The sequence below is a fragment of the Malaclemys terrapin genome, chromosome 7 (assembly GCF_027887155.1).
Source record: "Malaclemys terrapin pileata isolate rMalTer1 chromosome 7, rMalTer1.hap1, whole genome shotgun sequence".
Classification (NCBI taxonomy): domain Eukaryota; kingdom Metazoa; phylum Chordata; order Testudines; family Emydidae; genus Malaclemys; species Malaclemys terrapin.
Genome location: NC_071511.1, coordinates 37,391,311 through 37,455,750, shown reverse-complemented (window position 1 = coordinate 37,455,750; position 64,440 = coordinate 37,391,311). Strand labels below are relative to the sequence as shown.

Sequence of the window (64,440 nt, the reverse complement as noted above, 5' to 3'; positions counted from 1 at the left end):
AAAGTGACACACGGTCTCTGGAAAATGAAAAACAATCATTCATAAAGGTGCTCTATTTAAACGAGACTTTAGTCTCATAATGTAAATCCAAATCTTGTTCCAAAAAGACTAGCTGTACAGATGAGTTATTTAAAAAAAGGAACCAAGGACTGTAGTGTACCAACTCCAGTAGTAGTATGTTTATATTCAATGACTTCACAGACCAAACTTGTAGTAGCTAGCTTCTCTCTTGTGCATGAGTTTTTATTTCTGTTGCATGTGCAAATGATGTTTAAATTATAGTAATTAGACAGTAAATGAGGCACACACTTGTGGACAGAGTTCTGGCTCATGTGTAAGCTTGACCCTCCATTCACCCTGTTACTGGAAAGGGTTAATTAAGTTAGTGTTGACTCTCTGCTGTGGCTGGCTCCTTAACCCACCTGGCTTAAAGGAAGTGGAAGGCTTTGGGCAGACGGAGCTGGACTATGTGAGGAATCAGAGCTGGGGTTAATATAGAACTGTTTGGTCTGGAGGGCCCCAGAGCAGGACTAGCCTGGGGGAGGCCTGTCTGAAGTGTTTCCTGTGGAGATGTGTGCTGAGAGTAGCCAAGCACCCTGAGGGGGTGTGACTTTGTTTGTGGGAAGTCACTTGGTGATCAGATCAGAACTGGTGGAGGGAGGGGTTGGCTGTGTTTGAGACTCTGGTATTTTGTGTGAATAAACAGACACCAGCCGGAGTGACTTTGGTTAAGACATGAAGAACCTGAAGGTGGGCTTGGAGTGAGTGGGTATATGATGGGGTGTCTACCCCACACAGGCAGAGCAGATTAAAACAGGCCAATTAACCTGATAGGCTGCATCTGGGGGACAGCCAAGGACTGAAAGGCTAGTGGATGATGAAACCCAGCTGTGTAGGAGCAGGTTGAGCTTGTATAAAGCCAGCAAGCTGAGAACAGGAGAGGGCCACAGGGGAAGTAGTCTGCAGTTTCCCCCTATGAGAAAGGCCTTTGGGCTGGTAAACCCGGGGCAGAGCAGAAGATAGAACAGAGAAGTAGGAAGGAGTCCAGAGAAATAACAACAGGGTCTGGACGCATGCAGACCATAGTTGCTAGACATAGGGCGCCTGGACTGGAACCCAGAGTAGTGAGTAGGCCTGGGTTCCCCTACCATCCATTGGGAAAGTGGCATAGGACCTGGCCTTGGATTAGAAGACTTGTCCGGAGCAGTATGAGGACAACTCATCCAGTGGGACTTTGATGTCCTCAAGGAGGAGGATTACATAGTGACCTGGATGGAGGGCTGAGTCACGAAGAGGGAGAACTGTAAGTCCTGGAGAGTGAGAGGGGGCGTGATGTGAGCAACGGGTAGAAGGCAGGCATCAGACTTGAGTGGAGCTAATCCCCAGACATGGCCACAAGGAGGCACCCCAGTGGTGAGTGAACCCTGTGACAGTGGGAAATGGGGCCTTAGTTACCCCATGTACCAATGTCTTGTACCTGCAGTATTTAATTAAAAATACAATAGAACCCCATTTATCCTGTCTAATTGGGACCAGGGCCAGATCGGAGTTTTGATTATCTGGATAAACCGGAGAATGGGGAAATGAGATGCTGCAGCACTATCTAGTGACCACAAGAGGGATCACCCACTTCAGGCTCTGGAGTCCTGATTGTTCGGTAAATGTGGAGAACTGATTAAGTGAGGGTTGGAAAAACTGGGTTCTACTGTACAATGAACAGCATGAATATAGCCTCCTAGTGTTATTGGTCTTTACCTGATTCTTTAGTGAAATGGCTGAGGCTTACAATAGAGGGTTACACTTTCCATTTCATGTTCCTCAATGTAGAGCTCAAAAGAGAGGGCAGAAGAAAAACTAGGCTGGCTGAATTACAGGAAACATTAGGAAACTGGAAAAGTGATCTCCCCAGGGAAGTAGGGGAAGCCTAAGTGCTTGAGGAATTTTGAACTTTAGGTGAAATCTAGACAGTATCTGGAGTATGGTGGGGGGAGTGGAGTGAGAATGGGCAAGAAAATCTGCCAGACTCTCTCATTTCTATGTGGGGGGAAGCAAAGGAAGGCCATAAAGTTCTCTAAAGCCAATGATTCATCTATAAAAGGAGCTTTTTGGCTCATGTTCATGAAAGCCTCCTGTGGAAACAGCTACCATTGCTCATCGTCAGAGAGAGAACTGATTGGGGGACAAAGCTCAGGGTGGCTGAATTCCCCAAAGTTACAAGAACACAAACTTTCATAGTTAGGTTCTGCTCTGGGGCTGCTGGTTGATAGAGCACAGGACATGTGAAATCTGATATTTTGCTTGCTAAATAAATGATCCAAGACAACATTACGGTCAGAGCTAAAGAAAATGAAACACTGAGACAGCTTTAGAGGTTTCAGCTCTGGCACTTACCAACCACAAAAGCTGTTTAGTGCAGTTGTGTTCTCTGGCGCCACCCTTACCCATAAAACAAGGGGTCTGCCACCATTGAGACTTTCCAGAAAGGCTGAGATGGATGAACAGTGATTTGGAGCTTTGAGAAGAGAGAACTGATCAAGAGCCGGTCTCTAACATGAATAACAAAAAGGAGGGATTTAGGAGCCAGGGTGTCTGTGCCAGAACTACTTATGTAGGCAGTGTTGGTGTGGATAACTTAATTAAAATATGTAATAAATGGCATGTTTCACTAATGTTTTTAGATGCTTTACTGATAGGCACTACAGATGAAATACTTTTACAGTGAAGGCGATGTGGCAAGACTCTACTGTTGATTGTTGGTGGTATGGTTAGGCAAACTATTGAGGGATATAATTGAGATACTGTATCAGTTTAGACTCCAGCCTATCAATGTACCTGAGGGGGAGGTCAGATCTGTGCACATTTCTCATGAATGGTATGGTACTGCACCCCCCACCCCCAGTGCCTGATCTTTTGCCTTTGCATCATCATCTTCTTCTGTAAGCAATTTTGGAAATTCTAAACTTGTTAGTGTCTTGGGAAAACCTACATGCCATGTGGTTGCTGCAGGAGAGGTGTAAGTCTTTTATTGCTTGCAATGTTGTTATAAACAACATGCATTTGAAGAGTTCTTTCTTTTTAATCCTAAATTACACTTGTACAATTTCAATAGGTCGCCTTATTCAAGTTACAGTCTCATGCAATGTGGACGCAATGGATAAACACTGTATGTGTGTGTGTGTGTGTATGTATATATAGAGCAGGGGTCGGCAACCTATGGCACATGTGCCAAAGATGGCATGCGAGCCCATTTTTAATGGCACGCTGCTGCCTGCCAGGGTCCCGCTCAGCCCGCTGCCGAACCCCGGTGTTTTACCCTTTATGGCCTCATATTACAGCTGTGGACTTCACAAGTTGTTGTTGATCATATATATACACTCTGATATTTATTTTGATTCTCTTAGACATTTGCAGATACTATCTTGTAGGCTTGTAATCACAATATCTTAAAACTTGATCAAATCTCTCGAAGGTTTGAAACACTTCACTGCTGTGTGCCATGGTTATGTTACAGTTGTGTGTGGTACCAAAGAATTCTCCAGGGCATCATGCACACTAATGGCAAAGTATAAATAATTGCATCCAAAACACTATGTTTAAAAAAAAAAGGGTATGGTTGCCAAGTCAAGATGTCAATTATAAGGAAGGAAGTCTGTTAAAGAAGCATTTGAAAGTGGGAGTTTGGCATCCATATTAAGGGTGGAAAACTAGAATGTGTTCAGACTTGGTTTCCTATCCCTAGGGGAAGTTCCGATGGTCTCCTTATAGTGCCCAGAAGGGGAGTGTTGACATTGTAACTGTGGTCTTGATCCTGAGAGATGCTCAGCACCATGCTGAAAAAAGAAAATTATGAGTGTATTTTACAATAGTCTCCAATCCTGCAGCAGTAGCACTAGAGCAGAGACATTTTACTGTTGGATAATTGCCGTGCTCTCTTAAAAGGGCATGTGCTACTCCCACTGAAGTGATAGTGAAGTGATTGTGCTAGATACCTCCCAATATTAGCCTCCTAGTTTGAAAAGGTGGTATCAGTTGTTAAAACTGCTTTAGCTTTCTCCTAGTGCCAGTTGTGCTAAAATGTGCATCTGAGTCAGAGTGGGGGAAGGGACTTGCTTCAATTAATTTAATTAGCGGACTGAGCTGAGATCAGATTCTGTGTGGTGTCTGCCCCCTCCCCCTCCCGAAAGTCCCCTTCTGGAGAAAGTAAACTCCCAACTATGAACTTCAAAGTTCCAGCTAGCTAGGAGTATCCGTGCATTAACTGTAAACTTCAGAGAGGCACTCTACAAAGTACAAACTTCCAGTATGTAAGTGTCCACCTATAGTTTCTCATCTTGAGCCTCCAGGGATAATGATGATCAGTAGGAACCCTCCATCTTCACTTGAATTCAGACAGAAGCACAAAAGAGTGTAGGGATGCAGTTAATACTTTCATGTGAAGTGTATGCAAATTCCATTCCTGCACAAATGGAAGACCATACACAGCGTCAGCAAACAAGTGAAGGATAGTGTACATATTTTCTTAAATTACTGGATTTAAGCTTCCAACAATTGTTAAATTCGTGGTGGGGTGTGTATTAAATGACAACAAAAATACTAATTCCCAAATGCATATTTTAATGAAATTTGTTTAACAATACACAGTACCATGTATCCACCATAGGAATTTACCAAAAAAAGCAGGTTTCATATTTTTAAAAATAAACTTATTTTTATTATAAATTCATAAATAGATGAATGTAAAATATTAAAAATCACTATCGTATGCAAGCTTGCTCCCTTGTCTCCACATTCCAAACAATCCGGTCAATATCATAAGAAAGTTTAAATGCAAAATGGATACCAGTGATCGAAACGTGAGGCTTGCATCTCTTCATGGAAACATGGACAATTAGCAAGCGATCTGTCGTAATAAATGAAGACTACTTTGTAACACTGGAGTTCTCCAAACCTTTCAGTAATTTTGGAATGCAGTGAGTGAATTCAATATGAATTAGAGCTTTTTGCCCCCAACCAAATGTGTAAGCCAGACTCTCTTGAATGCTGTGGATCCCTGGGCTACTGGATTTTCTAACCATCAGTCATCAAGTGAGGCACTATTACAAAAGAGGGAAAAAGCACTGAGCACAATTAGGATCTCAAAAGTCTCAGCATTTATCAGTGTAGCTTTACAAAATAACAAGTTTCCTCTTCTTCAAATATTACAAATAAGAAATCCATCTTTTCTTCATTATAGGCTGAATTCCCAACTTTGCTCCACCTCACCCATAAAATATGACAAGCGGGCCAGAGTCTGATCTCAATTGCTGGAGTTATACTTGGGATTTACGTTGGTGTAATCACGATCCATACAGGGCTTTGAATTGGCACATTTGTCATTCAAAATGGGATTTTCACTCTATTTCTCTGATAATTTAATGAGCAGTTATGATGTTCAATCCTCTAGGAAGGGGGTCTTAAACAACTGATGTTGTTTTATCAGCATTATTCTCCTCCATGTATCAGTCCTTGCTGTTAAAGCAACAAATATTATTTTATCAAGTATGAATGGCCTCCCATATTTAAAATATCTTTCTCATTTTTTAAAATATGCATTTACTTAGTAAAAAATGCTTATTTATACACAAGGGGTTGAAATAAATATGGGCTGGAAATGACTAATACAAAATACCAGATACCCTTGTCTTCTGAGCTCCGCTTTTCATCTTAAGATGCGCAGTGTCTTTTAATAGAATCACGTTCTGTTAGTGCAAAACCTTTCCTAACAAATCATTTTGTACTGTACTCTTAGGTCCAGACTTTTAAATGTAGATAGACACCTAGTGGAATTTTCAAAAGTGCATAACAGTCTGAGTCCCATTGAAAATTCCACTACACTCTTACTTCATTTTTAGGCATCAACACACCTTAAAAAGAAAACTGGCCTTTATAGCCTTATCTTTAAAAAAAAAAAAAAAAATTGGCTTCAAATTGCAAATACAAGTTTGCATGCCCATGTTTTTAATGCACAATTTTTCACATCCATATTCTTACAACTTTGGATGCCCCAAATCGCACCCACTATGTCCTCAGATGAATGCATATCACCTAAGAACATCAAGTGTATCTGAGAATCAAAGGGCAGAATTTCCTATTGAAAGCAAGAAAAGAAGCAACGTCTCATGGCCTCTTGTTCTATTGCAGAAAAATGACACTGACTTTCACCTACTCAGGAGCATACTGAAATTGCTGCTGTCTGATAATTTACTGTAAGGAGATTAGCTTTTGGGGGGGGGTAATTATTAATTATGGAATTGATTCTTGTCTCAGTTTTTTTGCATAAATACGTCTTTGGGTGCACCAAACTGATGTAACTAAGGGGAGAAATACAAACATTTCCAACCTTAACTCTCATACCTAGTTTTTCTCTGGAGACTTAGGTTTTTTAAAACAGAAAGGGGAGGTGTTATTTTGTATCATCAATTGTCAGAGCTGGCATTATATATGTATACACTTTTACAATTTTGGGTGTGGTTGGGATCTTCAGGGGCCATGGTCATTAAAGCAATAATTCGCCAGGTAAAAGGGGATGGATGGGTCTCTTCCCACAATACCCCAACACTTGTTTGTGGTGAGAGCTGTAGGATTTTGTCCTTTGATAGCTGAATATGTGTAGTCTAATGTTGGAAATAACTTGACTGAGCTGCAATGCTTGAAAGGTGACTTGCAAAGGCTTTTTTAAATAAAATGGCTTGCACCCTTTGTTCCCTATAATATATAAAGGAAGCCTCAAAGGCTGCCTTAAAATATTTTAATTGTTGATATCCGGAATATCAAGTCTGATCTCCCCTGGTTTTGCAGGAGCTTGTTTGGGGGAAGGGGCCTGTGGATATTAGGTTCTCTCACCTGAAGGGGCTAGGGATGTTAAATATTTAACACTATATTTGGAGTTAGAGATGTCAAAAAATGCCAAACTTCAAAACAGGCCCCTTCCCAATTATCATTTTATAAGCTCTTGTCATATCCTAATTCCACTAGTTCTCCAGCACTCCATGGAGTCCCAGGGTAGACAATGCCTGCATTTCTAATGTTTAAAAAAAAAAGCAAGCAGGAAAAAACAGTAACTGAATGGGTGAGGTGCTTAATCCTCAAGAAAAGAATTTTCCTCCAATTTTGTGTTTAAATCTGTTTAGGTGTAGTTATTTAACAGTCCACAGAAAAATCCCCTCACATCTGATTGCTGAACACTGTGATGTCATCCTGCTTGTTTGCGTTCCACTGGTCCACAAAATCTTAAAGGAAAAACAAGGCAGCAGTTTTGGGCAAGGACTCTGTGTGTACGTGTACATGTACATACACCACCTAGCATGAGGAGTGACAAATACAAATTATCTGAATTTCTAATGTACAAAACAGAAATGTGTCCCTCTTAAAAAACAAAACCAACTTTGAAGAGGGGACAAATCAATTTTTACCCTTTGCTAGTCCCCTTAAAAGAAATAATTTCCTACCCTGATCCTACCTCCCAAGCATGCACTGGTCATTCTCATTTTACCATAAAAGACAGTATTCATGTGGATATGAAGTTTCCTATCCATTTTTTTTGTGTAGTCAATATTTTTGAGTAAATTCAAAAGAAAACCCATTGATAAACAGAGGGATCCAGTTCCAGTAAGAAGTTAAGGATTGTCTATCCTAAAGCAGTGCTTAATTTGTGCCAGGGCTTGCCAGGGTTGGGTCCTGGCACCTCTAGGCTTGGCAGTTCATATCCCCAGCACCCCAGGGTTTGGTGTGTCAGGTATGAAAGTAAAAAAATTGCTTGAGTCCCGGCCCCTAATTACTTGAGCTCCGGCACCTCTTTCGTTACAAATTAAGTGCTGTCCTAAAATACATAATAGACCCTGCATCTGAATGCCTGAATCACTCTTTGCATCAAGACTTTCTACCATCTCAAAGGATTCCAAAACTTATTCCAGCTTTGGTGTAAGCAAGCAGGTGTAACTTTATTAGCCCAATAACAAATAAGAGCTAAGGTTGCCAATTTTGGTTGGACATATTCCTGTAGGTTTCATAACATGATGTTATCTTCAATTCAAGATTAATCTTTAATTCCTGGAGACTCCAGGACAATCCTGATAGTTCATCTGAAAGCTGTTTCTCAACAGGATGGTAAGCACTGAAATGAAACACTGCAAAATCTAAAATGAGCCAAGGTTTCCAAAGGCCTACAAATCACTTGAGTGCATGGGAAAGAATTATAAGGTCTGATTGGTCAATGACACCCTTCAAGCCACCTTTTTCCTTCCAATTATTACATGTAGTGCCTGAATGTTTTTCTCTCTCTATTTCTCATGAGTGTCTGTGCACAGACCTGTCAGCTTTCAACTTTACCTCTGACATTATTTCAGTTATACAAAAATCTCCCTCCAACATAAAGGAAAAGATGCTTATGTCAGGAAGGACACAATGGAAGTAGGTTCAGCTTCAAACATTATTCTCTCTGGACCATTTCACCTCTAGACTTGGTGCAAAATGACCTGACTATGCTGCCCTTCAGCGCATGCTGCAAAATCTCCCCCAGACCAATTTTTTGGTCACATTTGGTGGGGGTGGAATATACAGAGAACGAGGGAGTCCAGGATAAAATGGAGTATTTGTTTGCTCTTTGTCTGACTCTGGCTGGATTTTGTTAAGGGATAAGGACTGACTGGAGACTGTATCAGTTGTTTTTTATTGAAACTAAATTAAATAAAATGGAGCCAGAATTCAAAAGCTCAACGGCTTTACTCATAGACTCATAGACTCTAAGGTCAGAAGGGACCATTATGATCATCTGGTCTGACCCCCTGCATGATGCGGGCCACAAAAGCTGACCCACTCCATTTACATGGAGGCATCTGTAAGACTCAACTCCCAGTTATTTTGAGCAGATATTCAACCCCCCCAATGTCTAGTAACAGAAAAAAATTAGCTTTCAGCCTTCCTCCAGGGGCCTGATTCTCCACTGCCCTTGCATATGGTGTAGTCATTTACACCTGTGAAAAGTCAGTGTAGAATGCTACCTTTCTCTGACCTGGTAGGGTCTTGCATTCACTTTGCATTCGCGTAAATGGCTGCATAAGATTTAATTCTGCCAGGGAAGCTCTTCAAAGGCACAAAGAGGAGTTTGGGGCTTAACTGCTCTTTGTGATGTTGAAAATCTGCCCTTGAGTGTTTCAAAGCACATTACAAAGTAGTCAGTTAAATCCTGGTGATGCTGTGACTGTGCAGGCCAAGGGACTGCCCGTGCACTCTGAACTGAATACAGTACCACCAGGGGGAAATATTGGCCAGGGCAACACTTGTGCCAGTCCAGAAACACACACAGTGTCATGGGATAGCTAGTGTGCAGCCAGCAAACACAGGGATGGATCAAAGTGACCTATATGTAAAGTCTAATCTGAAGGATAGTATGCCAAGATACATTAGCTAGAATCTTCCAGTAGCTTCATATTGTTACCAATAAGTTTGTAAGGATTTCTAGGGGAAAGATGCATGACTGTAGCTACGGACTAAATATCTCCTTGCAACGGATAGCTATCAATTTAGTGTGCACAGTACAATTCTACTTCACGAGGTCCGTAGCACATGGACAGTAACATAAACAATGTAAAACTGGTGTTGGAAAAGAAGCTTTACTCCCCTCCCCCCACCAATCCATTTACAGACAACTGCTAATCAACTTCATAATGACTTTCAATGTGCAGTGGTGAAACAATAGCTAAACATCTCTTGCCTTTGTGACTCAGCCCTGGTCTACACTACAAACTTACGTCGGTATAACTGTTGCTCAGGAGCGTGGAAAATCTACTCATCTGAGTGATGCAGTTATACTGACCTAAACCCTGGTGTAGACAGCGCTCAGGGAGGTGGCACGTCTTCACTAAGCACTACACTACTGCCGCTGCAGTGCTGTAAGAGTAGACAAGCCCTCAGGCCCAGTAGAAGCAATGGCTTAGACCCAGGGCTATGGCTGAGGAGTACCCAGAGCCAACTCAGAAGGGGGCTGCAAAGGTGGCCTTTGTGCTCCCAAAGCTGAAACAGTTTTTTTTTTTTTTTCTTTCGAGGGACAACTAATGAAATAACAGGGACAGGAGTGCAGTCAAAGGGTCAAAAGAAGGGAGCCTGATGGGGACACCGAGCAGAGAACCCCTGACCACGCCCACTGCTCCTTGAAGGCTTCAAGGGAGCGAGTGGACGTCACCCAGAGGAACTCTGCCCAGATACGTGAACAGAGAGGATCGGACCGGTTGTATGCTGGTCAGTCCGCAGTGCATCTGAGCAGCCTAAAGACCCAATCTAAGGACTGGTCAGGTCTGGAATAACTTAGAGCCCTGGAGGATTGCCAAAGTGCAGTATCACTTTTGCTCTGCCCTCTTTCCCCACCTGTGGCTTCTACACCATGGCTATGAGGGGCAGGTGCTCCACCGTAGACTGCCTGTGTGACTTCGGGCAAGTCACTTAGGCCCTGTCTACACTACTACAATCTAAGTTACATGAATAACGTAAGTGGAGTTGATGTAGCGCAAGTCGACTTACTGCGCTGTGTCGACGGGAAATGCTCTCCCGTCGACTTACCTTACTCTTCTTGGTCCAGTGGAGTACTGGAGTTAACCGGAGAGCACTCTGCGGGCGATTTAGCGGGTCTTGTAGACCCACTGCATCGATCACAGCAGTATCGATCCCTGGTAAGTGTAGACATGGCCTTAGTCTCTCTGTGCCTGTGAATTGGGATAACACCACCTCCCTACCTCACCGGGGTATTGTGAGTATAAATCCATCAAAGATTGTGAGGCATTCAGATACTATGGTAATGGAAGCCATACAAGTACCTTAGATTTTCCATGAGAACTAAAAAAAAAATCATTTTAACTCTCTTTAGATTTGTCTACATCTGTTTTGTGTGTCTGTTTGTTTACCTCAGTCTTGAGCCTTGTTAATGTCCTGAATGATTCTACAGAGAACAGGACTAACCTCCCAATCTTGGAAGATATCAGGCGGTCATCCTTCCCTTTTATCTTCCAGCTTCTCAAAGAATGGGTTGTTCCCAATGAGTTTTCCTCCAGTGTACAAGCTGATCTGTTAATGTACACCTGAATGCTGGGAGGCACAGTGGTTGAAGCTAAATAATTTCAGCTACTCGGTAATTTATTAACCAATAAATGCTCTTTAAATTTTAGACTTATTATGCAAATTTGCTTGTGTGTATTACCTTAATTTACTTTAGACAAGCTTTCTTTGGGAGTGTGTGTGTGTGTGTGTGTATGTATGTGTGTGTGTGTGTATGTATATATATATATATATATATAGTTGAGAATACCACTAGAGTTACTGGGGATCAATACCAGATGGCAAGAGACAATCAAATGGCCAGTCAGATACTGTTTTGGACTATAACATTAAATAATGGAACAATACATGCTAGGGAGAATCAAGAAACTGCTTTTCAATATTGTTTAAGAATAGTGCTGCTTGAACAATTTGTCAGCACTACTCAACAATAAAACCTATTGTTTTAGTAAATCTGATCTTATGCAGTCTTGTTGATAGTGTGCCATTCATTATAGAACTCCAGAGGCAATGAAAAAACTGAAGTAAAGCCAAAGCTCTTGTGAAACTCCATGAAGTGGAGCGTCAGCTGGGTCAGATACCGTTTGAGGTTAACAAACGCTGCAGAATGTGACATGACCTTGAGTGTAGTAAAACTGATACCATAATTAGGGGATTTTTATCTCCAGTGTTCAGTATTTTAGTTCGTTTTACAAAACAAATTATTATCAGGGTTCTATGCTAATACACATTTATTTGAAAATGACATAATTATAAATATTTGCACAAATTCTGCCCATCAAAATGGACTGCATCAGCAACAGGAGATGAATTTAAAAGTTAGTTATATCCAAACCAAAACAGGGAAGAGCACCAGTCACACAAAGAGAACAAAGTTCTGTAAGAATTCTCATTTCAGTGTTTGCCATTGAATTTCAGGCTTGTAAGCTGTTTGGGGCAAGGATCAATGCCCCTTTTTTGAGACTCTACTGTACTTAGCATACTTTGGGCACTGCCAAATGCAAACGATAAATACTATAAAAGTAATGGTAAGCTAAGATGATCTGCCTAAAGCAATTTAATGCACTACCCAATAGTGTAATGGCTATATATTTTCTTCCTAATGTTCAACTGCCAGCAAAGAGGGCTCTTAGCAAATATTTTGGCCTTAAACTGTGGTCATATGCTACTGAGCCACTCATTTGATGTACATCGTTGCAGGTTCCTAACCTGAGATTTCCCAGAAATAGTTTTGTGCCTATAAATGTAGGGCCAAATCCTGCTCATCCTCCTCTAGCATGATTCTCCTTTTGGTGTCAATGGGATTACTGAAAATAAAGCAAGCAGGATTTGGCTCCTACTGCTTAGATTGCATAGCTATGGATATGACTTATGGCTCTACGGCTAGCTAAACAGTGACGTCTATAAAAGGGATTATTGAAAAAGATATAAATTCTGTTTTCATGGTTAAATATATTTCAGTACAAAGAACCATGCATCTAGTGAGGATTGTACCATTACTATCACACCCAGTGATGTGTGTGGTATATGCCGCTGGGATAGCTGAAACAGTGTATTATGAACCCAAACACTATACCGTTGACTGATACGTGGCAAACTGATTTGGATAAATGAGGTTCCTCTCTCCATTTCTTTATTCCCTGACATTTTGCTAGGTAGGACATGCAAACATGTATTATAGGGTGGTGGTGTTTTTTAAGTGAGAAGACATAGCTGCTCTAAAACTAAAGGACTATAGCTTTACAGGAAAATCCAAGAAGCTAAAGCATATCCTTCATTTGAAGGCCCAGCGAACAAACAACTGGTACTGCATTTTATAACAACTTCTGCCTGAAACAGACTAAGCTCTGCAGGGGGATTCTTAAACTTCAACGCTTCAGTTGAAACACTAGGTGACCCATGGCAAAGGATTAAGAAAAAATAAAGTGCTTGATTTATTTCTATTTGGTTGGTAAACATAGGTCAATATTAAAGAAACTCGCATGCTTTTATTTTTTAACATGTTGGGCTCAAATCTGCCTCCATTTATAGTGAGTGACAAAACTTTCAATGACTGCAATGGGAATAGGGTCCAGGTCCTTTCTGGCTCTTGATGAGATATATAGCTTATCTAGGCCTAGAATGCATTATCTAAGCTACAGAGGATCAGCTGTGATCTAAGTAGTTTCAATACTCTTGTTTTTACATGCACATGAATTTTTACCAGCATGGTTTTAAGTATGTAACTTTGCACCAGTCCTGCAAATAATGGGACTGTGGATTGATGTAAAGGTCCATGTGTGGGCACACCAAATTGTTGGATTTGGGCCTATAGATGTACACTAAAACATATGATGACAAAACGCAAGTATTCTCTGGTTTAAGACCTTGTCAGTTTTTCTACTGTGAGCACTTGCGAAAAGGACAGAATAACTCTACCCAGCCTATTCAGGCTGATCAACAAACAGAAGAGGATCTTAAATATATTTGCTATGGTACCTTTTCACTAGAAAAAAGATTTCAGGACTGAATTTTAGTTTTTAATCAGACCTCTTTTCTAGATTAAACTGACTTTTACCCCCTTTTTGGGGACAGAGTAGGGGGTTTGCTGTTTACTAACCAATACTAAGTTAATTGCCTGGAGTTTTGGAAAAACTCCATCTCCAGTGTTTAGTTTCTTCTGGGCACTTGGTGCCTCTTATCTTTGGATGTAGGAGACCCTGGAGTATCCTGGAAAACTGCCCTATTTAAAACCAAAAACCATGTTTGTGCCTCACTCTGCATTTCCATATAAAATAGAAATGTGAAAACTAAACTAACTAAATGTTTTAAGGCCCCTTTATTCTTACAACTATAAAATCTGAAGTCAAGTTTATCTTAAATTACAAGCAAACAGTCTACAAAACATACATAATTCTTTAGTCAACTACTTCAGTAGAAAATAGTTCAACATTTTCTGCAGGAAAATGATTTTTCTGATGAATCAACATTTAAAACAGGGTCCATGATATTAGCCCTTTCCTAGTTTCTTGGCTTTCATGCTATGTGTGGAATGGCCACAAACTGTATTCCTGGTAATAACAATAATCCAAATACACCCTATCCTTTTAGGTTAAGACTTTCAAAAATTATGACTGATTTTGGGTGCCTTCATTTTTTTTCTATAGGTGCAGCATCCTGAAACACCTTAAGGGGACCTGATTTTTGAGGGTGGGTAATCAGCACTTCTGAAAATCAGGATCTTTTAAAATATCTAGAGTCGGGCACCCAAAATCACCATTCTGAAAACCTTGGCTTTAAACTGTAGATTTAAAAAATCCAGCTTCTGTTCCTTTTGTAAATCCCTGTTTGTAAGGTGCTTGAGGGAGTAAATCCAGGGATAGTTGCTGGCGTCAGCACTTTCTAATGGCAGACACAACATAAGCTCCTAATAAAGAGCTACATCTTTAAGCCAACTACTTAGCTGGGTTATTAAATCAATTTAATTAATAATCCAGACTTTTGGTCAATAGTAAAAAGATTTTTCTTGCTGAAGATCTGCAAGAAATGAAAATCAACTGGCAACTTGTGATTGTGAGAGAGAGAATCCGAGAGATCTCAATATTGTCCTATAGCCAAGAAATCATGTTTCATACAGTCCTCAGCTAATTTGAAGTTCACTGTCCCATCAAATGCCCAGGCTGTAGTTAAAGAATGGGACAGTCACAGTCACTTGTGCAATGAAACCTCTGGCAACAAAAACTAATGCTAATCACATGTGATTGGAATTAATGTTCTATGTGACCAGTTAGGCATACTACAGCACTCCAGTCAGTCATGGCTAGCAAAGTCTGTTCAAGGCTTCTCCAGTTCTTATTTCCAGTGGTGCTGTTCTTGAGTTATTGAATGAAATGAATAAAGCTGAGGGTAAAAACTCCATGACACCAAGTTGGAAAAGGAACTATTCACTGTGCAAATAAGTAACAAAATAATCAAACCCCTCCTTCTCCAAGAGTGAATTTGAGTCAGTACATTTAATGTTTATCTTGGTAAACAAGCAGGCAACTGGTATTGCTCAGACTGATTTCACTATTTGAATGATGATTTTTTAAAAATCAGCATGACAGCCCACTTGGGCTTGTACCAACAATATTTAGCAGTCCATGTGCCACGTTTCTCTTTCAAGGAGAGAGCTTCCATGGTGGTCCAGTGTCTTGGACAGGTGACTGCTGCTTGGTCCCATGTTTAAAATATTCAAGCATTTTGATACTTGAAACACCTTTGCCACAGCCACTGTCTAAACTGTCTGGTGTATGTGGTCATTGGTGGAATGCTGAGAATTTAAAAAGACTCTATCAAGGTTGACTGACCTAAAAGCAAAAATAGTTACACCTCTGACAGCTATTCCATACTGAAGGGTTTAGAACTTCAGGTATGTGGTGGTTTCTTGTCTAGTTACCTTCCCCTGCCCTCCAACAAACAGATCCATGCTGCTTCACTCAGATTCATAACTTACTGAGAAGGTTGCAGCAAAGAAAATAATGGGGGCAAATACAGAGTAAATGTCAAGGAAGGTTGAACTTTTAGGTCTAAACCTCAACAAAGTCCCTTTTTTAAAAGTAAAAGACAAAGTCTTGATTGCATTGGTGTCTAATGTCTACAAAAATGCTGGTCTCTCAGGAGGAGGATACAGCTACTGTGCTACTCAGCTTTAGGGGGAGACATCCCTCTAAATTCCAGTAAAGTCAGGGATACTACCTAGCTTGTATCAGCAATTGCATGGCCCCCAGCCTTCTACTATGTCTTTGCTGTCAAGTTTGATGCTGTCTGTGTTTTTCTCATTGAACATGGGGCCTCCATGCCTTATCATGAGCTCCGTTGCCATCTTCACAAAAGCTTCCTCCACATTGCTGGAGTCTTTCGCAGATGTTTCTATGGCACAGATGATATCATAGTGTTCAGCCAGATTCTGAGCCTCTTCCAGCTGAACCTCTCGAAGGTCACTTAAGTCAGACTTGTTTCCTGGCAGAAGAAAGTGGAATTGTTTACAGATTAACTTTTTTATAATTACTGATGTCTGTGCAAATGTTCAGGAGGGGGCGTGAAGGAGAAAAGAGACAATAGCAGGAACCATGGGAGTGGGTCAGGAGTTCAGCAGCAAGAGCCTTTGGTGAGGCAGGGAAAATGGGCTGGAGGTCAAAGCCAAAACCGTTGCAGGGGCGGGGAATAGGGAACAGAAGGTAAAAGTGAGAGCGAGTGCAAGCTGTTGGTCAGCCTGCAGGAGCTGGATGCAGAACTCTGACCCATGCCATTATATAAAATTAAACTAACAATCACTCTTTGGACTCTTAAGACTACCATTTAGTCTTCTGGTGCTTGTATAGCAGGCATGATGACACAGTCGTTGCCCCTGAGAAATGAAATTACACACACGGACTGGCTTTTCAAAGATCAGGGGTGCAACTGTGTGCCTAACATTCAACTTGGACATACAATTGCGATAACTGACCGTACAAATCAAGTGCACAACGGTGCATGCATTTTCACCCTTGCCTGACTTTGAAATTCAGATCTACAAGAACGACACTGAACAATGAGTGAAGTTAGAGAACGCAAGCTCTAGCAGGGTTAATAAAAAGTGAAGAGCAACGAAAACCTCCTATCTAACATAACATGAACTCAATAAATTTTAAACTTCCAGGAACTGTCGTTTGGTGTGTCTGTACCTTGCCTAGCACAATGGGGTCCTGTCCATGACTAGGGATGCCAGATGGTATGTAATACAAGTAATAAATAATAACACAATGTGGTGTAAATGGTATATGCTGGACTGAAGCTATGACTGGTAATTGAATCAGTATTTCTATTTCTTCAATGTACTCACCAGAAAGTAAAGTATTTAAAGGACAGAATGGTAGGTTGGCAGTCTCAAAACTAGCTCCTTAGAAGTTGGGACTAAACATGTATGCTGAGGCAGTGATGTCTAATCAGGAGAGTGGAACCCAGAAACCTCTGCGTTAGAACCTTGTCTCTGACAGTGGCTCCCCATAAACAAATAATTTAACTTTATTACATCTGTTCTGACTTCTGTAAAAGGAGGATAAAACTCTTACCTGCCTCACAGAGGTGGTCTGAGTGGTTAGTGTTTGCACAGTGCTTTGATGCTGTATAGTTTTATTTGAGTTCCTCACTCATCCAGAAAGGGATTAATTTTCCAAACTCACCAATCAGTAACTGTACTATGTTGGAACCAGCATACTTTCTCACATCCTCAATCCAGCGAGGAATGGACTGGAAAGAGCTTCTCTTGCTGATGTCGTAGGCTAGGATTGCTCCATTGGCGCTTCGGTAGTAGCTCTGTGTGATGGTTCGGAATCTCTCCTGGCCTGCTGTGTCCCAGATCTGCAACTAAACAAAATAAAACATGCAGTGAGATACTGGCTATTCACACATAGGGAACTGGTCTTGCTTTTCAGGTTAAGTCCTTTCCTCCTGAATGAAATGTGGCAGGATCAGGATTTAAACACACACTGGGCTCTGCTGGTTAACAAGACAGGAGTTGGTTCAGTGACCTTATAGAAAATCTATGCACAAATGTAGTGCTTTTTAAAATTTCTCTTAAAAAAAAAAAATCCTGTGTTCCTCAGCTGAGATGAGAATTATGTACTCGGTAACATTTTCATACTTGGCTGCCTAAAGTTAGCACCAAAGCCATAATTAGGCACTTATGCAAAAGTGACTTCATTTTTAGGGGTGCTAGTATTTCCAACGCCCAGTGAAGTCATAAGGAGCTCAGACTGCTCGGTACTTTGAAAAATCAGGCTAATTTTGCTTGGATATTTAAATATTTTACCTAAAAATCTTCCTTCTACACAACTAGGAAGATAAAGAGTGTCACAGAACTGAATGTCTGTCAGCCATCCTCTTCATTTAGGAAGCTGAACAGACATTATGCACAGGTAGTAATAGGCCTGTCTAAACTGTAATGCTCTCACTTAAATCCAGTAACATAGGAACTGCCATCCTATATCAGATTGATGGTCCATCTAGACTAGTACAGTGTCTGAGTAGTCAGCATGGGGTGCGTCAGAAGAAAGTACAATAAAACTGATGGTGGACAGTATAGAATAACCTGCTCATGGAGAAAGTTTCTTCTTAAACCCTGTTACGTATTGGTTGTCTTGCCTCCTGAAGCATGAGAATTTATCCCATACAGTTTTTTAATTTAAAGTAACTGAATATTCTCATTCACTATATCAATTTCTAATCCTTTTTGAATGTTATCAAGCTCAATATATAGTAGCAATGACTTCCACAGTATTTTCTTTTCAGTTTTAAATCTTTTGCCTTTCAATTTCACTGAATGTTTGTTTCCTTTTCCTTGTATTCTGAGGGGGTAAATGGGAGTGTCTAGTTTACTTTCTTTGTACTATTCATTATATTATGTACCTCTATCATGACTTCTCTTTTTTTTTAAATCCCCTCTCTAAGGTAAACAGTCTCAGTCTTTTCAATCTCCCCAGGCATGAAAGTCTTTCAATTTCTGAGCCCTTCTATTTCTTTTAGATTCTTTTTGAGATGACATGACCAGAACGTAACACAGAAATCCTAGTCGGGATATACCCTGGATCAGTATTGTTTTCCATCCCATTTCTTATGCATCCTAACATTGTGGATGTATTTTTTTTTTTTTAAACCACTGCTGCATACCTGAGCAGAGGTTTTGTTTTTGCTGTCTAGGATGCCCTGGTCTTTTTCCTAAGTGGTAACAGTTTATTTAGAATCCAGTAATATGTATATTAGTTAAAATTAATCCTTCAAATTAACAGGTTATTAGAAATCTTGGTTAGAGAGCATTTTCAGATGAGTGGAGAAGGGCAGAAGGTATATTAGAACACATCCAGGATGGAGAAGAACTCCAGGCAATGGTTGTAAATGATCTGGAAATGATGGATGCTATGTATGTGAGGCAGTAACTGGAGAGTTGTAGGTTATGTAGGTAGTTTCTGACTTATTGAGTGTCCAGGGAGATTGAAGTGTTCTCCGACTGGTTTTTGAATGTTATAATTCTCGATGTCTGATTTATGTCCATTTATTCAAAATTGTAACATTCAAAAACCAGTCAGAGAACACTTCAATCTCTCTGGACACTCAATAACAGACTTTAAAGTGGCAATTCTTCAACAAAAAACCTTCAAAAACAGACTCCAATGAGAAACTGCAGAACTGGAATTAATTTGCAAACTGGACACCGTCAAATTAGGCCTGAATAAAGACTGGGAAACTAATTTCCCCCTACTGTTACTCACACCTTCTTGTCAACAGTTTGAAATGTGCCACCCTAATTACATTGCCCTCATTACCACTACAAAAGTGATTTTTCCTCCCTTGGTATTCTACTGTTGAGAATAGCCCACTTCCACTTTAATTCAATTGTCTCGTTAGCAATGACCCCCCACTTGGTAAGGCAACTCCCATCTTTTCATGTACTGTGTATATATACCTATCTACTGTATTTTCCACTCCATGCATCTGATGAAGTGGGTTTTAGCCCACGAAAGCTTATTCCCAAATAAATTTGTTAGTCTCTAAAGTGCCACAAGTACTCCTCGTTGTTTTTGCTGATACAGACTAACACAGCTACCACTCTGAAACCTCCCTAAATTAGGTTGTTTCCTTCTAGAACAAGGGTGGGCAAACTTTTTGGCCCAAGGGCCACATCTGGGTATGGAAATTGTATGGCCATGAATGCTCACGAAATTGGGGGTTGGGGTGCAAGAGGGCGTGAGGGCTCTGGCTGTGGGTGCGGGCTCTCAGATGGGCCTGGGGATGAGGAGTTGGGGACGCAGGAGGGTGCTCCAGGCTGGGACCGAGGGGTTCCGAGGGCGGGAGGGGGATCAGGGCTGGAGTACGGGGGTGGGGCACGGAAGGGGTCAGGCTCCGGGCGGCACTTACCTCAAGCAGCTCCCAGAAACAGTGGCATGTCTCTCCTCCAGCTCCTATGCGGAGGCACGGACAGGCGGCTCTGCACGCTGCCCTGTGCGCAGGTGCTGCCCCTGCAGCTCCCATTGTCTCTGGTTCCCGGCCAATGGGAGGGGCGGGGGCAGCGCTTGAGGTGGGGGCAGTGTGTTGTGTCCCGTGACTGCTCGTACACGTAGGAGCCGGAGGGGGGACATGCCGCTGCTTCTGGGAGCCGTGCGGAGTGGGGCAAGACCCCAGCCCCGCTCCCCGGCTGGAGCGCTGTAGCAGGGCAAGCCCCAGACCCTGCTTCCTGGTGGGAGCTCGAGGGTCGTATTAAAACATCTGGAGGGCCGGATGTGGCCCCGGGGCCGCAGTTTGCCCACCTCTGTTCTAGAACCTCTTGGTCTTACTTCCCTAAATCCCTCTACAGTCCTATACAAGGACTTAGATAGCCTCTTGCAGGACACTTACATTGCTAACTTTTTACCAATATTACAATGACTATAGGCTGTGCTGTGCATACGTGTGACTAATTTACCTTCCTTGGGATCTTGTATCTTGTCAGCTGTATGCTGAATGAGGAAGGCTATTATTTTGACCAGCACAACTCACCTCTTTTAATTTAGAAAAAAAAATAAATATTAAGGAAAAACTCACCTTGAAAATTCTAAAAATCAAACGACTTCATTTAAAAAAGTTAAGGTTGCTAAGTGGCAAGACTGTTTTGTTAAGACAGAATCACTAAAAAACCCAAGCACTTCAAATCAAGGAAATTAATCGTTGATCCAAACCAAATGCAATTATTTCCAATAGTCTCAAATACATACATGTCACAAAATCCTATTGAAAAAGAAACACGAATACTCGCTATATGTACACATTAGTCAGCCTCAAATGCAAGTCATATTTATAATTTTATGAGGAACTGACAGTTACACATTCTCCCATTAAATTACATATGCAACATTATTGGCAAGAAACAGCAATTACAATTTCTTTACCAAAAATTCTACTCTTAATAATGACTGTTTCTTATTAAAAGTATCCTTGAAATTTTTTTTTTAACACTAAAATCAAAATAAATACATAAAGGAACTGTACAATCCAGGGATCAGTGTTAAGGATGTGATAAAATATTTTTATATTTCATAACAATGTTGTGTTCACACAGGCAGTATAGGATATGAAGCTCTTAACTATTTCCTTTTAAAGTGCGTAGGTTTTGTAAATGATGTGATAAGAAAGTGCAATTGTCACTTAGCAACCTTAACTGTTGTTTAAACAATTTTTGTTTTTGTAATTACATTGGCAACAACTCACATTAAGACAGTGAAATAGAAAGGTTGGGGAATAAGGGTTCAATTCAACTGAATACATCGAGAAGTCCAAAACAGCTATATATTGAGAGACTGGCAGGACATTTTTAAGCAATTATCACCAGGAGCAAGTGGGTACAGGGTAAAGGAGGGAGGATAAATACTCACTGTTCTCAGGAAGTGTGACAGGATATTCTCATTGAACAAAGCAGAGGAGCTGCCCTTGTCACCAGTCTTGTGATAGTAATTTTGCTACTGAATGTCTATTTATTACATGAATTGGTTATTTTGGTCTGTTTTTTGCTTTGAGTTTTGTGGCCACCACAGGCTTTAGCATTGGCTGGCACTGGGCTACATTGTGCTAAACAGAGTGTACTACTTTGACACACAACCACCTACTTGTACAGGAGTTACTCCTATTGCACAAATAATGAGTATACTGCACACAAACAACAGAGGTTCCTCCGGTTCTTTATTGCTGCATAAAGTTTAATGGCTTGAATGCTGAATAACTAGCAGATAAACTGGGTAAAATGCACATCCAATGCTGTGTATGTACGTAGGTATGTTACTTTGAATATCCCACCGTGATGCTAAAGCAGCAGTGAAAGAGACACTTTTAAAGATCAGTGCAGAACCTTCCCCCCTCAAACACCTCTTTTTTTCCTTTCCTCCTTTAACATTTTGAGAGCAGATGGATCAAAATGTTACAAAGAATTTTGCCAGCTGCAATTACAAACCACACAATCCAAAAGATGGTGGCAGTGGCGTAGCCAGGTTCTAAGAGCAGGGGGAGCAAACATTAAAAAGGTGCCCCCCTTTGGCTCCTCCTCTGGCCACGTTCCCCCATGGCTCCTCCTCCAGCTGCTCTGCCCCCCCCATGGCTCCTCCAGCCATGCTGCAACTATGCTGCGCCTCCCCTTCAAGCCTGGGGTGCAGCAGCCCCCCCCCCAGTTCCAGCCCCATGTGTGTGCAGGGAACAGAGAGGATTACCGCCTAGATCGGGGTTATATGGCCTGGCTCTGCTCAGGGGTTCTGACCCCTCACGGCTGGCCGGGAACGCAGCTCCTGGCAGGTCTGGGCCCCTTGGGCAGTGGGGCAGTTTGGGGGAGACTCCGCGCTCCAGGCTGAGCGCCGGCCGCCCCGAACTCATCCCCTGCTTGCCTGGCTCAGGCCGGGAGGCAAAGAGCCAGAGGCTCCCGCCTAGGCTGACATTCTTGCAGCAGCCCCTTGCCCCTCGCACCCCCGTTTAGCCAAGCTCCTCTTCTCCACCCCCTCACCCAGCCCGTCCCTCGCTCTCCCCCCGCACAGGACGCTGAGCCGGGGCGGCGGCAGCGGCCACTACCGGCTAGGAGCTGCAGGTGATTCCCCATGTTGTTGGGCTCTCCGCCTACTTCCTCCACAGCCTTCGCTGTTTACCCGGACAGGAGTCTGGGAAGCCGCCGGGCGGGAGGAGGAGCCACCGGGGAATTGCTCTGACCTGCAGCCATGGTGAGCCGCGGCACAGCGACCCCTAGTGTCCAGTGGGACGAGAGCTACCGGGAGAGCCGCGGGCCGGGCTGGGCACCCCTCACCGTGTCACGTCCTGGGGCAGGACGTGAGGAACCTTCTTTGTGCTACCAGCAGCAGTGGGGTCTGGTGCAAGGCCGGCGCATGGATCCCGCTCAGAGCGCGGGGCCACCGGCGCCACTTCCCGACAGCCGGGGCGGGGGATGGGGAGGCTAATGGCGTCCCCCGGCCAGCGCAGCCCGGGACCAGTAGAGGCCGCCTATGGTGGTGAAGTGGCCTGCCCGGGCGCGCTTCAGGCAGCAGCTGATCGTTCCCCCCAGGCTGCGGGTTCCCTGTGACCCCTTCATCTCCCCGCACCAGCCTGGACTTGGGAAGAGAGATGGACGGAGGCAGCCTGCAGCGAGCACAACAAGCCATTACTAACTAAGGCACCGCTTTTAGAAAATGTGCTGCGGGGAAGCGGCTGCTTCCCCTGCACCCCACTAGCTACGCTACTGGATGGCGGCACATCAGGTATCCCTCAGGGATCGATGTATTATCACCACTTAATATTACACAAGAAAACAGAAGTGATTGTAAAGAAAGCCTGAGAATGGAAAAATACGAACAAATACATGCCATACCATCCACATATTTCAATTTGGATTTAGCAATTCCATACACATTACCAATATTTAATAGAATCCATCAATAGTCTCTTGTTCTCTACAGCAAACTCTCTTCTAAGTAGTTATAGCTAAAAATTCAGCAGTTTGTTGTTTTCAGCATAAATTCTTAGTTTTTTCAATACCCATGTACTCATCAAATCTAAAACTATTTTTATTTCTTACCAACACACACACTGAAAATTCCCCTGCTAATATTCACATGGAGTTTCCAGTTCCTACCAGTTTCCATCTCCCAGTATGGTGAACTATGTGCCTATTATAATGTAAAAAACATTCAGAAGGGCGTTTTTTTACTTTTTGTTGTTGCAATCTTGCAAAATAGTAAATTATTTATCCCAGGTGAGCTGGCAAGTTAGGAAGTTTTTCCTAATGTCCAACCTAAACCTCCTTTGCTGCAATTTAAGCCCATTGCTTCTTGTCCTATCCTCTGAGGTTAAGAAGAACAATTCTTCTCCCTCCTAACAATCTTTTATGTACTTGAAAACTGTTATCATGTCCCCTCTCAGTCTTCTCTTTTCTAGACTAAACAAACCCAATTTTTTCAATCTTCCCTCATAGCTCATGTTTTCCAGACCTTTAATCATTTTTGTTGCTCTTCTCTGGATATTCTCCAATTTGTCCACATCTTCCACCTAAAATGTGGTGCCCAAAACTGGACACAATACTCCAGTTGAGGCCTAATCAGCGCAAAGTATAGCAAAAGAATTACTTCTCATGTCCAGCTTACAACACTCCTGCTAATACGTCCCAGAATGATGTTCGCTTTTTTTGCAACAGTGTTACACTGTTGACTCATATTTAATTGTGGTCCACTATGACCCCCAGATCCCTTTCTGCAGTACTCCTTCCTAGGCAGTCATTTCCCATTTTGTATGTATGCAACTGATTGTTCCTTCCTAAGTGGAGTACTTTCCATTTGTCCTTATTGAATTTCATCCTAGTTACTTCAGACCATTTCTCCAGTTTGTCCAGATCATTTTGAATTTTAATCCTATCCTCCGAAGCATTTGCAACCCTTCCCAGCTTGATATAGTCTGCAAACTTTGTAAGTGTACTCTCTATGCCATTATCTAAATCACTGATGAAGATATTGAACAGAACTGGACCCAGAACTGATCCCTGCGGGACCTCACTCATTATGCCCTTCCAGCATGTCTGAGAACAACTGATAACTACTCTCTGGGAACGTTTTTTCAACCAGTTTTGCACCCACCTTATAGTAGCTCCATCTAGCTTGCATTTCCCTAGTTTGTTGTGTTGCTGTAGCAGTTTAAATGTAGACATAGCCTTACATCTGTTTGTCCTCTCCTCTTCTCCCCAGGGCTAGAAGTGTGTTCAGGGGAGTGTTCTGTTTTGGATTTTATATACATTACAAACACATTGCTATATCTTTGTTAGAAAAGGCAAGGTCAAAGAAATGTGCCTTGCACTTAGAGTGAAAGATGGTGAGGCTTCTAATGATCCTTTGTTCCTTTGGGACATAACTCCACACTCTTGAGCCAGTGTAACATTCCAGGGAGTAATCCAGACTAGTGAGGGGTTGTGTCACCACCTGCCCTGCAACTTTGGGTGCCTCACAATGCTTTGCTGCTTTAGCTCCCAACCTGAACCAGTCATAAACAGCCAAACAGATGCAGGCCACACGCTGAGTGTCTGTATACCTGCAGCCTGCCAGCAACACTCCAGTCACACTCTGGCTTCCACCAACGTTGGTTACCACTTGCAGGGTGACCCCAACACACTTCCAGTCCTGGATTTCCCCAAAAACGTGTGTTCTACTTTGTCCAGCTCTCTCCTGGACAGTTCAGATATTAGAAGTAAGGGGTCAATAAGCAACAGTTTGCTACTTTAACTGGAGTTACCCAAACAGTTCAGTTAAATCAAACCGAATTCAGTATTGTGTGTAAGAATAAAACAAATTTATTTAACTACAAATCCTTACCATATGTTCCCAGCAACAGGGCTGACCAAATTCTCAGGTCAGAACCCCTCCCCGAAGTCCAAAGCCTGGTTCTTTCATCATCTTGAGGCAGGGGGCAGAGCACAAATACCTAGAGTGTTTTCCCCCCACCCCCACTTTTATACTCCAGTCACCCTTTGAAAAGCATTTTCCTGGGGGTTACCTCTAGATAAAGTTCCTTCCCACTGTGAGGACAAAGATATGGAGTCTCGTGGTGAATGAGCTTCCATGTTGTTTGTTAAAATGCAGATCGATCTGTTCCTGCCCCCTTTCATTGCCAAGAAATGGTTACTTGACTGGTAATTGCCAGTCAAGGTTGAATCCACTTGGCTTGAGTCATTAGCTTGTCTTTTGTACTTGAGAAACAGGTTTAACCCCTCCCAAGACTTGTCTGGTAAATACATTTCAGTCATAATTTTATCTTATGTTCATAACTTTATATATAGTGTCACTGCACACATTTCACCATGATATTATTGACCAGTGAATTATTAGTTTTCAAATGATACCTCTCAAGGCATATTTTGTACGAAGATTATTACAATGTTGTATAGGGTATAATTACATGGTGCACCCGTGATTACTGGTCACAGATAGCCTCCAAGAAAGTTCTGATTCAACTAACCGAAAATGGACAAAGTTTACATAATCTTGTCATTGCAGAAAATGGTAAGTTTCTCATTGGCCATAACAATACAAGATTAGGTCAACATATGTCATGCAATGTACACTTAGAAGAGAATTTTATTTGTGAAATCAAATAGCAAACTAAGCAAAATGAATATTTTTCAAGTTGTCAAGGACAGATTTTTTAGCACCGAGAAATATGTTGCGTAGCAAAGGTTCATGTTGAACAAACACACACAAAAAACTTGAAAATAAAGTTGTCTTGCCTCCCCTGCTCCCTATATAATTTACTAAGCACTGGCTTCCTTTCCACTCTGTATTCCTGTGATATCCGCAAGGATTTTAAAAATTAATATTTGCCACTCCAGGCTTGTATTAAACTCCCAAGGTTACAGCTTTTCTCTGACCTTGGCTTGGTAAACGCTGCCACCACCCAAGTGCAAAACCCCCTTTGGAACCCAGGAAGACGCACTTGGGAATTCCTTCCTGTGTGGTACCCTCAAGCCCTTGCACTCCCCCTCCGGGGAAGAGCTGAGAAAGAAAACAAAGGAAATTAGCTGTTGCCACCAGCTAATTCAGGGATTCTCAAACTGGGGGTTGGGACCCCCTCAAGGGGTCACAAGGTTATTACAAGGGGGGTTGTGAGCTGTCAGCCTCCACCCCAAACCCTGCTTTGCCTCTAGTATTTATAATGGAGTTAAATATATAAAAAAGTGTTCTTAATTTATAAGGGGGGGGGGTCGCACTCAGAGGCTTGCTATGTAAAAGGGGTCACCAGTAAAAAAGTTTGAGAGCCACTGAGCTAATTAAACAACATGCACAAACCTCTTAGGAAACCAAAAATCCAATCCTGTGTTTTTTTTTTTTTTTTTTAAAAGAACTTAGGCTTTTGGTAGATTTTAAAAGAGCAATTCCAAAAATTAAGCTTAAAGGTTACAAGCAAACAAAAGCATGTGGGGTGAGCACAGAGGAGTCCATTAGCCATAAGAAATAACAGAAATAAACCTAATCGTGTCTTTCTAAACATTCCTGATCTACTTACACATTTGGGAGTTCCAAATAAGTAGTTCTAGGTATGATCTGATGATTTATCATCATACCTGGCTTAAAGCTTCTCATAGCATAACTGCTCCCTGTTCCCTTCTTTCCCGGAGGAAAAACAACAGAGCAAAGGGGAAGTTGTTTCCCATTTTAAAATGTTCTAGCCTTCCCATTAGCTCTTTTGGTCAGGTGCCCACTCCCTTTCCTTCACCTGGGGGACTTTTTAAAACCCTTTACAGGTAAAGCAAGCAGCCAACTGCCACCAAGAGGGACTTTATAGCTAACTTGCTTGCTGGGTGTCCATAAAAGGGAGCTACGCTCCCCCCCACTTTCATTTATCACAATTCCTAAAGAAGTTGGAGATAGTGGGGGTGCATGTTCACTTTGTTTGTGCAACAGCATCAGTGATATTTCATCTCTAGGAAGTATTTAATTGTTTAGCACTACAAACACAGCAGGGGAGTTTGCATGTTATGAATCCCGCAGAGAGTAGAAACTTTCATATAATTTCTTTGGTAATGGATGCAAAGGGTATTTCCTCCTAAGTGATTCTAAGCCAGCTTACCATGTTTAAGCCCTTTCATATCAAATGGCAAACAACAGTATAGATTTCAGTACACCAGCAAATTCCTGTATGTACTTGGAAAAAGCTTTACCAAAACAATTTTTGTAACTTAATCTGTATGATCTTTCCCAACAAGAACAAAATCAAGGTTTGATCAGGCAAGACCTCCTTTCCACTAATGCATTTCAATTTAAATTTCTATTAATATACAGAACAGCGAGGGGAAATAAATGAATGACTCATCCTGTCATGTGACATTCTAAAAGAAAAGAGGTGCCAGGCTGAATTCCAGTTTGCTGGGAACGTTGCACTCCTGTTTGCTTCAATACCAGGGATGTCAATTTCATTGAGGAGAGGGCCAAATTCTACCTTTGTTTATGGTCTGTGGGCTGGGGTAAAAAGAGATCCAGGGGAGAATATGGCCTATATATAGTAACTCAGGCTGAGATCCACAAAAGGACTTAGGTGCCTAAGATCAAAATTTAGGCACCACTGATAGTCAAGACCCTGATCAGCTGCTGCCTAACTTTGGAAGTGCCTAAAATCCAGCAGCACCTACATTTTTGCCATAAAAGTCCCCTAAGTTTCTGCTACTGGGCATGCACACAAGGTACACAGGCGCCTAGCTCATGCTGAAGCCCCAAACCACCTCAGCATCCTAAAACCAGGTGAAAACAAGCATTGCCTGGCCTACGTTGCCTGCAGAGTCGGATCTGGTAGGCATCCTCAAGCACGCCTGACTCTACACAAAATGGTCAGGGGTGAGAAAGAGGGCCTCCCTGATAACCTTTAGTTCAGTGGTCAGAGCACTCATGCAGGAGGTGGGAGACCCCAGTTCAATTTCCCCCTCTGCTTGAGGTGCAGAAGGAATTTGAACATGGGTTTCTCACCTCTCAGGTGAGTACCCTAACCATTGGTCTGTACAGTTATGCTAACTTTCTCTCTGGCCCAATGCACAATTAATGTTCCATATGGAATGGCTTCAACAGGAGAGACTGAGAGGGCCCCACACCAGACTATCCCAGAGCTCAGGACATTTTGTGTGGAGTTGGGTATGCTTTGCTGCCATTCTAATAAGAAACGGCGTAGGCGCCCGACTCCAGAAGAGGGTTCCTGACTGTGGATCCCAAGCAGATATTGGTGCCTCCTTCCAGCTCAAATTTAGGCACATAACTCTTGGACGCGGCTTAGGAAACACTCCTCTCCTCAGTATCTGCTTTGGTGGATCCCCACTGGCTTTTGTAGATTCCATTCTGAGGTGATATCTCTCCCCTTCCATTGTAATGGGAACCTAGGCACATAACTTAGGATCCGTGCAGGACACGACTATTTCTGTCCTTTGTTTCTCTTCCTTCCTCATCTTTGTGTCTCTTCTGTTCTTCCCTCTATTTCTTTCCGTGCTGCAACTCCCAAATCAGAACCCCTGGGATCTTCACTCCCTCCCACCGTTCCAATTGATTAAATGACCAGCGATTAAATAGTTCATGTTGCCACTTGTGTGTGAAGTCATTGGGCTTTAGAACTGACACTCCAGATTGGGGTGAGGAAAATGTAACACTTAAGACAGGGTGTGATGAAGTTTACAGACCTCTCGCTGAGACTCAGGGAGTGATGGAGCAGTACTGGTCCAAGATGACCCTGCTTCTCAGCAGCTGCAGAGCATGCTCCAAATGTAAGACCTGCTTAAATGGGGTCTCTGGCAATCAAGCCAGGGAAGAGTGAAGAAGAGGTTGTCTGCAGGAAGGAAGCCAGTTAGCAGCTTCTGGGACAGAGAACTTTACAGGGAAAGGCTCTGGACTGGGGGTAAGGCCTGACTGGGCAGGCAGGGGCCGTCTGAACCCTCTTTCTCTTGTCTTCTCCCTGATAAGGGGGAATAAATGGACATTGAGAAGGGAACTCGGAAGCTCCCATTGACTATCTGAATAGTTGAGAGTGTCTGAGGCTGAGCAATCCTCTGCTGGGAGGGAAGCAGAGTGCTGTGACCACACCCCAAACAGAGGAGAGAAGAGAACAGGGGGGGTAGGAAGTGGCCTGGGGAGGCTTGCCTGCAGTATCAGCTAGAGGGGACGGACAGCCGGTGGAGAGGGAGGGCCTGGGCTCCCCTATCCTTCCCTCTGCCCTCTGTTTGATTGGGAGGACCCTGAGATCGCTGGGGGATGATAGATTTTCACTCAGCTCCGAGGCCCTTAGATTGCCCAATAAAGCCATCTTAGGACTTTGGAGACTGTTGAACCTGCCCACTAGGCATGCTGGTCCCTAAGTGATGCCTGCTACACACTGTTTCAGGCTGTCTGCAGATTCAGGCAGATGTCACTGCACTAGTTGTGGTTTGGTAGCATTTGGAAGGGCTGAAACTTCCGGTTTTCTTTTTAAATGAAAGCTGAGAATCAAAATATATGCCATGTAATCCACACGGAAGCATCATGTAGGCAGAATCCAGCCCATGGGCCTATGTTTGATACCCCTGCTCTACACGTGTGAGCTCCACAATTGTGAGTACATTATGTAATACATACATAAACTGATGATGAAATAATCAATTAATTCTTAAATACTGATAGGAGACCAAGCCCAATAACCAAAATGTTGAAGATTTGAATTTTTTCAAAATATTTATCAAACCAAGGAAACCCATGAAATCACGTCAAAAGGACTTGAAGGAAGTCATCATACTGACTCCAGTCCTTTAGACCTCATTGAGACTGTCTCCTTTAACTGTATCACACTCCCATTTTCCCTATCTCATTGACATAATAGATTTTATCAGCTTTTTTTTTTTTTTTTTTAATTGTAAGCTCATGGACAGAGTCTGTGCCTCCTTTTATGTTTGGAAAATGACTCCCACATTGTGGATGCCATTGAAAGTAATGAATAATTTGAAAAAGCCACGGCAGTCTATCATACCAAGGGAGCCTTTGTCATGGATCGATTCATACACTGGAACTGTATTCTAAAAATCTTTAGCTATTTTGCAATTAAATAATCAGCTATTTGGTTATTTGACAGTGCCCTAAACTGCGTGATTAGGCAGAAATTTAAAAACTGTCAAATGAAGGATTGGGTAGCTCTGGGGAGACTACTCCTGATGGCTGGTTGACGGCTTTTTCAACATGTGAATTAATAAGTCCAGTACTCCATAAAAAAGGATTCACATTACAAAAGCTATTTCCCCAGTTTAAAAAGAAAGCTTCTCTCTCTTCTGTTGCTTTAAGAAAGACAAACAGAGGGAACTGACTACACAAAGGAAATAGTAATATTGACTACATACAAAGTGCTATCAAATGGACAAAGTAAGCAAATGGGGGGGGGGTATTCACTAATCTTTCAGTTATTACAATCTTAATTGTTACTTTTCACAACAGTTGATAAAGTTTTTAGAAGTGTGATTCATAAACTGTTGTCCCTTTAAATCAAGGACAATTGTCAGTCTCACAGACTAATGCCCTGATCTCTCATTCAAATCTTTGCAGGCAGATTTCTGAAGATAGAGATCTAGGGGTGTGCAAAGGTCTACCTGCACAGATACAACAACAGAAGTGGGGCCGCTGCTTTTTAGTGTAAACTTATTTTATAAATGAAATCTTCAGATACCCAACTTCAGAGCTTGTGTTGAATGGACAGTTACAGGCAAATGCACTTTGCCTGCTCATCTGAAGGCCACTACTTGTTCTGAACTATTGCCCTGCTATTGCTTTAATTTTGGCATTGACTGTTTAAATGAGAAGATTGAGAGGTTCTATTTAGGACACAGCAATTTAAGGAAATCCAACAGGTGTTTATATAGAACTTTAAAATGTGTATCAGCTGATATGTGCTTTTCTCACAAACCAGTAGGTGAGTGAAGTTTTTAAAACGGCCAGTCTAACAACTAATCCCAAAGATTAATGTCAGATTTAATTCATGTTTTTTGTAAATTTCCTGCCAAATAAGTCACTGTTAGGTAACCTAAGGGAATTTCCACCAGTGTAAATGATAAGTAAACATAAACAAAGGAAATGTTGCTACCATGCTAATAAGGACTTGTGGATTTGTATTTTGTTCTCCCTCTCAAAAGCTTTCTATTGCTCACTCAGAACAAACTACTGTTTTATTGATGGGAGTGTTACCATTTACTTCAATAGGGAGCAGTTAGACCAATGCTGAACACTCTTAAAATCCCACCATCTGTCCTCATGGGTTTTAATCTGGTTAGAGGGATACAGTTAGGTCCTGTATACTATACTTGTATACTACAACTTTTAACCACGCTGCACTGGGTTGCCTGGCACTGTTGTTGCTAGAAATCGGGCCTATGTTTTTCATCTTTAAAAGAGTTAGTTGAAAAAAATCAGATGAAATGTTTAGCAGAGACTGGTTTTTGACAAAGTTCCAGTCAGGCAGGTTTCCTATATATGCTGAGCTTATATTGTCAGAATAAGGAATCCTCCCATCACAAACTGCACTAAAACCACATTTGTCGAGTATGTAAGGCCTATGAGCTTCATGGTGTCCCATTTAACTCCAAGTTGTAAGTGTGGTTACAAAATGAAAATAAAATGCCTCCCTATTCTCAGCCTCCTGTAACATGCTGAACAAACCTATTTAGATTAGATCCTCAAGAGCTGAATACCTGTAGGTAAGTTTCGAAACCAGAGCTGGATCCAAATTTCACAATCAGTCACTATCTTAATAGGCCAAACAAAAGACTCACATCCAAACATTTTCAAGTTCTGGGCATGTTCTGATCTCTGGCTCCATCTCTAATTCAGACCAAAATATAGTGCCAACTACAGTATGTCTACTAGCTGGATCTATTAGTACACCTTACTAAATACATACTGTAGATTAATTTGCCTGCTTGAAATGCCTATTACTGCTGAATTAGAGATTCTTTTTCTTATTGTCAGTACTTCTGCAATACCTAAGGAGTCTGGTTTAGTCCCTGGGCCGGAGCTGCCCAATTCTCAGTGTTCCTAGCAGAGATACCTGGCATGAGAGACACATTTGTCACTTTGTGTGTGTCTGGCATTTAAATTGAGCCAAGTTTCAATCTTAGAGGGGAAAACCCCACTTCCTGTGCCTCCTAACTTGGTAAAAAGCAAGAAAGAGGAACTAATATAAGATTAAAAAAACACAAAATGATACTTTTTGCAGGGTGACTTGAAACATGAACTTCTTACCCCAGCTGTACAGACAGAACTAGAACCAGAAAGGCAAAACACCTGCAAAGGAAGTAAATGCCCTAAACTTTGAGCTGTCCATAGAAACCATACTCCTTACTGTAAGCTCATCATTCCTCTCCTCCCAATAACTTTGATCATTCTCTTCTGTCACCTTTTTCCTACTTGCTAGGATTGTTGCCCATTTTCCTCACCAAAGCTACTCTGAAGGAAGAAGCAGTCATTAGAGGACCTGGCCCCCTACCTTGGCACACAGCTGTGAGACAGACCAAAATACAATTGTAATTACTATATTTATATAACTCTTTCATATTAAAGAGGCCTTGACTCTAGGCTGTGACCAAACTGAGCTCTGCTCAGCCTCTGGGGGAAAGGGAAGGAAATGAGCAAAGATGGCTGCATACTACCTGGATTCCGGAGGTAACTGGATGACTGGGCTAGTCCACAGAATAAATTAAGCAGCCCCATAGGCTGTTCAGCATCAAAGAATAAACAGTTGGAGTGCAGTGTGCTGCAGCCATGCTTTCCCTCTTCTGAATTGCCCCAAGAGTTGGTCTGCCACTTCTATGCCATGGATACAATGGAGCTATTTCCCAGTGGGTAGCTATGCCAGTTTTGTGTGGCACCTCTATGCCCACATAGCTGATATACACAGGAAGAGCAGAGGCCAGAATTAAGGCCAGCGAATCATTCTGTTTTGTAAACAGGATCCTCCAAGTGGCTTTTTGTGTGTGGTTCCTTGTACACTGGGATCTCAATGTGACAAAGTGCTTAGAAAAAAATCTTAGTTTCATATTAACTACCAGCCCTGCAACCTCAGTCTGGGATCTGAAATTCAAACTGTGTTCTTTCTAGCTTGTGCATTATCATCAATAACCTGAACCGACTGAGATTCTTTATTATACTCAGTTATACCTGAACTGTCTTGAAGAGTCTGCAGTTAGAACTTAACTGATGCTGCTGAGGTGTGAGCAGAAATCAGTCCAGTTCACTGTGCCACTGTTGACTCCTAAGCAGTATATGCAATAAAGATAAACTTATTTTTGTCACACACATATATAGTAGATGTTTAGAGTAAAAAAGGTATCACTTTTGAACACAACAGCACTTTTAATTGTCTGTGCCAGCTTGCACAGGGATCCCAGCACAGAGCATTGAAATTCAGCCACCTCTGCAGGAAGCGGTGGCAGTTGTTTAATGGCAATGCTATAGCTAAGTTTAGAAGAAGTATATAAATTGTTTGTAGGGATCTCACTGCAGAGGGATAGGTGGAGTGAACAGGCATGGGGCAGTAATATGCTAGGGCTGTGATGTTTGCTGCCAGCCAGGATATCCTCTTCCTCTCCCCATCCTCCAATAACGGCGCTGTCAGGGCAGCTCAGTGCTTACGTGACAGCCATCCTACGGGCTCTACTGCTCTCCCCTCCTCTGCTCAGGTGACCACATGGTACCACCAAACAAAGGCCACTCTATGAAATGCAGAATTATACTATTTTGACAGCTGTCTCCCTCCCTTCCCCTGCCCATGTTCTACTTATGGTAGAAACCCCCACCTCTGGGTGCCAGTCTTGGCTGGAAACCAGGCTGCTCGGATCAAAGGCTGCTGAGTGCCCCTGGGCGGATATGGGTCCTGGCTTTTTAGGAACCACCTGAGGGGCATCACTTCGGATACAGGACAGGGATGGTCCCTCTCAAGAGCTGTTACCTCCCCTCCCCCCCCCCCCATGCCTCTGGGGCTCTCTCCCGCCTGCAGCCCCGCGGCTCCGGCTCTGCCCCTGCTCCAGCCCACCTTGACCCGCTTGCCCTGGATCTCCAGGCTCTTCATGGTGAAGTCCACGCCGATGGTGCTGCCCTGGCGCTCGGCGAAGGCCCCGGTCTTGAAGCGCTGCACCAGGCAGGTTTTGCCCACGCTGGCGTCCCCGATCAGCACCAGCTTGAAGAGGAAATCGTAGCCCTCCTCCGGGTCCGGGCCGGGGCCTGCCGCCCCCAGCGTCGGGGGGCCGGGCATGGCCTGGCCGGGCTCGGCTCCTTCACTCTCCGCAGCGGGGAGCCGGGCTCTGCGCAGCGCCCGTCGCTCCGGGCCTCAGCGCCCGGCAGTCAGCGCCCGCCCCGCCGGGCCGGGCCTCGTCTCGGACCCGCCTCTGCGCCCGCCCTCCCTAGCATGGCCCCGTCAGATGGCGCGCCTGGGCATGCTCGCCAGCCAGTGCCCTCCGCCCGCCCCGGGCCGAGGGAGCCGAGCCGGGCTGGCGCTGGCGGGCCCCGCGGGGAGGGGGCGGCTCTGGCCTTAGCCGCAGCCTAGCCCGATGCGTGGCAGAAGGGGAGCAGCCGCCTGTTGGGGCCCTGACCCAGCCATCGGCTCCTCCGGGGTTACCGGCTTCTAGGCGTAGTTTGGGATTTTAAAAGATAAACCCGCGTGCCCAATGGCATACAGAGCAGAGACATGAAACTGGGGGAGCTGCCCACACCAAGCATGTTTTTGATTCGTACTATAGTAACACCAACGTGGACCAGGACTCCATGGTGCTAGGCCTTGTGCAAACCCAGAAGGAGGAGAGCTGCCCCCTGGGAGTTTACAATCTGTCATCATCAAAGTTGCTCCATGGCCATCTGGTTATTGGCTTTTGAAAGTATGGGCCAGATTCTCTGCTGGTAACCTAAAGATGATGCTGTGCCCCTTTACACCAGCAGACAATAGGGTCCTAGTTTTGTCGTTGAGTAATTCAGGAACTCAAGTGGGACAGCAATGGATAGAGTAGGAGGGAAAACACTGATATAAAAATATTCTGCTTAACTGCCAGGGGGCAAATTTGTCACATACACATGGGAAACACTATTTAATCTAGGATGCACATTACTTTTCTCCTGAATATCATTCCCAAACAATATTGATAAATTACACCAGACAGAGTATCTTTTTTTTTTTTTTACAGTATCAGAGGGGTAGCCATGGTAGTCTGAATCTGTAAAATGCAACAGAGGGTCCTGTGGCACCTTTAAGACTAACAGAAGTATTGGGAGCATAAGCTTTCGTGGGTAAGAACCTCACTTGTTCAGATGCAAGTTTTTTTTTTACAGTATTCACAAGTGGGTCATAATTGGAATCATAGACAATTTCTAAAATATAGTTTCATCCGCAAAAATTAAATTTGTTTAACTTTAAAGCTAAACAGTAGCTCCTTCAGAAGGGAATAGTAATTCTTGATTGGTGAGATGATGCACCAGGCAAAAAGTGCTCCCCCTTACGACAAGTGCAGAGAATAGGTGGAGGAAACTGTTTGTATGTGACAGGTGACAGATAAGTGTGTCAGAAACTGTCCCCAGATTATCATCAGCTCAGGTCCAGAGGATGCAATTTCTGAGGGAAGTCAGAGAAGCATGTCAGAAATTGTATCCCCTGGAATATAGTTGAGGATAAGATGGGGGTGGCGCCCATCCATAAGAAACTATGGGCTGGTCCACACTAACCCCCCATTTCGAACTAAGATACGCAACTTCAGCTACGTTATTCACGTAGCTGAAGTCGAACTATCTTAGTTCGAACTTACCGCAGGTCCACATGTGGCAGGCAGGCTCCCCCGTCGACTCCGCGTACTCCTCTCGCCGAGCAGGAGTACCGGCGTCGACGGCGAGCACTTCCAGGATCGAGCCGGGATCAATTTATCACGTCTAGACAAGATGAGATAAATCGATCCCAGAAGATCGATTGCTTACCGCCGGACCCGGAGGTAAGTATAGACGTACCCTATATCACTTCAACCAGGAGCTGAGGAAATAGGAAAGCCAGATGCAATTTCTGACAGTGTTCCCTCTCAGAAATTGTATCCCCTGAATCAGGGCTGAGCAGGATGCATTTTCTGATGAGGGTGCAAAAACAGATGTATAACCAGATGCAAAAACCCTGCCTTCCTGCCATTCTTGAGTACCCAACTCAGCAGTCCCCCTTGGTCTTTACATCACCCTTGACCATTCTTCAGCTCTATCTCCTCCACTGAGCTTCCAGCCCAACACTCCTTTACCTTCTGGATTTTTGAAGGAAGAGTTTGGCAATAGCAATCTGCCCTCTCATTACCACTCATCAATTGGTGGTGGCCTGCCCCACATCTTTACTGTTCAGGTCTTCACAGTCCCTCAAATGTTATGAAGAAAAAAAATTTTCTGGAAAGGGACAGTGCCCTTCTCATCTAGCATTGCAGGTCCAGGGAACAACTCCCACCCCCCTCCAAGCATAGGCTCATCTTTTGTGGGAAAATTCCTATTCTATATGGATAGACAGTCTCCTGCATTGTGGAAAAAAATCCCTCATTAATGGAGGGGCTTCTAGGGGCCTAATGCTCAGCTATCCCTCCCAGTCTACAACAGGGTTGCCCGGGGGAGGGAGCAAGTGGGGCAATTTGCCCCAGGCCCCGGGCCCCACAGGGGCCCCCATGAGAATATAGTATTCTATAGTATTGCAACTTTTTTTTATGGAAGGGGCCCCCGAAATTGCTTTGCCCCAGGCCCCCTGAATCCTCTGGGCGGCCCTAGTCTACAACTCTGACCAAACAGCCCTGCCACTCCCCCACCCAACATCCCTCCCTTTATCTCGCCCAGCCAATCCTCTCTTCCTGCTGCCAGATCCCACGCATCAGCTACTCTCTCTGCCTAACAACCTTGTGCCATTTAACCAGATTTATGGCCTGGGTGCTGGGCTCCTCAAGCACAAAGCTTTTTTTTTCTCCTTCCCAAGCTTCAGGGGTAGCTTTCCAGATGGGCTGGTTTTATTCCTGCCTGCTTGGGGAATGGGTTACTCAGATTGTGGGGTAGAAACTGTGGAACCTGACTCACACTAAGATATCCTGTTTGCATCAAGATGCTTCCAGTAAACATAAAGAAAAAAGGGTGGGTGGCAGTGTTAGATGACGCACTAGTTTGGGGGAATTTCCCATAGCCATCATACATGATGTATCGCAGTAGTGAATCAACTTCTTTCTCACTATGTTTATAGGCTGAGGTCTAAAAGAAAAATAAACAGTTCATTTTCATCCCATCCATTATGAGTAGTTCTTTATGTAGATAAATAGCAAATTAAAGGATTTAAAGGCGATTCATTATTAGTAATGTTTAATGAGACCTACATAAACAATGGCCAAGACCTGCAATGAGCTAGCTGTGTGTGAAAGAATCTGCCCTGTAGGATCCAGGCTACTCTGGATATTAAATATCCAAATAGTGTACCGATAGTAGTATATATGATTAGGCAAGTGCAGTTACAATATTATCTGTCAGCTTCATTTACATGTTGTATTAACATGCTGGCCGTTGTTTGCGTGACTGCAAGTGGGGGTTTGGCTTATTTCCAAGCTGACATAATATTCAGTGCTATATTTTTGCACCTTGTGCAATGTGTTGTGTTGCCCAGACACATCTTTAAAAATGGCAACACTGTGTTGGGGCTAATTAAAAGGTAGCAATCTGCGAGGCAGTTATTTGAGATAAATAAGACACGTCTCTTTAGCAATCTGAAAATCTTTGCCTGTGTTTTTCTCTGCACATTAGTTAGAGTATCTATAAAATACAAAATATTGTTTTAATAGACATGCTTTTTTGTTTGAGAAATGTATGCCAGAAGTAATTGAGATGTGTTAATATCATGGGACATTGTTAGTGAAGAACTTTGACAATACCTGTCCTGAGAGTATCTTTTTATTTGTATCTAGTGTGTGCCAAACTTCAGCCTCTGTTATATCCATTAAATAATTTAAACTTCACTGAGAAGGCCCCATATCTGTAAATACAATTAGTAGAATTAAGAAGGTTGTAAGGTGAATGTGTTTAGTGGCGTTATCCAAGAGGGCACAGAGTGAGGTTTGTCGTCACCTAGTTGTGCCAGAGGAGGGCAGCTTTAATTTATGCCTGAGCAGAGGAGACTGACCAAGCAAGGCTGCCTTGGACTGGTACTGAATCTACACATTTCCTGGGTTTCCTGGTCACTACCCTTCTTAATGTGTCTCTGCTTTTTTTAGTGTGGGTTCCACTAGCTGACTCCAGACTCCCAGCAGAATGGAAGTTGTAGGCACCTTGTACTGTTATGACACCCCAACCCCCTCAAGGAAGACTTTCTGCTAGTGGGACCTGCAAATGTGGGTTAAAAAGCCAGTGTAACCCTAAAATATTGGCCAGCCAGGGAAAAACATTTGTTAATAAGGAAATAAAATATTGCTATAATGTACAGTGTCCAGTTAACTCATTTCCATTTTACATTGTGGTATTGAAATGATCAATGTCTGAGTCTAAACTACATTAGAGAAATAGATTTCTTAGGAAAGAATGTCACATAGTCTGCCAATTTAAAAAAATGTTGTATCTTGATTGGAAAATTAGATGTATTACTTCTGTGCAAGCAGACTTATGCATTTAATTAATCCTTATACTTACAGATCAACACAAGACTCTGTAGCTTGCATTAAACTGTCAATTTTGTTAGAATTGTTAATTCTATCAAAAATCCCCAACACCGCATAAAAATAAATATTTATATAATAAATAAAGTAATAAAATAACTTGAGTAATTCTGTATGTAGGATCTTTCATTAGTTCCACTGAGTCTTAACAATTGTAAAATAGAAATATTTTGAATGTTAAAAATCTCTATCTTTGTTTAGAAGCTGCCTTTGATTAATCCCCAGTCTCCACCATTGTTAGCAGCCACACCTTTTTCATGAAAACTTCAGAGAGAACAAACTCGGCTTGATTCACTCCCAGTTTGCACCTTGCTACATCTGAACAGGGATTCATCCCTGAAAGAAGGGCCGGTGTTGATACTTCTACCATCCTCTGCCAAGTGAAAGCAACATTGAACTACTGAAGGGACTACCTAGGAGGTGGGCTGAATCAATGCATCTTGTGAGTGCCTTGGCCACTATCTCCTCCCCAGCTAGCGGCACACTACTTTGTGGGCAAAGCTAGTTGATTGCAGACCCCACAGTAGCTTGAACTGTACTGGCTCTGCTCCAGGTGCAGCTTGCCTGGTGGAATTTAGGGTTGCCAACTTTCTAATTGTACAAAACTGAACATTCATGCCCCGCCACTTCCCAGAGGTCCCACCTCTGCCCCGCCCCTTCTTTGAGGCCCTGCCCTCCCTCACTCCATTCCCCCTCCCTCTGTCACTCACTTTCCCCCACCTCACTCACTTTCACTGGGTTGGGGTGCGGGACGATGTGAGGGCTCTGGGGTGGGGCTGGGGATGAGAGGTTTTGGGTGCAGGAGGGGTGTGGGATCCAGTTGGGGGTGCGGGATCCAGCTGGGGGTGCGGGCTCTGGGGTGGGCTAGGGATAAAGGGTTTGGGTGCAGGAGGGGGCTCCAGGCTGGTGCCAAGGGGTTTGGAGTACAGGAGGGGATTTGGGCTCTGGGAGGGAGTTTGGGTGTGGGATGGGGCTCAGGGCTGGGCAGGGGGTTGTGGTACAGGAGGGGGTTTGGAGTGCAGGCTCCAGCTGGACGGTGTTTACCTCAGGTGGCTCCCGGAAGCGGCTGCCGTGTCCGGCTCCTAGGCGGAGGGGCCAAAGGGCTCTGCGGACTGCCTGCACCCACAGGCACCGCCCCCACAACTCCCATTGGCGGTGGTTTCTGACCAATGGGAGCTGCGGAGCCAGTGCTCTGGGTGGGGTCAGTGTGTGGAGCTATCCTGGCCACCCCGTGCCTAGGGGCCGCTTCCAGGACCCATGCGGAGTCAGGGTGGTCAGGGAGCCTGCCTTAGCCCCGCTGTGCTGCTGACAGGACTTTTAACGGCCCGGTCAGCAGTGCTGACCAGATCCGCCAATGTCCCTTTTCGACCAGGCGTTCCAGTCGAAAACTGAATGCCTGGTAACCCTAGTGGAATTTGGCCTGTGAAGCTGCTGTTGTTTTGAAGGTGCTTTCAGATTTAAAGTTGCAAGGTGGAGTAATTAAGTTCACACCTGTGATAGGGTGTCAACCCCCCGCCCCCCACAGGACTGGAAGGGGTTAAGGGCACCAGGTAGGACTGTTATCTCCACAGCTGCACCTGGAGGAAGTGGGGTGTGTGGGGGGGAATTGATTGCAAGCAGGTTCAGCTGTGCAGGAATAGGCAGAACCTATAAAGCCCGAAAGTTGGCAACCTACCGGGGCTGTTAGTAAAGAATAGTCATTCCCTGGGAGGAGGGCTTGGAGCTGGTACTCCCAGGGAAAGGAGAGAACTAAGCGTGGTGGAAAGTAGTCTAAGGAAGAAGCAGTGAGGGCTGAGAGAGTAAAGCTCAGAACTGCTGGGTTGAGGGTCTCTGGAGTGGAATCTGGAGTAGAGGGTGGGCCTGGGTTTGCTACCAGCTACTGGAAGAGTGGCATCTGAGGCAGTGAGTGGGAAGACTGCCTAGGAAGGAAAGACTGATATACCTCAGAAGGGGGGACCACTGAGTGACCTGGCTGGAGGATTGAGTCATGAAGAGGATGCTGGGGTTCCTGGAGCGAGAGGGGCTGCAGACCAGAAAGAGTGACAGCATGCAACAGTGGGAAGAGTGTTGACCTGCTGAGCTGATCATCAGAGTGGCTGGGAGGAGGTGCCCAATTAGTGGTGTGTGGCGCACTCTGTCACAATGTCTAATAAGATGTGGGGAATCATACATGAAATACTTCCCTCCCGTGGAAAAACATGTTGGTTTCTGAAAAGATGTTTTAGCCACATCCTTTGCTGTGCCTTTAGAAGGAGCAGCAATAGGACTTTTATTTATAGAAAAAATGCTAAGTAAATTCCATAACAATATGTAACTTCTGTAATAAGTTTATATAATCCAATGCTATAAATATAGTAACCGATGCTAATAGGTAATAACTTTCACTGTTATACATATATATCAGTAGCCAAAGTGGTTAGTGAAAACCATGATTCATATATATTTTTGGGCACTACGCTGGTATTCGTTTTGTTCCAAGATAAATTTTGAAAAGTTCAGCCTCTTCTTGCTCACCTGCTGTAACATGAAGGCATGTTTCCTTCTTGACTTGTTGAAACTCCTTAGGAAGTTAGACTCTGCTTAGGTTAAACTTTAGTTAACTCTGAACAGAGTTTTGAATGCCTCATATAATTGTGTCTGTGCTTTATATGAGTGTAATTTTATTAATATTGTAAGTGCTAACATTATTATTTAAGAACCGATCACTTCAGCCATTGTTATAAACAGCAGGTAAACTAAAGTGGCACAGGCATATGTTTTTACTCCCAGATGCCAGACCATGTGTGTTAGCTTATCTGGAAGGGGCATTTAGGCTGTGCTGGCTTTTTGATTTTTTTTTTTCCATAGGGAGGTTTAAAACATCTATGCTTAGGCTTTTGAATGGGTAATAACTTAGTCCTCAACATTATGCTGTTTTCTTTTAGACAAATGTACTTGTAGTGGATATTAACCAGAATAATTTTGTAGTAATACACTGCTTACTGAACTAAAAACCATGCATATGCTGACTTGAGTGACTAGAACTTCACTTTAACATTAGTGATTATAGATCTCTGCCAAATGAAATTTTGGAAGCACCTGAATAGAGAACTTTAAATGGTTGAGATCTAAAATATTCCTTTTATTCCATGGTTACAAGCAGCAATGGAGTTGCAAAATTATGGGGGGGGGAGGAGGGGTAGCAGCAGACAAGAATGGAGGAAAAGAACACAGATTTGTGGATTTCAAACCTTTCCAGATTAAGCAGAGGTTTGGTGAGAAGCGTTTTATATCCCTTCTCTGGTAGATTTGCTGAGGAGTAGTCTATTGCTGCTAGTATGCTTGTTAGCCTTCTCCATGGATGGTTGTTAGCAGTAAGATAAGAAATTCTGATATGCAGTTCTTCTCAACAATACCCTGCCCCGAAATTTACAACTCAGTCACCTGTGAAGCTGGGTGTCCCACATGAAGAGTGTTGAATTAGTTACCTGCTGAGTTATATGGCAAGGTGGCTACATGAATTTTAATTGCATTTGTGGTTCACTGTTACCAGTTTTTAATATTCTAAAGCAAAAGCCACTTCCCATTGTTGGATGTCCTAATTGTAGGTACTGGAGTGACTGCCACAGGAAAAGCCACTTGTATAATTCCTTTGTACAGTGTTTATATGAACAAAATGCAAATTCTCCACCACTTAGTTTTTAAAGACTTCAATCAGCTACAGTCAGACAGCATTTTTCCTTGGAAACTGTCTTCTGTATAGAATGCAAGCCAATCATTTTGCATGTTTTTTTATCTTGAAGGCTGTAAAAGTAGACTTGGCACTTCAGAGAGGCCTATTCAAAGAGGGCCAATTCCCAACAACTTTCTCTAATGGAAATAGAATTGTTAAAGTGCAAGATCGGTGAGAATCACTCTAAAATTCTAATTAGTGATGCTGGTAGAAGCTTGTATTCTTAAAGTTGGGTTGTTTGGCAAATCATCCTAGGTCAGTTACCAATTTGTTTGCTTGGTGTGGTTCCTGGAGGTGTTTGCTCACCTGCATCTTCAGCCACTAGTGGAGAAATGATTCATCTTTAGGAATGTAGCATATAGGAATAAGGTAATATCCCTTTAGATAGTTTGAGCCCTCTAGTGGCCCTGTCTGCTGTTCCCAAAGCTGCCAGAACTTTGCCAGAGCAGCAGTGTATATCATTATCAAACATGATTATTGGACTCCCACTGTGCCCAGGTGGTTCCTTCATATTAGTATCTTTTGTAAAGAGCAAAGAACACAACAAGGAACAACCCAGAAGCCTGCCTAATTCATTGCTCCACAGCTGTCAGTTTGACCTTTATCCTTCTGAGAGAGATAAACTCTGTGACACTAAATTAATCAGAGAATTTGAAACCTGAGCTGTGGCAAGATCTTTGTGTATGTTTTAAGATCACATGGTACTTTTCTTAGGAATAGAAATTTAGTTTGGTGGCCTGATGAAAACATTATACTCTGCAACAATAACCAGAAGGAAAGACTGTTATGACTGGCTGCTGACCCTTCATTTAGGTGATGTTTGTAGAGTTTGAAATTCGTTGGAAACCTTCAGGATGAAAGGCTTTCTATAAATAGAAACTAATTATTTATTTAAAGTGATCCAGAGGTTCTGGTATAATATATAGTATGCATTATCAATCTTTCATGACTGATTGTATTTTCAGCTCTTAAGAATTCAGTCCTCTGAAAATTTCAAAATTTTTTAGTGAAGACATTGTTAATTTCTACCCTTACCCTTTAAACCTCTTGGATGCTTCAGCCTAAGATCTAACATATAGCGTCTCATTGATATTTGATGTGTCCTGACTGTGGGACTATACTCTGACCTGACTGTATTGAGGAATGAATTCTTGTCTAGTGCTTTTCCATCTCTGGCTACTCTTTGTGACTCAGTTTCCATATAAACATAGGAATTGCCATACTGAATCAAACCCATGGTCCATCTAATCCAGTATCCTGTCACTGAAGTGGCCACTTAACCAGATGCTCCAGAGAGAGGTGCAAGAAACCCAGCAGTAAATAGTTGTGGAACAACCTGTCTCCAGGGAAAGTTTCTTCCTAGCCCCCCAGTAGTTAGAGGCTGGTTCATGCCCTGAAGCACAAGGATTTACATCCCTTCCAAAATTCTTCATTTTCAAAAATATTTACAATTTTAGCTCTTGTTACCCATGTAAAGTCTAATCCTTTTTTGAATCCTGCTTAGCTGTTGATTCCAATGATGTGGCAATGATTTCCACAGGCTAATTGTGTGGAGAAAAATATGTATTTCTATTACTTTTGAAGTTGCCACCTTCCAATTTCATTAAATGCCTCCTTATTCTTGTGTTCCGAGAGCGTGACTAGAAGTTCCTCATTTATTGTATTATTTTGTATAGTTTTATCATGTCTCTTGTCTCCTCTATAAAGTAAAAAATCCCAATCTTTTCAGTCTCTCTTCATATGAAGTGTCTCCATATTTCTAATCATTCTCATTGCTCATCTCTGACCCTCCTCTAATTCTTCTTCTATCTTTTTCAGATGGAGTGACCAGAATTGAACACACTGTTCCAGGTAAGGGTGTAACTTTGATCTACAGAATAAGATCATAATATCATTCTCCATTCTTTATGCATCCTAACATTTTATGTCTTTTTTTGACTGACATTGTAAACTGAGCAGAACTCTTCATGGTGCCCAGGTCTTTCTTCTTCAGAACCCAGCAAGTTGTATGTGTAATTCAAATTATTCTCTGGTATGCATTATTTTGCATTTTTCAGCATTGAAATTGCACTTCTTCTCTGTATAAGTGGGTGTTGGGAGGCATAATGAAATAAAGCTTATTAAGTACTCTGGGATAACTACATAGATACCTGGGTGCTGGTGGGACCATTTGAGTATCTAGATCTTTTGGCTGGAAGACAATATAAAAGCAGGGTGGGGCGAACATTTTTTTCTTGTCTGCAAAGTTCCATGCACATCAGTAGTACTGTATTCTATAAATATCTGTGATCCCCTGATAAACTGATTCTCTTGTTAGTTAAATCATAGATCATTCCTCTGTGGTGCTTTCTATAACACTTCCCCTCTCAAACCAGCAATCCCTTTCCTCTCTGGCAGATCTTCACCTGTGAAGGCAGAAACAGAACAACCAAGATGTGCTATTTCCTTATCCCTAGTCTGCAATTTTCCACGCATTTCTTTGACTTACTATTTTTTTGCAACTTGTAGTATTCTCTAAAAATGCTTGCATTTTTTTAAAGTGCAGATTCTCCTATGTATTGATTGATACACTTTTCCAGGTCCCTACTTAAAACATGTTAACCTCTATTACCTTTTGAATTGTGTAATTGGGATACATTGCAACTACAGACTTTCCATCTGTTTTTCCGCAGAGGATTTCATATTTCTGCTAGAATTGCAGTCACTATGCCGGGGGGCGGGGGGACATGAAACACCCTCAAGTCACCTTCCAAAAGTGAAACATTCTTGTAAGTGCTACTAAGGGAAGTAAAACCCTAATGAGTATTTTAGCTCTATGGAGACTATGCAAACTAGGGGCTTTCTTGTTCATCCTTGCCTATTATACTCTATTTATCTCCTAAGAGTTGGTTCTATCTTTGTGAAACATGAGAAAACAATCACTTGCTATATCTAGAAAATAGAGCTGGGGCCCAAGTTGCAAAACTCAGCTTCAGATTTAAATGCCATTTCCTCCAAATTCAGATAGATGACTTTAATATGACATATTTGTGTGTAGATGATAAGGGAATAAGCTTGGGTTTAAACAAGTGTTAGAGTCCATGTCTGCGCTATAGTGTAGACGTACTCATGGAGACAGGACCAAAAATCACTTTCTCCTCCTTAGTGTTAGTACTTTTTCACTCTTTTAATTTTTTTATTGCACACATTCTGCAGTCTATTTTTTTAAAAGCTTAGTAATGAGACCTTACTGTTACTATGGTCTGTTATATTAAATGACGGGTATAATATTTTGGTATTTATAACGTGTACAAGTTAATGAATTGTGGATAAATGAGATTCTACTAGAAGGATAATCCTTGGCACTTGTCAAATAATTCATATTTTCCAACATGAGTTTTTAAACTTGCAGTTGTATATGGCAGCAAAGCTGGAGAAACTATTTAAAAGCATGCAGTAGATAGGGACTGGTAAGGAGAGCATTCCCTCCCACCTCACAGTTCAAGATCCCATTAAAATCCCCCTCAACAGTTCTAAAATTAATTGTGAATTTTAATTCTTGGGATCTCCTCAATGCCTTCATCATCCCCTCCCCTTAGATTTATGTGGCTGCAACTCTACTGCACTGTAGCTTAGTTGCTAGACTGAACGAGGCTAGGCTGAGAATACAGCAAATTCCAAAAAGTGTAGTTCTGGTCTGAAAAGTGACAGTGCAAAAATGGCACTGTATAGATTCCATGTTTGTGTGTGTCTCAGACTGAATGTTTTCAGTTTACAGGGAATTCTTTTCTCCTGTAAGCTTCCAGCCTTAAAAACTTTGGGATGTGAAGGCAAAGCTGGGCTCATTCCATCTCATGCATCGTCACCAGTAATAAAACTCTGAGGCCAAATTAGACCCAAGTTACATCTATGCAGCCAGGGCCGGCTCCAGCATTTCTGCCGCCCCAAGCAAAAAAAAGCCGAGATCGCAATCGGCAGCGGCAATTGGAAAAAAAAAAAAAAGCCGCAATCAGCGGTGGCAGTTCAGCAGCAGGTCCTTCGCTTCTAGAGGGAGTGAGGGACCTGCCGCCCCTGAATTGCTGCAGGTGCCGCCCCTCTCCCTTGGCCGCCCCAAGTACCTGCTTGGTAAGCTGGTGCCTGGAGCCGGCCCTGTATGCAGCCCCATTTTCCTTTGGACTTGCATAGGTGTAACTGATTAAACATAGGTCTTGTCAACATGGCACATTAGTCCAAACTAATGGGGTGTAAATTGCAGTGCACACTACAATGTTGTGTATTAACTGGCCTTTGAGGAACTTGCTGGCGTGCACTAATAGTTCTCTACTGTGCATTAATGTAACACTGTTAGAAATGGGACTACATTAACACTCATTGGGGAACTTTTAGTGCACACCAGCAAGGTCCTCACAGGTAAGTAAATACACAGCATGCTAGTGTGCACTAGAATTTCTCCCCCTCAGCTCAAGCACTGTGTTTAGAAGCCCTTAGTAAATAACTCTGTTGCCCAATAAGCAATGGAATCTGGGTTTTTGTCTGTCATATTGCCTCTGCAGCATTATTTTTGATGCTAAAATAGGTAATGTCCCTGCATACATAAAAGGGGAAAATCTGTTAGGAAAATGGCACTTTTATTTACAGTCACTTCATGGGGTACATTCAGTCTCCATTTCACAGACAGCATGTGCAACATTATTGTTCAATCATTAAAGCGAGTAAATAAGAATGAATAAGGGCCCATGTTACCTTACTGTAAGACAACAGTATGAACTCACTAATCACGGCACCAGAAATACAATCTCAGACTATGCATATTTTGAAATAAAGGTACTCTTTGGGTCTAAATCTAGACAGCAAATAAAAATACACTACAGTTGGACTATCCTAGCCAAATATCTGTCTTGCCTGTATTTTTGGAATATACTGTGAATTGACTTAAAATTTTGCACTACTGCTGTGGTCTTTGGAAGAGGATGTTGTATGTCAAGCATTAATAATAGATGAAAGATCACATTTCTGATGTGAAACTGGATTTGCAGCTAAATTCAGTAAGTCTCTGCTTCAAATCTTTACAATGAGACTGAAAGGTCAAAGTAATTTGAGTTTGCTACAAGTGTACTCTATACATCTCTGCAGTTTACCTTCACTTAAACACTTCAAAATACTTACTAAAGATCATCTTCTCTTGGTTTCTATTAAACCGGCAGTCACCAGCAGGATGGCACCAAGGGCCAGACTCAGTAATCAAGTCAGGGCCTTGGTTCTTGTTTATTTTGGGTGCATGCTACTGTGTGTGCAAATGTAAATAGTTATAAGACTAGATAAGCATGTAAACATGCTGGGTCAGGTGAGGTGGGTGTCCTTGAGAGACTGGATTTGTATGTGCAGTAGTATGCATGTAAAGCAAGTGTGCAATTGCGTGTGAACATGTTACAGAGCTGGCTACTAAAAATCATGCCTCAGACAACCAGTGCAATCCCCTCCACTGGCTTGTACTTGTTTTATGACTGTTCTCCTGTACTAAATCATATGTGCCAATCTTTATGAATTCAGCTGTGGTCTCCTGCTGATTTAAACACTGTGCTTTCTTCTGCACATAATCTGATGTTTGTCCCTGATTCTCGAATGATCCAACAAAAGTCAGTGGGACTATTTATGTACTTATAGTTAAGCATGTGCTTGCATGCTTTGCTGGATCAGGGCCTAAGAACTATTGAATTATTATGTAACCATGCAAAATCCTTTTTATTTTCCCCCAGGATGACCTAATAAATCTTAGGTGGACCAATGACCTTATGGCATTTTTATGCTTCCAGAGTCTTTAAATGGAGTGCTGTTATAGACTGCTAAATTTAATAACTAGAATGTGCTCTGAAATGCTCTAATTAAGAGGTTTTAAATATGTGCAAAGCAATATTTGGATTCCTTATAAGTCTTCTAATGTTTCATAAAATTGCATATAGTGTAAAAAGAAGATAACTTCTTCACCCTTGCGATGTAAATTTAATAACTTTGGACTGACTCATTTATGGGTGCAAAAACAATTCTTATCAGAATTTATTTCAACTTTTTTTCCCCACAGTTCTCTGCTGACAAAGTATGAAACAGCTTTATTCAGTATAACTTAAACTGTTACCTTATAATAATCCTTTAAAATGGGTCAATTCTTCACAATTTTCCACAAAGAGTGGTGAGTTTCCCATGGGTCTTGGCTAAGAAAATGAAATATACACTTTCTGCCAGGCTAACAAATATTGTTTTTCAGTGTCCCATGAAATACCAAACATCTGTTTTCCTCACCCCCCCACCCCGGCTACTGTGTTTTAAGGAAACTGCAATTTGAAAGATAGTACCAAGATAGAGAAATTATTTTTGCACTCTTTCCTTTAGAAGTATGGTAGTGAAGTATCCTTATATTGGAGCACAATGGGGTACTGGCCCATGACTAGGGTGCCTAGACACTATATGGTAATGTAAATAATTAATAATAGTTCAAACAATGCAAAGCAGGATGCAGAGCCAGCTGGGGACAGCTTGCCATACAGCAGTCCTACTAGCCAGTTAAGATGGGTAACATTGACTTATACCTGACCCAATTTTCCTGGCTTTTTCTTCATTGTTTTATTATTTGTATTCTGGTAATGGACACTATGTTATAGGCACTGTCCAAACATACATAGATGAAGTCTCTGCCCACGGAGACTTTGTCCATTTCACACATCTGCTCCTTTGAGAGTTTAATACCTCCATTTAAAGAGTTGAACATGCCTGTTCCAAAAATTATAACTCATGGAAAAATTAACTGGATCAGTTAATACTCAGTTATAGGTAGGTCCCGACATTGTTAAATATTTATTAGTCAAGGTTTAATCTCTTAATTTGTTTTTTTTTTAAAGGGTTCAGTTGTAACCTTCTCTTCTGAAAGCACTTCTTTAGTAACTGTCATAGTAACTTTCCTTCCCCTCCACGTCCTGATCTCAGGGCATAGCTACAGGTACACTTACACAGCAAAACCAAACTGTGGCAGCAAGTCTCAGAGCCTGGGTCAATTGACTTGGGCTTGTGCTACAGGGCTAAAATACAAGCATAGACCTTCTGGTTTGGGTTCTGTCTGGAGCCTGGGCTCCAAGACCCTCCCCCCTCACTGGGTTTCAGAGCCTAGGCTTCAGCCTAAATCTTTGCTGCTCTTTTTAGCCCTGTAGTGAGAGCCCCACAAGCCCAAGTTAGGTGATCTGGGGGATTAGTCTAGGGTGGTTTGTTTGTTTATTTATTTTCTGTGTAGACATACCCTGCACTGCCCTGCAGTTCAGACTACAGGATTGTGAATACCAGTGCACACCAAAGGGCTGTGCTATAATGTCTCTGTGTAGGCACTGCAGGCATGAACTAAAAGGTTCCTAGTTCAAATTAAAGTAGTTCTGTTCACAGAGGGCTAGGTTAATATGAACTTGGAACCTTTTACTTCATGCCTGCAGTGTCCACACAGGGGTGTTACACAGCAACTCTGTAGTCTGAAGTTCAGGGCAGTGTAGAGAGGGTACATCTAAACTGTCAGCCAAGTTCTCATTCATGCCTCCAACTTGCCCAGCCCCTGGAAAAGATATGTGCCTACACTTTCTCCACAAGGGATGAGATGAAAATGAAAGCTGAGTGCCTTCAGCATAATGAAAGCACTAATGGGGATGAGAATGTAGGACTTTGACACCTCTCATGGTGGTCTCTCAGAAAGAAAGGAATGAAACCACTACAGGGAAGGGCCATCCACTTCCCCCAAGCACTCAAGTCCCACCAACACCAATTCAAGAACCACAGTATCTAAGGCAGCTGATGGATCTAATGCACATTGGCATGAACAGGTCATTATCCAAGGTCAGGAGAAGACCCCCAATGACCATTACAAATATGGTCTCTGTGCTATACAGAGGGTGGAATGCCAATGGACAAAGGGTCAAGGAAGTCTGTGCTATCCAAAAGACAGAGTTGTCTTGCCACAACCTTTGTCAATAAACTTAATAAAGTTTAGATATTGATTTATGTTGTCTGCATCAAAGTATTCCCCCACTCTGCCCCCAAGCATAGGCAAAATAGATGCTCCCTTTAAAGCAAATGCCTTCCTTTGGAGGTGACAAGGTGCTACTGGTAATCCCTCCTGTCAAAGGACTGAGTACTTTTCTCTAGCTTTCACCAGTCAGGAAGGACAAAGATCTAAAACATAGGTTGTGCCAGTAAGTACCCTCCCCAACCCAACACAATTAGAACCTCTGTAAGTTACAATGTCTGAAATCCAATCATAGACCTAGTATTTCTCCCTCCAGACATTGCCCTTCTTCCAAGGATGCAGACAAGTTAGTCCAATTCAAATACATTTTTTTTATCTCAAAAGTAACTAAATAATTCCTCCCACTAGGAGGAATTTGCAATACCAGCCAGGTAGAGGCAATTCAGATTTACAAGGCTTTCTGGACTTGTATTCCTCTTCTATGGTCCAGCAAGGGTACCCACTCTAGGCTTCTAGCTCCCCAGCCATTGCCTCTCTGGGGTGGAGACATGTCTTTCCCTTCTGACAGAGGTAGTTCCGGGCTACACAGTTCCCTTCCTATACTGCGACATCCCCAGCAAAAGACAGGCTGCCTATGCAGACCTGCTTTGCTTTTCTCTTCAGACAATACACACTGTAACTGCCACAGTTGAGTTACCACACAGCCCTTTATAAGAGAGCACAGTCCTTAAGGTGAAAGCATTACAAAGGGAACATATTAAAAACAATAAAAACCTACACAGGGTGCTAATAAGATCAACAGCCATCAACCCCTTTCTCCAACAAGAGCTTGGGTTGGTGATAAGTCCTTCAAACCTCTCACAAGAGTGTCTCCTGTGGTCACAAGATGAGCAGAGCTTCAGCTCAGAACCAGCACGCTCATGGTTCTGAGATGCTCTTTTAATCCATTTGTGTCCCTGAAGCCACAGAGAATAGGTGGCTGCTGGATGATGGGGTTTCTGCTTGATGCACTGCTTCAAATGGTGGATGGCTCCAGAGGTGTGATACTTGCATTTCTCTTGTCCCATTATTTCCTAGGAATTTCCCTACTCTGTTTGTCTAGCACATGGTTTCAAAGAGTCCTTTGAAGTGCATAACACATCCTAGGGTTTACATTAGCCCTTAAAGAAGTTACATACAGTAACACACACATTTGCATTTTTAATACAATGAACTCCTAAAATACTGAGCTTAATTCAGTAAGCTTAAACTTAATTCAGGGCAAGCCTACACTACTGCTTAAGTTGATATAACTTCCGTTGCTCAGGGGTGTGAAAAAGCCACAAGTTACAGTGACCTAGCGTTGTCCACACTGGCACTATGTTGGTGGGAAATGCTCTCCTGCTGACATAGCTCCGCGTCTCATGGAGCTGCAGTAATTATGCTGACGGGAGAGAGCTCTCCTGTTGGCATAGAGAACCTTCACCAAATGCGGTGCAGCTGCATTGGTGCAGCTGTGCTGATGTAGCGCTTCTAGTGTAGACTAGCCCTCAGTAAGGTTAAACGAGGATAATGTCATATCTACCACACATATTGATTGGATTTGGCCATGTATACTTTAGGGGTGCTTTACCAGTATGGGAATACCAGTACACTAGACAGCCAAGTGCTCCTTGTGTGGACTCAATTTATTCTGGCAAAGCTGTGTTTTTACTGGTATAGTTTGCTGCACATTTCTTCCACCCAGGAGTGAAACAAGCTATTCTGTGAAAGTGCAGTTTGCTGCTATAACTCTGTCTACACTAGGGGCTTCTGCCTTCACAGCTGTATTACGAAGAAGTGTGGTCCCTGAGTGACATAACTGTGCTAGCAAAGTTGTAGACATGGTCTTAGTAAATGCTGTAGTGGAAGCAAGGAAAACAGCACAGCAAAAGTATTAAAAAAGTCTAGTAATACATATGATCAGCTTCAGCAATAGATTTCTGGAAGTGCTCAGGTTCTATTAACCTCTGATGGTGGAACATCAAAACAGCTTCCACACCTCAACAGAAGATGTGTGCCCTTACTTCAAACTACAAGGAGGCCTTTTAGAACAGGATGCTCATGAAACTTTAACTATGGGCATCACTACTCATTCTGCCCATAACATGTAGGAAACCTTATTGAGACTATGGATTATGCTATAAACAGGCAATGCTGATCAAGATGGAACCATGCATATTGGGATACGTAGTTTCCACTGGCCACAGGTCCATGGTTTTTATTTTTTAAAAATTTTATTACTGAAATTTTCCTCCCCATAAACAAGAGGAGAATAGAAGGGGTGTGTGTGTGTGAGAGAGAGGGTGGGGGTGGGGAATGAGACAAAGGAACAAAAGTAAAGGAATAAGAAGAGGAAGAGGAAAGAAGAGCAAAATTTTGGTTTGTCTGCTAGGAACTATTCAAAGGCTTCTAAAAAGTTAGACCAAATCTATTCAAATTTGTCTAAGGTCCCTCTTCTCTGAAATTCACTTTAACCTAATGTTTAACATGGGCCATGAACTTAATGATTAGATCTCGGTTTCATTTTGGATGATATAGGGGCTGCACTGCTGTAGCTTGTACATTCATTGAAATAGCTGGTTCTGTCTGTATCTGGAGGATATCTTTTGAATACATTTCATTGAGTACCCTCTTAGGACAGTCACTTACCGGGAATTGTTACAGTCCTTTCTCGAAATGGCTAGCAAATATGCAGATCTTAATATTGTGGGAAAATGTAAGGGTTCCTGCTTAATGATTATAATTATTGGCTATTATCACAATGAATTTAATTACACTAGGATTGAATCTTTCCATTAAGAGAAACTAAACCTATGACATCTACAGTATTTTGGTTGAACATTTTTTTTCAAAGTGATGTAATCTGATGAGTCACTTCAGTTTAGTTTAAGAAATCATTTAAAATGTCTGTAAGGTTATTCTTGTAGGTCATGTTTTTGCTCTTCTTCAGTAAAGATTAAAAAGAAATGGGAATAGTTTAGGCTGAACTGGCAGCAAATTCAGGGCCAGAACTTTAATTAATGAAAGTGTTTGCTCTGATGTATTTATTCATGCATCTGTCAGAGCCAGGCATATGCATGTGGTTCTCTAAACCAAGTTGCTGATCTTCAAATGGCTCATATCAGATTGCTGGCACTAGAATTCAATAAAATGCTTTAGTGTGTTGCAGAATTCCATTTGGTGCTTGTTTTTTTTGTGGGGTGTCAGCATATTAGCAGAGTGCTTGGTGGCTTTATAATGGCAAAATTTACAGGATCCATTGAAGCCCATTCATAGTTTAATTGATAGGTTGGATGTCTATCTGGAAAATTAACCACTTTGCCAAACTGTAGGTAAGGCATATGAAAATGTAGGATGGAAATCAAGCCTGCTACAATTTCAGAAGACCATACTTTGGGGCAGGATATTTTTCCTAGTTGTGTAAGTTCTAGCCATAAATGAGTGACTAGTATGTACATCAGAAGCCAGAATGCTTTTGCTTTCTTAGAAAATTTCTGGTTTAGAGGCTGAAATATTTACAAAATCAAAGTATGAGATGTTTGAGGAACATACTATTAGAACCAAAGAAATGTGGAATAAAGCTTCGAGAGCTTGGTAATGGAGCATGGGAGCAGTAATGTAGGCTCCGGGGCTAGGGTAGGGTTAAAGATGAGATCTAAATTCACAACCTAAGCTGAAACCAGGGATTTCCTGACTGAAATTGAATCAGTACTGATTTTTAAAGATCAAGATCAGTGTACACTCTTGATCAACAGTATTAGAAAAGGCCAGAATGGAAAATGCCTATGGTTTACATGATCATTTGTATAAATAAAGCAGAGGCCTTTTCTTGCCAACAGTTGTGGTACTGAGCCATTGGAAATGCAGCTTTGGCAGAGCTGGAAGGGGAGCATGCCAGTGTTAAAGAAATTAGTCTGTTAGAAGCAGATTAGCTCACAACACAGAAAAATAAGTGTGTGTGAGCAACCTTCTGTTGAGGGATGTTAAGGGCTTAAAGAAACCAGTCTAAATATTTTTGTTTTTATTTTTCCTCGTGTTCTGTTCTTTAAAAATCTGCTAAAACATTAATTTGGGGCCTACCTGGTTATGCTAAAGAGTGCTTCAGAAAAATAGCTTCCATTTTTAGCTTAGCAACTTCAAGAAATATTCAAGGAGGGTGTATCTGCAATCTATGAATGAGCAATGAAAAGAAAAACAAATGAAAAACATCCTCTGAATGAAGATTAAGCAAAAGGATAGAATTACATCCCCATTTTTCTCTTAACACACAACAGTGTTTGGTCTTGTCAATTAATAATCATGGTTCTTGTGCTTGAACAATGTCAGAGAAGAGTGTAGCACTGCCACAGCTAAAAGCAAGGGGCCCCATGTATGCCCCAACTCTGTGGCTATGGAATTTGCCATAAGATCTAACCCTTGCTCCTTTACTGTGTTCCAGAAATTAAGGCCAAGATTTTAAAAAATAGGTGCCAAAAAATTAGGCTTCTAAATCCGTATTTAAGCACCTTAGAAAATCAGGTCATTTGTTTAAGTGCTGATCAATCAGCAGCTCTGAGGCTTACCAACAAGCTCACGCATGTGTGTGTTTGAATTGCTGTACTGCTGGTAGCCCTAATCATGGAGCAGGACTCCATTGTACTAAAATCTGTACAAACATAAACACAGAAATCATTCACTGATGTGCAGGTGAAACCTGCAACTTTCTTCTCATCCCCTGAAATTTTCCCATTATCCATTCTTTGCAGGCTGGGTGGGATTCACAGGGAGAGGTAGATAGAATTGACTGCTTCAGCCAGCACTTCACTCAGGTGGACAAATGGGTATGCTGCTCTCTTCTCTGGTACACAGTCACCTTATTTCTTTCTTCAGCTACTGCCGGGAGGAGGGAAGAAATTGAGGACCAGAAGGAAAATGTTGATAAATAGGGTAGTGGGGAGAAGCAAAAACCAAGGAAGGCTGGTAGGTGAGGTGTGCGTGTGAGTGACAGACTGAGATTCAGTTTTCTCCTTACCTGGCCCTGTGAGAAGGGGAAATAGGATGAAGAGTGTTTGAAGTAAGAATGGCTCAGAACAGAGAAAATACTGAAGGCAGAAACAGAGCTGTGGGAGAGAAGGCCTAATAAGGAAAGTCTCTATGGGTATGTCTACACTACGAAATTAGTTCGAATTTATAGAAGCCGGTTTTATTGAAACCGGTTGTATACAGCCGATTGTGTGTGTCCCCACATAAAATGCTCTAGGTGCTCTAGTCGGCGGACCGCATCCACAGAACGAGGCTAGCGTCGACTTCCGGAGCATTGCACTATGGGTAGGTATCCCACAGCTATCCCACAGTTCCCGCAGTCTCTGCCTCCCCTTGGAATTCTGGGTTGAGATCCCAATGCCCGGATGATGCAAAAACAGTGTCGCGGGCGGTTCTGGGTACATGTCGTCAGGCCCCTCCCCCCCCCGTCACAGCAACGGCAGACAATAGATTCGCGCCTTTTTACCTGGGTTACCTGTGCAGACAACATACCACGGCAAGCATGGAGCCCGCTCAGCTCAGCTGAGCTCACCGTCACCATATGTCCTCTGGGTGCCGGCAGCCGTGGGACTGCATTGCTACACAGCAGCAGCTGCTAACTGCCTTTTGGCGGTAGATGGTGCAGTAGACTGGTAGCCTTCATCGGCGATCTGGGTGCTGGCAGCCGTGGGGCTTGCCTTTTGGCAGTAGATGGTGTATTACGACTGTTAACCATCCTATTACAAGTCGGGTCATCGCACGTTAGCAGAGTCTTCCCCGAGCACCCGATCGTGCAATAGGCCTGAAGACCATCGTCATACGCTAACTGCCAAGCGCCCAGTATTTGCTGCCAAGCACCCAGAAAGATGCCGAGGGCTATCAGTCACGCTGCACCGTCGTCTTAAGATGTAAAAAATAGATTTGCTCTGTATTCATTTGCTTCCCCCTCCCTCCGTCAAATCAACGGCCTGCTAAACCCAGGGTTTTCAGTTTAATCTTTGGGGGGACCATTCTGTGTGACAGTTGTTTGTGTTTCTCCCTGATGCACAGCCACCGTACTTGATTTTAATTCCCTGTACCTGTACGCCATGTCATCACTCGGCCCGCCCTCCCTCCTTCCCCTAGTCCGTCAGATACTACTTTCGCGCCTTTTCTTTGAATTCTGGGTTGAGATCCCAATGCCCAGATGATGCAAAACAGTGTCGCGGGCGGTTCTGGGTACATGTCGTCATGCCCCTCCTCCCTCGTCACAGCAACGGCAGACAATAGATTCGCGCCTTTTTACCTGGGTTACCTGTGCAGACAACATACCACGGCAAGCATGGAGCCCGCTCAGCTCAGCTGAGCTCACCGTCACCATATGTCCTCTGGGTGCCGGCAGCCGTAGGACTGCATTGCTACACAGCAGCAGCTGCTAACTGCCTTTTGGCGGTAGACGGTGTAGAATGAGTGATAGCCGTGGGGCTGGCAGCCGTAGGGCTGCATTGCACCAGCCCCTTGCCCTTTGGTAGGCGATGGTATATTATGATTGGTACCCATCATCGTCGTACTGGAGTGGCTGTCAATCATGGCCACCTGGGCAGACATGCTACTGTTTCGATGATGATGGCTACCAATCGTAATATACTATTTTCTGCCAATTGCCCAGTATTGTCTGCTAAGCACCCAGAAGAGGCCGAGGGCGATGCTGGGTGCTGGCGGACGTGGGGCTGGCAGACGTGGGGCTGCATTGCTACACAGCAGCAGCCCCTTGCCTTTTGGCAGACGATGGTATATTATGACTGGTATCCGTCATCGTCATACTGGAGAGGCTATCACTCATGCTGCACCGTCGGCTGCCAGCTTAAGATGTAAAAAATAGATTTGTTCTGTATTCATTTGCTTCCCCTTCCTCCGTGAAATCAACGGCCTGCTAAGCCCAGGGTTTTCAGTTTAATCTTTGGGGGGACCATTCTGTGTGACAGTTGTTTGTGTTTCTCCCTGATGCACAGCCACCTTTCTTGATTTTAATTCCCTGTTCCTGTACCTGTACGCCATGTCGTCACTCGGCCCTCCCTCCCTCCCGCCCTCCCTCCTTCTCCTGGTCCATCAGATACTACTTTCGCGCCTTTTTTCTGACCAGGCGCCATAGCTAGCACTGGGATCATGGAGCCCGCTCAGATCACCGCGGCAATTATGAGCACTATGAACACCACACGCATTGTCCTGGAGTATATGCAGAGCCAGGACATGCCAAGGCGAAACCCGGACCAGCCGAGGAGGCGATTGCAGCGCGGCGACGAGAGTGATGAGGAAATTGACATGGACATAGACCTCTACAAGGCACAGGCCCCAGCAATGTGGAAATCATGGTGTCACTGGGGCAGGTTCATGCTGTGGAACGCCGATTCTGGGCCCGGGAAACAAGCACAAACTGGTGGGATCGCATCGTGCTGCAGGTATGGGACGATTCCCAGTGGCTGCGAAACTTTCGCATGCGTAAGGGCACTTTCATGGAACTTTGTGACTTGCTTTCCCCTGCCCTGAAACGCCAGGATACCAAGATGAGAGCAGCCCTCACAGTTGAGAAGCGAGTGGCGATAGCCCTGTGGAAGCTTGCAACGCCAGGCAGCTACCGGTCAGTCGGGAATCAATTTGGAGTGGGCAAATCTACGGTGGGGGCTGCTGTGATCCAATTTGCCAGGGCAATGAAAGACCTGGTGATAGCAAGGGTAGTGAGTCTGGGCAACGTGCAGTCAATAGTGGATGGTTTTGCTGAAATGGGATTCCCAAACTGTGGCGGGGCCATAGACGGAACCCATATCCCTATCTTGTCACCGGAGCACCAAGCCACCGACTACGTAAACCGCAAGGGGTACTTTTCAATGCTGCTGCAAGCCCTGGTGGATCACAAGGGACGTTTCACCAACATCAACGTGGGATGGCCGGGAAAGGTACATGATGCTTGCGTCTTCAGGAACTCTGGTCTGTTTCGAAAGCTGGAGGAAGGGACTTTCTTCCCGGACCAGAAAGTGACCGTTGGGGATGTTGAAATGCCTATCGTGATCCTTGGGGACCCAGCCTACCCCTTAATGCCATGGCTCATGAAGCCGTACACAGGCAGCCTGGACAGGAGTCAGGACCTGTTGAACTACAGGCTGAGCAAGTGCCGAATGGTGGTGGAATGTGCATTTGGACGTTTAAAAGCGCGCTGGCGCAGCTTACTGACTCGCTCAGACCTCAGCGAAAAGAATATCCCCATTGTTATTGCTGCTTGCTGTGCGCTCCACAATATCTGTGAGAGTAAGGGGGAGACCTTTATGGCGGGGTGGGAGGTTGAGGCAACTCGCCTGGCCGCTGATTACGCGCAGCCAGACACCAGGGCGGTTAGAGGAGCACAGCAGGGCACGGTGCGCATCAGAGAAGCTTTGAAAACGAGTTTTGTGACTGGCCAGGCTACTGTGTGAAACTTCTGTTTGTTTCTCCTTGATGAACCCTCCAAACCCCTCCCCCGACCCGGTTCACTCTACTTCCCTGTAAACCAACCACCCCACCCCACCCTCCCCTCCCCAATTCGAGCACCGCTTGCAGAGGGAATAAAGTCATTGTTTTTTCACATTCATGCATTCTTTATTAGTTCCTCACAGAAGTAGGGGGATAATTGCCAAGGTAGCCTGGGATGGGTGGGGGAGGAGGGATGGAAAAGGACACACTGCATTTTAAAACTTTAACTCTTATTGAAGGCCAGCCTTCTGATGCTTGGGCGATCATCTGGGGTGGAGTGACTGGGTGGACGGAGGCCCCCCCACCGTGTTCTTGGGCGTCTTGGTGAGGAGGCTATGGAACTTGGGGAGGAGGGCTGTTGGTTACACAGGGGCTGTAGCAGCGGTCTCTGCTCCTGCTGCCTTTCCTGCAGCTCAACCATACGCTCGAGCATATCAGTTTCATGCTCCAGCAGACGGAGCATTGACTCTTGCTGTCTGTCTGCAAGCTGACGCTACCTATCGTCTTCAGCCCGCCACTTGCTCTTTTCATCCGCCATTCAGCCCGCCACCTCTCCTCTCGTTCATATTGTGCTTTTCTCATCTCTGACATTGACTGCCTCCACGCATTCTGCTGTGCTCTATTAGCGTGGGAGGACATCTGCAGTTCCGTGAACATATCGTCCCTCGTCCTACGTTTTCTCTTTCTAATGTTCACGAGCCTCTGCGAAGGAGAAACATTTGCAGCTGGTGGAGGAGAAGGGAGAGGTGGTTAAAAAAGACACATTTTAGAGAACAATGGGTACACTCTTTCATTACAAGGTTGCATATTTCAGCTTGCAGGTAGCCATGGTAGGCCACAGTGTTTTGGCTTTTTTAACCTTCTTAACATGCGGGAAAGGTTGCAAACAGCAGCGCATTTCCCATATCAAGGATGAATTGGGTTGTCCATTTAAAATGGGTTTTCAATGTAAAAGAGGGGCTGCGGTTTCCCGGTTAACATGCGACACAAACACAAGTAACCCCCCCCCCCCCCCCCACACACACACACGATTCTCTGGGATGATCACTTCACCCCTCCCCTCCACCGCGTGGTTAACAGCGGGGAACATTTCTGTTCAGAAGAGCAGGAATGGGCGCCTCTGAATGTCCCCTTAATAAAATCACCCCATTTCAACCAGGTGACCGTGAATGGTATCACTCTCCTGAGGATAACAAAGAGAGATAAGGAATGGATGTTGTCTGCATGCCAGCAAACACCAGGACCATACGCTGCCATGCTTTGTTATGCAATGATTCCAGACTACGTGCTACTGGCCTGGCATGGTAAAGTGTCCTACCATGGCGGACGGGATAAGGCAGCCCTCCCCAGAAACCTTTTGCAAAGGCTTTGGGAGTACATAAAGGAGAGCTTTCTGGAGATGTCCCTGGAGGATTTCCGCTCCATCCCCATACACGTTAACAGACTTTTCCAGTAGATGTACTGGCCGCGATTGCCAGGGCAAATTAATCATTAAACACGCTTGCTTTTTTGTGTGTAATGTTTACAAATATTTACAAAGTTACACTCACCAGAGGTCTCCTGTGTGCCCTGAGGGTCTTGGGTGAGTTCGGGGGTTACTGGTTCCAGGTCCAGGCTCACAAACATATGCTGGCTGTTGGGGAAACCGGTTTCTCCGCTTCCTTGCTGCTGTGAGCTACCTACAGTACCTCCATCCTCATCTTCCTCGTTCCCCGAACCGTCTTCCCTGTGTGTTTCTCCAGTGAGAGAGTCATAGCACACGGTTGGGGTAGTGGTGGCTGCACCCCCTAGGATCGCATGCAGCTCCGCGTAGTAGCGGCAAGTTTGCGGCTCTGCCCCGGACCTTCCGTTTGCTTCTCTGGCTTTGTGGTAAGCTTGCCGTAGCTCCTTAATTTTCACGCGGCACTGCTGTGTGTCCCTGTTATGGCCTCGGTCCTTCATGGCCTTGGAGATCTTTTCTAATACTTTTCCATTTCTTTTACTGCTACAGAGTTCAGCTATCACTGCTTCATCTCCCCATATGGCGAGCAGATCTCGTACCTCCCGTTCTGTCCATGCTGGAGCTCTTTTGCGATCCTGGGACTCCATCACGGTTACCTGTGCTGATGAGCTCTGCGTGGTCACCTGTGCTCTCCACGCTGAGCAAACAGGAAATGAAATTCAAACATTCACGGGTCTTTTCCTGTCTACCTGGTCAGTGCATCTGAGTTGAGAGTGCTGTCCAGAGCGGTCACAATGAAGCACTGTGGGATAGCTCCCGGAGGCCAATAACGTCGAATTCCGTCCACACTACCCCAATTCCGACCTGCAAAGGCCGGTTTTATCGCTAATCCCCTCGTCGGAGGTGGTGTAAAGAAACCGGTTTAAAGGACCCTTTAAGTCGAAAGAAAGGGCTTCGTTGTGTGAATGTGTCCAGGCTTAATTCGGTTTAACGCTGCTAAAGTCGACCTAAACCCGTAGTGTAGACCAGGCCTATGAGAAAGAGAAGATTTTAGAGGAAAATACCCCAAATGCTTAAAAGCTGAAGAATTCTAGAAAATGTCTGGTTAACTGCTCCCTCTTTCCTCCTTCCTTCCTTTGCCTTCTTTCATGCCTGCCCTACTCCCCAATGCCTGAGAAGATCTGCCCATTACAATGTGCCAGGTCCCCATGCTTCTATTTAAATTCCTCCTGAAACCTGCTGCTTCCATGAGCCTAATGAACATTAAAATAACATCACTATACCCATCTTTAACATATACAAAAAGACAAAATTGAGTTATCAGGATCTTCTCAGTCTCCTGGTGTTTCCATGTTTGATCTGTCTAAGGTCTTGATACTATGTTTTAGCCCACAGCGGTGCTGCTTTGTGCCCGTGTGGAGCCCCGCTGAAATCCATGGGACTCTGGTTGTAAGGATTTGCCTGTGTGAATCTCATTGTAGGATGGGGCCTTAGAGTTTAGGGCCTAGATCCTCAAAAGTACTTAGGCTCCTAACTTCCACTGAAATCAGTGGAAGTTAGAAGCCCAAATATCTTTGAGGATCCTGGCCTAAGTGCATCAGCTTTGCATCATGTACAGCACCATGCACACTGCCGGTACCTTGATGATAAAGTTGTATGAGATCTTTAGCCTTAAGTGGTTGCAAGTGCCAGGTATGGTTGCTTTTTGATGCAATAATTATACTTCTACTCACAAATTTGTTTTTCCATGCTATTTGTTTCTAGAAAATACCCTGAGCTGCTGTCAACAAAATACTTAAAACAATTATAAACTAAAATTATATAATGTGAAATTGTATGTAAGAAAACACTGAAACTTGCTGCTTCCCTTTCCTGGAATATACTGTCCTAGTGGAAGTTCACACTGTCCTTGTAGTTTTATGCAAAATGCAATGCCCTTTTTATTTTAAATAAAACCTAGTGAAGTCAGTGGGAGTTCACATATACACAAATTAATGTTAGGGTTATGCCCTACGTGTGGAAATAATCATGTTTGAAAAGACTGATTATGGCAGTAAATGACCTGTCCTAAAGATATCTTAATAAGACATCTAACAACCTTTCTCTTTGTTTCCTGATGAGGTGAACTGGGTCAGCAGGAATCTTTTTTCTTAATCTTCTGTTGTTGTTTTTTGCTGTTTGAAGCAGTACTTTATAAATAAGCTATGTCTCTAAGTTTTCAGGCCCTAAGGAGATATGATAGCAAGCCCTGTACAAGGATCTTTACTTTGTGTGTTTTTTACTTTAGTTGCTCAATTAAAAGACTAACTGTAGAACCTGTTGTAATCTGGTGATCGTAGGAAAACAGGAAACAAGAGAGAGTAATGAGAGGGTAGATACAAGCAAAGTTCTTCACATAGTAGAAGCTCACAGCTGGGGAGAGGATATACAGAACTATTATGTAAAGGGTCAAAGCAGAGATGGACCTTATCTAAGCATCCCCAATAGTTCTGGTAGCATGAAATCTGAAAGATGGTCTCTAAAAGGAACAGAGATAGCAAGGAAAATAACCACACAAAAGAATAGTAATTTAAGTTCCTGTCAACACACAACTGCTTACTTAGTGCAAAATCTGACACACTTTGAGACAAAACTTGTATTAAAATACTATAAAGATCTAGCAATAAATAACTGGCTGCCTGCTTGGAAAATATTTCTATAACATTCCACCAATGATATCCTTGTGGGGAAGGGTGAGGGCCTTCAAGGAATTTCTCCCACTTTGGAGGATCTCAGTGGCCACTAGGTGACAATGTTGATCCAGTTTTAAAGCAGCCTTTTTTGTTGACAGAGCTTTCACTGAAGTCAAAGGAAACACTTTAGGGCAGTGGTGGGCAAACTATGGCCCGTGGGCCACATCCGGCCCGCGGGACCCTTCTGCCCAGCCCCTGAGCTCCTGGCCCAGGAGGCTAGCCCCCAGCCCTTCCCCTGCTGTTCACCCTCCCCCGCGGTGTCAGCTCGCTCTGCTGTCAGCGCAATGCTCTGGGCAGCGGGGCTGCGAGCTCCTGGGGCAGTGCAGCTGCAGAACCAGGGCCTGACTTGGTGCTCTGTGCTGCACGGTGGCATGGCTGGCTCCAGCTGGGCAGCACGGCTGCTTGTCCTGGTGCTCTGGGTGACATGGCTGTAGCGCCGCCAGCCACCGGTGCTCCAGGCAGCGCGGTAAGGGGGCAGGGAGCAGGGGGGGTTGGATAGAGGGCAGGGGAGTTCGAAGTGGTGGTCAGGGGGCGGGGGTGTGGATAGGGATTAGGGCGGTCAGAGGGCAGAGAACAGAGGGGTTAAATGGGGGCAGGAGTTCCCAGGGGGCAGTCAGGAAGGAGGGGAGGTTGGATGGGGCGGCGGGGGGCAGTCAGGGGTTCCAGGGGCAGTCAGGGGACAGGGAGAAGAGGTGGTTGGATGGGGCAGGGGTCCCTGGGGGGCAGTCAGGAATGAGAGGAGGGGTTGGATGGGGTGGCGGGGGGGCAGTCAGGGGCAGGGGTTCC

General features: G+C 43.5%; 1 protein-coding gene across 3 annotated transcripts; it reads right to left on the bottom strand.

Annotated features, from left to right (window-relative positions):
* Positions 1–15,058: 15,058 nt before the first annotated feature.
* On the bottom strand, positions 15,059–34,940 carry RAB43 (RAB43, member RAS oncogene family). 3 transcript variants are annotated; one of them, XM_054034342.1, is made up of 3 exons: positions 34,639–34,940; positions 17,268–17,451; positions 15,059–16,065 (listed from the first exon to the last, which is right to left on the bottom strand). In XM_054034342.1, exons 1-3 carry the CDS (start codon positions 34,855–34,857, stop codon positions 15,812–15,814), a joined length of 657 nt encoding a protein of 218 aa, XP_053890317.1. In that variant the 5' UTR covers positions 34,858–34,940; the 3' UTR covers positions 15,059–15,811. The 3 variants fall into 3 exon arrangements, with proteins under 3 accessions (XP_053890317.1, XP_053890318.1, XP_053890319.1); XM_054034343.1 differs by having other exon boundaries at positions 17,268–17,445; XM_054034344.1 differs by lacking the exon at positions 15,059–16,065 and having other exon boundaries at positions 17,315–17,451; positions 34,653–34,940.
* Positions 34,941–64,440: the final 29,500 nt, after the last annotated feature.

What these genes read in the sequence shown, in the direction of transcription:
- RAB43 (XM_054034342.1), bottom strand. Translation starts at nt 34,857, where the DNA reads ATGCCCGGCCCCCCGACGCTGGGGGCGGCAGGCCCCGGCCCGGACCCG. An exon ending in TCCAGGGCAAGCGGGTCAAG is followed by an intron (nt 17,452 to 34,638) that starts GTGGGCTGGAGC and finishes TATTTTGTTTAG; the next exon opens with TTGCAGATCTGGGACACAGC. An exon ending in CATAGTACAGTTACTGATTG is followed by an intron (nt 16,066 to 17,267) that starts GTGAGTTTGGAA and finishes TTCTTCTGCCAG; the next exon opens with GAAACAAGTCTGACTTAAGT.